The sequence below is a fragment of the Myotis lucifugus genome, unplaced genomic scaffold, assembly GCF_000147115.1.
Source record: "Myotis lucifugus unplaced genomic scaffold, Myoluc2.0 scaffold_743, whole genome shotgun sequence".
Classification (NCBI taxonomy): domain Eukaryota; kingdom Metazoa; phylum Chordata; class Mammalia; order Chiroptera; family Vespertilionidae; genus Myotis; species Myotis lucifugus.
This window is the reverse complement of record NW_005871791.1, coordinates 1-64,300: the sequence shown is the minus strand read 5'-3', so window position 1 is coordinate 64,300 and position 64,300 is coordinate 1. Positions and strand designations below refer to the sequence as shown.

The following is a 64,300-nucleotide window of genomic DNA, read 5'->3' as shown; positions in this document are numbered from 1 at the left end:
ATTTAAAAAAAAAAGAAAAAGATCCACTCCGCTCATGGTGGCCCTGCCTTCACCAGGAATATCTTGCTCTTTTCCACAGTGTGAGAACTGGGCCTGGAGCAGGGGGCAGGCTGGGGTCCCTGGGTCAAGATGCAGTCTGAACAGGCCACTCCCAAATCTCTGCAGACCCTGGCTTAGCAGTTTCCATGTGTCCACCCATTTTATCATTGTGGCCAGCTGTCCATCCCACTTCATCTGTCTATCTGTCCTTCTGTAAAGCTGTGACTGTCTACCCGACTGATTCTCACTCTCCATTCATCTATGATCTTTCCTCCATTGTTGTGGCTGTGACTGCCCATTTCTGAGTCCACCCACCATCCTGATCGTAACCATCAATTCAGCCAACTTTCTAGCCACCCATCTGACAATAATTGTCCATGTTCCTAAACCACTGCCATCCACCCATTTGTAATCACTGCCCATCTCTCTGCCTGTCCATCTCTCTGTCCGCCTCCAGATCAACTACTACTTCATCAACAACCAGGACCACGCCAACCAAGAAATTTTCCTTTGTGAACAACTTGATCGAGAACCGAATTGTTCAAGATGGAAGACGTTCGAGAAACAAGTCCTGCTAAAACAACTAGAGGAGGAAGAGAGAACCAGGAACCATCTAGCAGACAAAGAATTCCTCTCTATTCAGGTCTGATCTCCAGAAAACAGGCCAGACACTGATGGACCAGCGCCACCAGCAAGATCCTGGCAGCGCTGCCAGCCTCCTAGAAATCGGCCTCGGGCACCACAACTGCTTCCCTTCCCTAGATGCTCCGCAAGGAATAAATAATATAAAAGCAGCTGCCAGGTGGCTCCTGACAACCAGTGTGAAGGACGGATCCAGATTCCGGGGCAGCAAGGGCGTCCCACCACCCACCTGGAAGGCTGATCACGTCCCGCCCCCCGCACAAATTTGTGCACCAGGCCTTTAGTAATTAATAATGTCATTGCTGGGTGAGCCATGTCCTGCACAGTAAGTGTTCCTGAATGTACATGATGAGAAACATAATTTTTGTAACTAAGACACCATTTTCAAAAGCTCCTGAAAATGTAGTTATAGGAAATAAATCTAAACACAAATTCTGAAAACAAACAGACAAAAACAAAAAACAACCAGGACCACCACATCAAAGGCCTTGCTGTCATGCACTACATGACACACCTATGAGTGACCTTCTCTGCCAGGAAGGTGGTGGGCAGTGGGCAGGAGAGGGCTGAGTGCCCCTCTCACTGCTCCCCCTCCCTGGCCTCTAAGATGAAGGGTGCCCTCCTCTTCACCATTTCCTTGATCAGCTCTGGCTGGGCCTTTGTCAAGTGCATTTTGTCCAACAAGGAGGAGATCTTTGGGATCAGGATCCTGATACAGGTGCATCTGAGGCCCCGGGTGGGCACGCCTGCACACATAGAAATACCCACCCACCCCACAGGTCCTGGCTGACCTGGCCCACATTGTCATCAAGTCCTGTGAGGAGGGTGTCAGTGACTATGGGCTTCTCTTTCTGGTAGATCTTATTTGCTGCAATACCATCCTTTTTCCTGTGGTCTGATGAGGACTCTACCCCTGCCCTCCCCCAGGCCCAGACCCGCCCTCATGGACATGGGTGGAAGCAACACTGACTGTCCCTTGTGTCTCTCTCTCCTTTCCAGGTCCATCCAACATCTGGCACCAAGGAAGGGTGAGGCCCTGCTCCCTGGGACCTGCTGTGTCCCCAGCCTCCATCCCGTTCCAGGTCCTTCGTGCTGACCCCCATAGGTCCCTCCCCTCCCCTCTGACTGCCCTCTCCCCCTCCTCCGTCCCCTTCACTGTCTCACTGGACATCCCCCTCTAGACTTTCTGCCCCATGTCCTCCCCGACCCCAGCCCTCCACCCCTCTCCCCGTGTTCTTGCCTCCAGCCTCCGTCCCCTGACCCCCACTCTCTGTGCCCACCCCTCAGTGGCAGTGAACCTGGCCAAGCTGAAGCTATTTTGGCATTACTATGTCATGGTAGGAGCCTCGTTCCCACTCATGAAGGAGGTTTTGAGGGGGAGGACAAATAGCCCCTTGGTTCTCCCTCCCTAACCCCCTCTTTCCGCTGTACCTCTGAACCCCGCCACTCAGCCCTCTGCCTTCTATCTGTGGGCCCCACCCCAGGCATCCCTCCTGATCTCACTGGGCCCCCGTGCCCAACAGTGTCCCTTGCAGATCATCTGTTGCATCTACTTCACGAGGATCATCGCTATCCTGCTGTGGGTGGCCATGCCCTTCCAGTGGCAGTGGCTGTACCAGGTGAGCACAGAGGCCTGAGGAGGGGTGGAAAGGTGGGCCAGACAGTGGAGGTGGAGGAGACAGGGGTCTGTACCTGACACTTCTGCTTGGGCCCCCGCCCCAAGCCCATCCCCCAGCTCTTGCTTGAGGACTCCACTCTCACCTTCTCCTTACTCACCACAGGTTACAAGTGCTGCAGGCAAGCAACAACCTCAGCAAGTGTGAGCCCCCAGACTGAAATGGTGGGGCTATGGTGGGTGGAGCCGAGGCCTAGGATTGGTGGAGTGGGGTGGCGGGGCCTGACAACCCTTGGGACTGCCTGGCAGTTTCAGGGTGGAGTGGGGTGGGACTTGGACAGCTCTGGGGACGGGGACTGGCACCCATGAGCTCCGATCACCTTGTGGTTGCTTTTTGAATGACCGATTCTGGGTTCCTGGAAGGCCTGTCCAAAGTCAACAAAACAGCCAATGTCCCAGAGCTGTTGTGATCACCCCCATCTCAGACCATGCTTTTTCACCCTCCTTCTCTGCTCACATACATTCCTCGCTCCAGCTTCTCTCCCAGAGTGTGGGGGGTTGTAGAAAGGGGGTCTGTGCGCATCAGGCCCCTAACTCCCTGGGAGCCATGTTCCCAGAGCCCATTCAGAAGAAGGCGGACAGTTCCCTCTTCCCCCAAGTAGGGGGAAGCCCTGTCCCCATCAGGGACCCGGGACCATGCCCAACTTGCAGCTGTAAAATAATGACATATCTGTTTTGCTCCCCTGGTTTCTTGCCTTTCTGGGGGTTGAGGTCTAACACAGGGGTTGTGTTTACAATTTAGAAACCTGTATTCACTGGAGGAGGTGGTTGTAGTATTTATTGCTTTACACATGCAATTAATATGAATTGAGCAACTACTGTGAGTGGGCCCTATGCCAAGCGCGGAGGACAGAGAAGTGACCAAGACCCACCAAGTCCCAACACTCAAGGGGCTCTTAGTCATGGGAGTAGGAAGTTGGAGAGGGGGACAGGGAGAGGGACATGTTATCACACAGTTTCATCACAGGGCCCTGACCCAGCCTGGGAACTCAGGGAAAGTGAATAGAGAAGTGGTGGGAAGGATGTGGGCCCAGGTGAGGAACAGCATGTGCAAAGGCTGGAGGTAAGAAAAATGGTGTTTGAAAGACTCGCAAGTGGCTCAAGCCAAGAGTATAAGTAGTAGTAGCTGCCCGGCTGGTGTGGCTCAGTGATTGAGTGACAACCCATGAACCAGGAGGTCATGGTTCAATTTCTAATCAGGGCACATGCCTGGGTTGCAGGCTCAATCCCCAGGAGGGGGCATGCAGAAGGATTCTCTCTCATCATTTAAAAAAATATATATATATTTTATTGATTTTTTACAGAGAGGAAGGGAGAGGGATAGAGAGTCAGAAACATCGATGAGAGAGAAACATCGATTAGCTGCTTCCTGCACACCCGCCACTGGGGATGTGCCCGCAACCAAGGTACATGCCCTTGACCGGAATCGAAACTGGGACGCCTCAGTCCGCAGGCAGACGCTCTACCCACTGAGCCAAACCGGTTAGGGCTCTCTCTCATCATTGATGTTTCTATCTCTCTCCCCTTCTCCCTTCCTCTCTCTGAAATCAATAGAAACATATTTTTTTAAAAAGTAGTTCCTCTCTGAAGTTAATAAAAACATTATTATAAGTAATAGTAGCTCTCCATGGACCTTAACTCATTAAAAAGCTTCTGAGGCACAGAGGCTATGTGACTTGCCCACGGTCACGCAGATAAGGGCTTGTTGTGAGACTCAATAAACAAAACGTCAGGGACCACACCTCAATCGTCCCCTATTTTGCGATGTGGCCCCAGATAAGTGGTTTAATCTCTGTTCTCTCACATGTAAGATGGGGGTCATTGAGTATCACCTATGAGTGTCTGGCTCAGTGCAGTGCCCAGCAACACAGCCTGATCTTTCCTGGACTGTCTGAAACTAGGGAGTGACCTCAGGTTAGAGACGCACCTGTGCACACACCTGTGGACAGACTCCAGAAATGCATTATGTCCTTCTCACCCTCAGACCTCACCCTTTAACTAGAGCACCCAGGACCCCTTTTGAAGTTTTGAGAAACATTCCTCAGTGGGCCACAGGCATGGGACAGGGGTAGGAACCTGCTGGGGTCCAAGCTTCCTGCAGGCGGAATCAAGTTTAACTGGGGCCCAGCTGAGTAAATAGCCCAGGCAGACAAAGAAGGAAGTGGGAAGGCATTGCAGAGTGAGGAAGTTGGGTGAGCAAGATGGACAAGCCCAGAATAGCCTGCAAGTCCTGCTGCAAGGTTGGCAGGAGCCAGTGTGTGTATGTGTGTGTGTGTGTGTGTGTGTGTGTGTGTGTGGCAGGGGTGGGGGGGCAAGAGCAGCTGGCAGAAACCTAAAGACAGGCAGACACACTGGGACTTTGTGCTGGGACCCATAGGCATCAGGGAAGAGTTTCAAGCAGGGAGGGACATGCCATAAAGGGTTGATGTTTATCCACATGCACTCTGGGGTAGGCAGAGTCATGGATCCCCAAAGATGTCCACATCCTAATCCCAGAACCTGTGAATATGTTACATTTCATGACAGAAGACACTTTGCAGAGATGATGAAGTTAAGGGTCTTAGATTGGGGGCCTATTCTGGATGCTTCAGGTGGGCCCAATGTCATCACAAGGGTCTTGATAAGGAGGCAGCAGGATGAGGGTCAGAGAATGAGATGTGATGATGGAAACAACCTGGAATATGTGCTTTGTAGATGGAAGAAGGAGCCATGAGCCAAGGAACGCAGGCAGCTTCCAGAACTCGGAAAGAGCAGGGAACGGATTCTCCCCTACAGTCTGCCAACCTCTCGATTTCAGACTTCTGCCTCCAGAACTATGAGATAATAAATAGATATTACTTGTTACAGCAGCAGTCAGAAATTCACAGAGTTTCGGGGCACAAGCTCTGGAGTCCAGCTGCCTGGGTTCAAATCCCAGCTCTTACCAGCTAGCCCTTTAAGACAGCGGTTCTCAACCTGTGGGTCGCGACCCCTTTGGCGGTCGAACGACCCTTTCACAGGAGTCCCCTAAGACCATCCTGCATATCAGATATTTACATAACGATTCAAAACAGTAGCAACATTACAGTTATGAAGTAGCAACGAAAATAATTTTATGGTTGGGTCACAACATGAGGAACTGTATTTAAAGGGCCAGAAGGTTGAGAACCACTGAGCTAGCGGATCTCGGGCAAGTGCCAAAGCCCTCAGTTTCTTCGATCATAAGGTGGGGCTAGAAATAGCACCTATGGCATGTGAAATAAACCAGATGCATGAAATAGGCAAGATGCTGCCAGCTGAACCTCATGGAGACTTTGCTGTTGGCTGCACGTCTTCATGCATTATACATCATAACTTTGCAGAGGGAATACAAGGGTGTGTTCTAGGGGGAAAGTGCCAGTGAATGTGATGTAGATGAACTGCAAGAGGTGAGTCTACAGCAGGGAAGCCAGGGAGCACGGAGTGAAAAGAAGGGATGGGCTCAGAGAGACATCCGAGGGGTCCGTGAGGGTTGGACAGAGGGCGAGGGAGAAGGAAGAAGGGAGGACTCTGGCTGGGAGGCCTGTTGGGCTGTCAAAGACATCAGGCAAGAGGGAGGAGAAGAAAGTATTATCAAAATTAAAATTGTGTTTCAAGAAAATCCAGCGGTCGGTACGTGCAGGGTGCCACTGAGCATTCTGCCTGCCTGTTGACCTGGAGGGAGGTACATGATTGTGAATGTCCAGGGTACAGATCAGGAACAGGCTCGGAGTAGTTAAAGCTAGAATCAAAATCTGCCCACCATGTCCTCCCTGGATGCCGGTCCCTGGTTCCCAGTCCTCTGCTGAATGTGCATGAAAGCATGGGGGGAAGGAGCCATAGGGCAGACGGGTTAATTCAATCAGGTCAAGGTTACCTATGAGTTAATGAGTAATGAATGTGGTGTGTGTGGTTAGACCAGGCTGCAGGTTGGGCAGGGGGAGGCCTGGGTGTGGATTGAGGAGGGGAACTCTCAGAAACCAGCGTAGCAAGGACCCTTCTTGGAAATAGGGGGCCAGGAGTGAGGGGGGCTTCTTGCTATTTCCAGGCCTGGTAGTGCCTGTGGGGAAAGGGTGGGCTGCAGCAAGATCACTGCACTCAGGTGGGGTGGATGGGGTTCCTAGGGCCTCCCCTCTTTCTTCCTCTTCTCTCCTTGCATCCCAGCTAGTGTTGTCAGGCAAAATATAGGGCACCCACCTAAATTTACGTTTCAGGTAAATAACAGGAACTTTGTTAGAAAAGTTCATCCCCAGATGGCCACTTAGGTTGTCCAGGCAGCTGGGCTACACCACCCTTGGTGCCCAAATGCTGGGCCGGGTGGAAGTCCCCTCACAAGCCACCTTCTCCTCCCTCCCTTCTGGCTTATCTTGCCCTTCATCTGCCTCCCAAAGGTCACCCAAAAATCAAGAAGTCCTCCCAATGGGTGCCTTGCTGCACACTCCCCTTCCCTGCCCCTCTGGTTCAGGGGCCTCTCAGTTCCTCTAATTGTCTCAATAGCAGGGACTGTCATCAGTCTCCTCTCATCCTTCAGACAGATTCGCTGAGGTGCTGAGAAAGGAGGAACCAGGCCTTGCAGGGAGACAGAGGCCAGGCCAGGAACTCCTCAAAGCTGTCCAACCACAAAGCCTGAAAGCTCAAGGCTCTAATAAAATCGGGAAGTGGGGTGGGAGTTTGGGGGCACCAGGGGAGGGAATAAGGGCAGCATTGGGGGCTGGGGAACCCTAGCAGGCACCCCACCCCAGTTTCAGAAGTTTAATCGCAATTCTGGAAAATAAGCAGGTTTGTTTGTACTCCCTCCTCTTCTAAAGAAGGGGTGTCGCAATCGCAGCAGACAGAGTCCAGGTTTGTTCTGTTTCTCTGTGCCTCCCCTACTCTGGCACAGCCGGGGAAAGATCAAGAGCATGGTTTACAGGAACTCAGAACCAGTTCCCCTTCAGTGGGTCTTTGGAAACCAGCCCTTCAGGAATCAGGATGCCCACCCCACTGTGCCCAGACTTCACATACAGCCCCCACCCCAGATGCCCAACCTGGCTGGCAATCAGAGAAATGCATGTTAAAATGGCACTGAGCAAACATTCAAAGCTTTGCCACCATGATCTCATTGGGGGTTGGGGGGCGCAGTGGGGACACTGACAGTTTTCTGCAGGGCCAGCAAGTATGTAAATCAATACAATTACAGAGGGGAATTCAGCGCTATCTAGTAAGATTACCAATGCCTGTAGACTTTGATCTGTGTTATCTCCTTTCCTAACAAAACAAGCCTGTAAAGTGGGGCAATGTGATAACCCCATTTTACATGGAGAAGCTGAGACGCAGGGTGGTTCTCAGGGGCTTGAGACCACCAATAAGTGACACAACTGGGAAGTGACGCAGGCTCATAACTCCTGGCAAGAGTATGGTTTATAATCCATGAAAGTCTGTCCATCAGTTGGAGGACCGTAACTTTCACACAATGTAATATGACGCAGTCTTTTTAAGAACAAGGAAGCTCTCCGTGCACTGGTAATCAACAGTCTCTCGCTGCTTATAAAGAAGCAAGGTGTGACTCAGGGAGACCAGGAAGAATTGTATGTAGAGCATGCCAATATTTGTTCCCACAAGTGTGTGAACATTGGGGACTGCAAACGATATCTTTGGGGGAAAAATCATGATCCTTCATTACATGGTCATGTCTGGGACCTGGATGGCTCGTAACAGGCCCAGGAGGAAAATGATCTTTTCCCTATATATACTTGCACCTTTTTTTTTAAAAAAAAGTGTATTTTTAATTTTTTAAAATATATTTTTATTGATTTCAGAGAGAAAGGGAGAGGAAGAGAGAGATAGAAACATCAATGATGAGAGAGAATCATTGATCACCTGCCTTCTGCATGCCCCACATTGGGGATCAAGGACACAACCTGGGCATGTGCTCTGACCGGGAATTGAATAATGACCTCCCAGTTTATAGATCGATGCTCAACCACTGAGCAACACCAGTCAGGCTATACTTACACCTTTTAGATATTAAATCCTATGACTATATTACTTATTTACACAAAAAATTAAATATAATTTTAAATAATAATATCCTAAGAGGATGCTGATATAATACAAATGCAAAAGCTAGCAATGGTCCACAAAAATTACTTTTTAAATCATTATAGCTATTCAGGCATCCTAAGAAGTGTAGGTGAAGGGCTCTCCATGCTCCTATTGCCCTATAAAACATGCTCACCTGGGCAGTGAACTCCTATGCATACTTCAAAGCCTAGGTAAAATGTCCACTCCCCAGAGAAACTTTCTGTGACCTCCAAGAAGCAGAGTTCTTCTTTTCCACTTGAGATCACACTACAGATGGCTAGGAGTGTCTGTGCTGGAGTCTGTTCCCCACTCTACCTCAGCATGGAAGACTCTGAAAGTAGACTCCGAGGAAAGGTTTGGTTAATAAGTGCATGGACGAAACTGGACTGGGCCAGGCCCAGATTTCTGAGGTGGGGGGGTCCCTTGCCCTCAGAGTTCCTCCACTACAATGTGGACGTAACAGGGAAAGGTCCCTGTTCACTCCCTGGCCTTGCCCCTGAGGAAGGCGGCACTTGTACTCCTGTTGTAGGAGGACATGTCCTCAGGTTATTTACCCAAGGACTTGCTGGCCCAGGGAATTAGGAAACGTTATTGAGAAATCTGGGGCAGCCCCGGGGAGGGGAGAGGCCATGGGGAGTAGAGGGCTGGGCTGAGTGGGGGAAAGGCCGGAGCCAGATAAATGGAGGCCTCCAGCAGCCTCTGGTCAGTCCCCCCTGTCCTCTCCCTCTGACCCTCAGTCCCTCTGTCCCTCTGTCCCTCCACTGTCCCTGTACCATGGGACCTGCCTCAGGTCCCAGCCTCCTGCTGCTGCTGCTGCTGAGCAGTCTGCCCCTGGCCCTGGGGGACCCCATGTGAGTAGTCATGACCCTGCCCCAAGCAAGGCAACTTCTGAGGTGGAGTGGTCATTTGTGGGTTCAGGTTCTTGTAGAATTCAGGGTGCATTATGCCTGTGGAGGAGGAGTTAGTGGGGTTGAATGCTACTAGATGGGGCTGCCTGTGACTTTGAGAGTCTATGGGTTGGATGTTTGTGAAATTCAGGCATTTTGTAGAGGGGTGTGTGGATGTTTATGAAGCTGGGGGTCTGTAGGTTCAGAGTGCAGGTGGTGTTTGGGGATTCTGTGGATGTGGTGGTTTGACTTTACATGATTTGGGAGTTTGCAGTTTCCGGATTTATGGGTTCAATGTGTGTAGAGCTGTGGCATAGGATTATGTTGGCTGGGGGTGGATTTAGTTTTGTTTATAGGCCTGGGTGATAAAGGTTTAGGTAGAGGCTTGGGGAATTCAAGGATTTGGATTTCAAAGATTTGGTATATGTGAGTTTGGGTATGTATAGTTGGGGTGCCTGAGGGTCTGGGTGTTTAGAGACTTAGGGTGTTTAAAGATTTAGGGATCAGGGTTTCAGGAGTATGTAAGTGGGTTCCCCAACTGTGGGTTTGGAAGTCTAAATAATTGGGGGACTTGCTGGTTCTGGTTTTGAGGTTCAGGGGTCGATGGGATCTGCAGTACCAGGGACTGGGGAGACCCCCATGCGGGCTGGAATGTCGGGTCCCTGGGATGACCCTTCGGACTCCTCCTGCAGGTACTCTATAATCACCCCCAACATCCTGCGGCTGGAGAATGAGGAGACGGTGGTGCTGGAGGCCCACGGTGGGGCAGGTAACATTCCTGTCAAGGTTACAGTACACGACTTCCCAGCCAAGAAGCAGGTGCTGTCCAGTGAGGACACCATTCTGAACAGCGCCAATGGCTACCTGAGCACCGTCACCATCAAGGTGGGTGCACACTGGAGTCGCCCCGTGGGTGCCCCGCCCCCTATGGGTCTTCTCCCCATTCCAGAGCCTCACCTATGAGCCCTGCCCCTTCCTCAGCCCTTTCTGAGAGGAAAGAAGAAAGAGAGAGAGAGAGAGAGAGAGAGAGAGAGAGAGAGAGAGAGAAAGAGAAACATCGATGTGGATAGAAACATGATCAGTTGCCTCCAGTACACATCCTGGCTGGGGAATCAAACCTGAAACCCGGGTATGTGCCCTGATCAGGAGCTAAACCTGGTGACCTTTTGGTGCACAGGTCCAAGCTCCAACCAACTGAGCAACACCAGCCAGGGCAGCCCTTCCTCTCTTTAATTCTCCTCTGCATTAGGGCCCCTCCTTCTACTGGCCCTGCCCCCTTCTAAGCCCCTCCTTCACCCTGAGCCCCTTCCCTTCCAAGCCAACAATCTCTGTACCCCTCTTTTCGGAACCCTTTCCCCTCCAAGCCCTCTCTTCCATCAAGCCCCTCCCCTCTCTGAGTCTCCTCCCCTTTCTGGGTACCCTTCCACTACTGAGCCCTCCATCCTCTGAGCCCCCTCTCTGATCCCCTTTCCATTCCTCTCTCTCACTCCTAGCCTGTCTCTTGCCCTTGCCCCTCTCTGAGTACCCTCTTCCCCCCAAATCCGGGCAAACCAGAGAGACCAGGCAGGAGTGAGGCTCAGGCTCTGTTGTGAGGAGGGGCAGATGTGGACCCAGCCAGAAGCCCAGAGGTTGGACGGTGGGCAAGGGGCCCTGGAGCAGACCCCTCCTCACACCCTCCCCCATCCATGCCTAGATCCCGGCCAGAAAGGAGTTAAAATCACAGAAGAACAAGTTTGTGAGTGTCCAGGCGGCCTTTGGGAATGCCCCGCCAGTGGAGAAGGTGGTGCTAGTCAGCTTTCAGAGCGGGTATCTCTTCATCCAGACGGACAAGACCATCTACACCCCAGGCTCCACAGGTAAGGGGCTGCTGGGTGGCTCAGAGGGCTGGGGCTGGGTCACTGGGAGGGCCAGGGCCTCACTGAGTTGTCCCTTTCTCTCCCGCCACCTCCCAGTCCTCTATCGGATCTTCACTGTGGACAATGAGCTGCTTCCTGTGGGCCGAACGGTTATCGTCAGCATTGAGGTACCAGGCAGCCGGGCCCCCAGACACCCTTGGGGTAGAGACTCAAGGAGAGACTAAGAGAGAGTCTGAGACAGAGAAAGAGGCACTAGGAAAGACTCTAAGGCAGCGGTTCTCAACCTGTGGGTCGCGACCCCTTTGGGGGTCAAATGACCCTTTCACAGGGGTCGCCTAAGACCATCGGAAAACACATATAAGGCAAGCATGTCAAACTCAAAAGGCTAACATGGCCCAAATAAACAAGGTGTAAGTGTATGTGGGTCGCAAAAAAACAAAAGCTTCAATTTTCATAGAAACATAGGTTTATTTCGATAGAGACATGCTGAATACAAAGGGCTGAAATAAATGAGTAATCATTAACATAAAATAAGGGAACATTTTAATAAAAATTAATATTTTTTGAACATTAACTTACCAGACGCCGAATAACTGCACAAATTAATAAGCGTAATGCAAACAAACCTATTTTTCTTGTTCTCCGAAAGCAAAATATTTCCTGTTGCACACACCAAACAAGTCGGCTGCTAAAATATTTGCTGCTAGTATTAGTGGAGAGAAATAGTACACCTGCGCATAAGGCGTGTAAGGGAAATGAATGCAACACAATTATAGTAATTAGTCATTAGCGAATGTTGTAGTTCGTTATTAATAATTATGTATAACAGGATATTGTAAAAATTAAGTTAAAAATTTTTATTAAAACGTTTCTTATATACCGTTATATTGGCTGGGCCACAAAAATATTCTTAGTGGGCTGCATGTAGCCTGCAGGCCCCGAGTTTGACATGCTTGCTTGCCCTAAAGCAAAAAATAGATAGAGGCACAAACACAGAGGCCTAGAGATGGGCGGGGACGCAGGGAGCCAGCATGGGGCAATGCGTGCACCTGTCAATTCCACCTCCAGATAAACCCCTGGTCCCAGTGACTCTGGCCAGGTCACTCACCTTCCTGAGCCTAAGTTTTCTCATCTGAAGATTGGAGTAGTTACATAATTCTGGGTAGGAGTCTGTTCCGCCTACTGAGCCAGGAGGCGCCTGTGAGCCCCTGAGTCAGGTCCAGGCCCTCCTCTGCTCCCAGGCCTCCAGGACTCCTCCCTCCCTCCAGATAAAAGCTCAAGGCCTGGCTCAGTGGTTGAGTGTCTACCTATGAACCAAGAGGTCAAGGTTCCATTCCAGTCAGGGCACACGGTCAGGTTGCAGGCTAGATTTCTTTTGTGGGGTATGCAGAAGGCAACCAATCAGTGATTCTCTCTCATCATTGATGTTTCTCTCTCTCTCTCACTCTCCATTCTTCTCTGATATCAATAATATATATATATTAAAAACAAAACAAAACTCAAGCCCTGTGCTCCTTTCAGCAGCACATGTACTAAAATTGGAACGATACAGAGAAGATTAGCATGGCCCCTGGGCAAGGATGACACGGAAATTCATGAAGTGTTCCATATTTAAAAAAAACAAACACCAAAACAAAAAAAACAAACTCAAGTCCTCCCCGTGACCTACAAGGCCCTGAATGACCTCCCTTGTCCCTTTCCTGCCGTTAGCTCCTCCCACTCTCCCTCTCACTCACTCTATTCCAGCCATACAGGCTCTTCCCTTTTCCTCTGACACACGAGGCAGACTCTCCTGCCCCAGGACCTTTGCACTGGTTGTTTTTTCGGCCCAGAAAATGATCTTCCTCCAAATACGGATACTACTTGCCCTTTAACTCCTTCAAGACTTTGCTCAGATGTCACCAATGCCCCAATTTCACAGTGAGGCCTTTCTGAGCTCCTGTAAATTTTCAACCCCCTCCCATCCACACATGCACTCCACTCTCTCTCTGTGTCATCCTTTTGGCATCCTGTAAACTGGATTTACTCATTTATTACTTGCCCCCTCCACCAAACACTGTGGAATCTCAATTCCCTACAGGAAAGAGGGTTTTTTAAATTTTTATTTTTTTATTGATTTCAGAGAGGAAGGGAGAAGGAGAGAGATAGAAACATCAATGATGAGAGAGAATCATTGATCAGCTGCCTACTGCACGCCCCCTACTGGGGATTGAGCCCGCAACCCGGGCATGTGCCCTTGACCAGAATCAAACCCAAGACTCTTCAGACTGCAGACCGACGCTATATCCACTGAGCCAAACTGGCCAGGGCTATAGGAAAGAGTTTTTATCTGTTTGTTCAGGGCCTTATTCCTGAATTCAAAAAGTACTTCACATATAGGGGGGCTTAATACAAAGTGATGGGAGAAAGGAGTCAGGGAGGGAGAAAGGAAGAAGCGAAATGTCACCTGGGCCAACAGCGGCCTGGTTTCCAAGAGAAGCCAGAGAACCAGATTTCTATGTGTTGTCTCCCGATGTTTAATTGTTGACAAGAAATGAAATAATAAATGAAATAATATATGTGTACACCAGATTGCTATTCTTGTAGGATAAAAGGTTGAACAGAGCAATTACGTGTGGCTTAGCACAAATCAAATGCTCAGCCCAAAAGTAGGCAATACATTCTAGTGATTCTTAATATTAGGGGAACACTCATAATAATGAGCTCCTGCTCACATGAACAATGTCCCAAGCCAGAGGGGCTGTATTTATCTCCTGTTTTTAGATGTGCACATTGAGCACAGAGAAGTTAAGAAACTTGGCCAAGTCACACAGCTTGTAGGTAGCACAGTGGGATTTGAACCCAGGCTGTCCAACTCAGGTCGACGTTCTTAGCTGCTGCTGCTGTAGACATGACAGAGAGTGTCCAGACACAGAGTGGGAGAGGAGGGCCAAGGGGCTAAGCCTGCTCTGAAGAACCACACCCTTCCCTGTCTATCTACAGATGCCCGAAGGCATTCCCATCAAGAGGAACTTCATCTCTTCTCAAAACCACTTTGGCATCTTGCGCTTTTCTTGGAATATCCCGAAGTTGGTCGAGTATGTCAGGCTCTCCAGGAGTGGGTTTGGGACTCCCCAATCCCAGGAGAAGGAGTTGGGGGCTGCCAGGTCTGACCAGATCACTCACCTGCCTTCCCCACAGCATGGGGCAGTGGAAGATAAAAGCCCACTATGAAGATTCACCACAGCAGGTCTTCTCGGCTGAGTTTGAGGTGAAGGAATATGGTAAGAGAAGGAGGGAGCCAGGGTGTGGGCCCCATAATGCTGGGCTCAGTGCTGGCCCCTCACAGTGCTGTCTCTCTCCCCTGAACCCCTGCCCCCAGTGCTGCCTAGTTTTGAGGAACCCCTGCCCCCAGTGCTGCCTAGTTTTGAGGTCCAAGTGGAGCCTGCAGAGAAATTCTACTACATCGATGACCCTAAGGGCCTGGAGGTCACCATCACAGCCAGGTGAGGGGCCAGGAAAGGGGTCAGGTGAGGACCAGGTGAGGGACCACGTTAGGAATCAGGTGGGTCCAGATGAGGGGCTGGGTGAGGGCCTGGTGAGGGTCAGGTGAGGGGCTGGGGATTCTGGGTCCTCTCCGTGGCCAGTGGAAGTTTGGGGGGAGGCTCAGCTTTTCAGGAAGGAGAATCTGAGACTCTCCTGTCTACACAGGTTCTTGTATGGGAAGAATGTGGATGGAACAGCCTTTGTTATCTTTGGGGTCCAGGATGGTGACCAGAGGATTTCACTGTCCCAGTCACTCACCTATGTTGTGGTACCTACCAGGGGCCCCCAGAGCTTCCTCCACTCGGAACCCTTCCCTCTCACTCTCTGAATCCCTCCCTCCTGAGTCCCACCTACTCTGAGCCCTCATTTCCTATCCCAGATGGAGGATGGCACTGGAGAGGCTGTGCTGAGCCGAGAGGTCCTGCTGAGTGCGGCTCCGCAGGCCCCTCGAGAAGCTGCCCTAGTGGGAAAGTCACTGTATGTGTCTGTCACCGTCATCCTACACTCAGGTGAGGCCTGGGCAGAAGGTGGAGGCTCAGTTCCTCCATGCAGTCCAGTCTGAGAGGGGAGGCCCAACTGAGGGAGGAGGCCCAGAATGAAGATGGGGTCAGTCTTACGATAGAGGCCCCGTCTGAGAGGGAGGTCCGATATGAAGGCATCAGGGACCAATGCAGGGGGAAGCCTGGCCTGAAGGGTGGCCCAGGAGCCCACCCTCACAGCTGGCCTCCTCAGGCAGCGACATGGTGGAGGCAGAGCGCAGCGGGATCCCCATCGTGACCTCCCCCTACCAGATCCACTTCACCAAGACGCCCAGGTTCTTCAAACCCGCCATGCCCTTTGACCTCATGGTGAGACCCAGAGCATGGTTGCACCCCACTCCTGAGCACTGGCCATGTCTCTGTGTCTGCTGAAACCCCTCCACCTTTCCCTGCACCCACAGGTGTACGTGACGAACCCCGATGGCTCCCCGGCCGGCCGCATCCCCGTGGCCACTCAGGGCTCCAATCAAGTGCATTCTGTGACCCGCGATGATGGCCTGGCTAAGCTCACCATCAACACACACAAGAGCCTGAAGCCCCTGTTGATCACTGTGAGTCTGCACCAGCAGGACCCCACCCCAGGGAAACAGAGGACTTTATTTGTACAGCAGCTTCTAATGATTGTACAAAGGGCTCTTACCATGTGCATAGCGGGGGTCCTTTCATTTGCATAAATGGGTCTTGCCATTCACATAGAGGTGTTTCATTTGCATAGAGGAGTCTTGTCTGCACATGGGAGTCCTGCCATCTGGATAGAGGGTCCTCCTGCCATTTACACAGGGCCTCCTGTCATCTGCATAGATGTCTTATAAGGACCCCTGTGATGACATTAGCGGGCCTGGGTAACCTAAAATAGTCTGCCCATGTCCAGATCCTTAACTCCATCCCATCTGCAAAGTCCCTCTTGTCACACAAGGTGCCATATTGCCTGTTGCCAGGGGTTAGGACATGGACATCTCAAGTTGGCATCATGCATCCCTGTCTCCCTGCTCAGGTACGCACAATGAAGGAGGGCCTTCCGGAGGGGCGACAGGCTACCAATCAAATGCAGGCCCTACCCTACAGTACAATGGGCAACTCCAACAACTACCTGCACCTGTCAGTGCCCGCCACAGAGCTCAAGCCAGGGGACACGCTCAAGGTCAACTTTGTCCTGCAATTGGACCCCGGCCAGGATGCCAATGTCCGATATTTCACCTACCTGGTGCGTGGCTTCCTACAACCTCCAGCTCTCCCCCTCTTCATTTCTCCCGCCCCTGGAGCCCTACCCCATTCCAGATCCCCCTATCCTCGCTCTTGCTTTCCTGATCCTTCAGCCAACCTGTCTCCCAAGGTCATGAACAAGGGGAAGCTGTTGAAGGTGGGACGCCAGGTGCGAGAGCCCGGCCAGTTCCTGGTGGTGCTGCCTCTGACCATCACGGCAGAGTTTATTCCTTCCTTCCGCCTGGTGGCCTATTATACACTGGAGAAAGGAAGCCAGAGGGAGGTGGTGGCTGATTCTGTGTGGCTGGATGTCAAGGATTCGTGTGTGGGCACGGTAAGCATTGCTGAGTCTCTGTGCCCATCTTGTGACTCTCAGCCTGGCAATAGCTTCTCTGTCTGTGCCTCTGTCTGTCCTTCTGAACCCATTTCTCTCCTCTGCTTGTTGAGTTCCTGCCTCTCTCGTCTCCTTTTCCATCTTGTTTTCTTCCCTGTATTAGTCTCAGTATTTCTCTTGCCTTCAATTTCTCTTTCCTTGACTTTCTACCCGATACTGGTTTTGTGTGTCTCCCTTCTTCTCTCTGTCTCCACCTTTCTCTCCTTCCAGACCAGGCCAGATCCCCTTCTGTCCTCTAAGGACGAAGGCTGGGGTCCTGCTGAGCTGACTTCTCCCTCCTGCCCCTCCCACCTCCTCACAGCTGGTGGTGAAAAGTGCCATGAAGGAGGAAAAGCATCAGCATCGACCTGGACAGCAGATATTGCTCAAGATTGAGGGTAACCAAGGGGCTCGAGTGGGGCTTGTGGCCGTGGACAAGGGCGTGTTTGTGCTGAATAAGAACAGGTTGACTCAGAGGAAGGTATGTCCCCATGTCACTGGGTTTGGGTAAAACATGGCAGAGGCAAAGAGATGGCGTTGGGTTGAGGTGGGAATGGCGCTGGGGACAACCAGTGATGTGAGGTTGAGTGTGGGTCAAGTGCAGAGGTCAAAATGGACACAGACATGGGGATGGGTTGCAGTTCAATTTCCAGATGGGAATGTGGATGGACAGGGTCGATGTTGTGGATGGTCATGGTAATGGGAACAACTCTGAGTCCCATAGCAGCACATTCTGATCATCCACTGTGGAGTGTCTGGGGCTCAGGATGAAGATGGAAGTAAGGTTGGGTTGATGTGTTGGTGGTGGCCTGGCCTCAGCCTGCCCTCGACCCCCTCCCTACCCTGCAGATCTGGGACACTGTTGAGAAGGCAGACATTGGCTGCACACCGGGCAGTGGAAAGAACTATGCAGGTGTCTTTACGGATGCCGGGCTGGCCTTCCAGACCAGCAAAACCCTGCAGACCGAGCAGCGGTCAGGTGAGGAGTCGGCCATTGGACACCCAGGGAGGGGCAGCACGTCGACCTCCAAGATAGGATCCGGGACCCTGGTGTCAGTCCTGCCTCTACTACCCACTAGCAAATCGTTCTCCTCTCTCAGCCTCAGTGTCTACATCTGTTAAATGGGAGCAATAACACTCCCACCTCGCAGCTACTGTGAGGAGTAAACCATGGACAGCCAGTCAGTGCTTAATCCATCTTGTTCCGTCCGCCTGCTCCTCAGATTTGGCATGCCCGAAACCAGCCACCCGGCGCCGCCGCTCAGTGCAGCTCATGGAGAAGAGGAAGGGCAAAGGTGGGAGCCCTCATCTGCCTCCCCCACCCTTGCACCCTGTCCACTGAGATCCCAGCAAAGTGGGAGGAGGGGATGGCCTGGACCTGGGCAGGTCCTCCCTGCGAGGCCCTGTGGGGACTTGACTGGGAGCGGGGGGTGTTCCCACAGCGGGTAAGTACCCCAGCAAGGAGCTGCGCAAGTGCTGTGAGGACGGTATGCGGGAGAACCCCATGAAGTACCCGTGCCAGCGCAGGGCGCAGTTCATCCTCCAGGACAAGGCCTGCAGGGACGCCTTCCTGGACTGCTGCAACTACATCACCCAGCAGCGGCTGGAGCACAGCCGGAACAGCGCCATGGTCCTGGCCAGGAGTGAGTCCTGTGGCCTGGGGGGCCTGCCTGAGGGCTGGTGGTGGTGGGAGGGGGAGGCGCCCATCACTGGGGACTGGAAATTGTGTGGATCAAATTTGCTTCCAAGAGCAAAGGCAAGTGTGAGCGGCTTGTGAAATTGAGGGAAATTACGTTATCAATTACAGGATGAAAAGCAACAAAAAAGAATACCTTTGCTTAAAACCTAAAGAAGATTGGGAAACTTGTCCAGTGGCTTGCCGACAAATGCAAAAATAATGATCTTTTTTTCTTTAAACAGCCTTTAACTTACAAACTTGTGGGGTTTGACACCTTTCCCCGCTTGAGCTGTTTGATGCCCCCAGAGTTCTGAATAGTTTAGTGAGGATTTTTTTGGCAGGAAAGATATTCTCCTAAACACCCCTGCACAATGCTCAGCATCAGGGCATTAACGTGGATTCCTTTCCACCATGTAATTCACAGACTCCACTCAAACTTTGCCACTTTTTAGGAAAAGGACCCAGTTCAGAATCACACATTGCATTGGTGTGTCTGGTTGTGTCCCTTTAGCCTCCTCCCATCTGTCCAACCCCCAGTGGTAACATGTGATTTTTGTGAGCCTGTGTACTTTGAGGGGGTGGGGCTTAGGCAGCTGTTGCCAAGTGGAGAAATATTTCTAATTTTTTTTAGCTGGAAACCTCGCATCCCCTTCACCCCTCCACCCACAAAAGACACAAAGATTCCCAACACATGTCAGCAAAGACTATCTTCAATCTCGTTGCAAATGATGACAACTAGGCAGGCCGCTTTTTACTCGTGAAAGTGACTTTCCTCTGCAAAGAGGAAGTTAGACCAAACTTTGATCTGCCGGGCTGTAGTTTACACCACAGGGAGATTTATTTCTCAGTGTTGTGTATTTTTTAGTGAAGTGGGGGTGAGACAGAGGATGGCTTAAACGTTAGTACCGCCAAAGGCACTTTGGTGGATTATCCCAGTGCATGAATGGATTTAGGCATCTGTGCAATTCCACCTACTTTGTTGTTAGACACACCCAGAGCCAACTTAAAGCCTGTCCACCATTTTTTGAGGAGAGCCCAGCCAGGGGCGAGCCCTAGCCCAGCCCAGCTGTGTTCACTTGCTGATGGTGCCCAGCTGGCTATAGAGGCCTCCAGGGTCTCCATCAGTCCAGACTCTCTGCTCACCTGGTTACTCTCATGACCAAGGTCACTTCTGACGCAGCAGGCATCGTGCCAGGGGTCAGGATACCTTTAGAAGCTTATGACAATGCTTTTGATTCTTTGGAAATCAGGGGAAATGAATATAACCTAGCCTGGATTATCCTTGCCTTTATACCAACGCCCTTGTATAAAATATGATTTTTAACATTTTATGGAGGCAGGAGCCCTCAAAGGGGGCCTTTAACTTACAGACAATTCATCATTTGTCCGTGGGTGTGTTTGGCTGCCAGGAACCCCTCCAGGGCTGTAGAGATGAGTATCTACGGGGCCAGCAGGGGAAGTGGGTCTGCTCTAAACCCAGATTGCCCACCCACCTGCCCAGGTAACCTGGATGACGACATCATGGCGGAAGAAGACATCGTTTCCAGAAGCCAGTTCCCTGAGAGCTGGCTGTGGACCATCGAGGAGTTAAAGGACCCAGAGAAAAATGGGTAAGGCTGGGGCACCCCTCATTCCAACCCACCACCAGGCACTTCCTACCAACACTCAGGACCTGAACATTTAATTTGCATGCACACCTACCTCCTCTGTTTTCTGGAATCTAGTGGAACTCCACAACCCAACCTAGAAAAACCTCCACGTGCCCAAACCCACACCCACACCTCCAACCTGCCCTTGGGGCCCCTCATTACCTGCTCTCCCCTCCACCACATCTTCTCCTAAGGCCCCCATTTCTCCTCCTAGAGTCTCCTCCAAGACCATAAAGGTGATTTTGAGAGACTCCATCACCACCTGGGAGATCATGGCTGTGAGCTTGTCCGACAGGAAAGGTGAGGTGGTAGCTTCGCAGGCCCCAGGGCCCCGGGCATTTTCTGCTTCTCATCCATCCCAAAGCTCCTCTGCTTCTTGGTGGCTGACACTCTGCCCCCTGGTTACTGGGTGGGCAGGGTGCATCAGAGTCCAGATCGTGGGTGCCAGTGCTTTTTATTTTTTAAATTGATTTTATTTTTAGAGCAGTTTTAATTTCACAGCAAAATTGAGCAGAAAGGCCCTGCAGAGTTTTGCTTGTTTTTGAAGCGTCGTCCTGTACACCAAAAGGTGGCGGGTCAACTCCTGGCCAGGGCACAAGCCCAGGTTTTTGGCAATTGGATTCCAGTGAAGAACACATGCCCAGGTTTCAGGCTTGATTCCCAGTAGGGGGCGTACAGGAGGTAGCCGATCAATGATGATCTCTCATCATTGATGCTTCTAGCTCTCTGTCCCTCACCCTTCCTCTCTGAAATCAATAAAAATATATATATTTTAAAAATTTGAGCAAAAAATACAGAGATTTCCTATATGCCCTCTCCTACTCCTCACCCCACGCATAGCTGCCCCCACTGTCAACATCCCCCACCAGATGGGTGCATTTGTTATAATCAATTGTGAAGACCCCAGTTCATAGCTGACAGTAGGAATTCACTCTTGGTGTTGTACATTGTATGGATTTGGTCTAGTGTTTCATGACACGAGTCCACCATTGCAGTATCGTACAGTATAATTTGCAACCACAAAAACTTTTAAGGAGGTGCTGTCGGCATGATAGTGGGTAAATTGATTAAGAAAGAGGAGGAAGCAGAATGAAATGGGGATTGAAACATCGGTGGTCAGATTGTGAAGCGTGAGAAAAAGGTTATCTGTCCCCGGTCACCCACAGCTGGAGTGAGACCCGAGGAGCCGGGGATGGTTTACAGCAGGGCCGGGAGGGGTGAGGGAAGGAAGGCCCCACTTCTAGTGCAAAATATAAGTGGGTGCCAAAAAGTAATATCCCACTGCAGCCGTTTTTAAAGTAAAAGTGAGTACAAAATAATCTATGGTGAACAAAATATCCCAATTTTAAAAAGACCAGAGCCAGGGCAGGTTCTATGTATAATTTAAAGGTTAAATTTGTCAAAAAATATTAAAACATTAAAAGGCAGGTGTATTAAAACTCATAAAATTAAGTGTAAATATTTTATTTATACCACAGCCAGAATTTATTATATTGTGTTCTCATTTTGTTCAGTTAACCTATCTAATAATAGAGAAACATGGTAATTAGCCATACCTCCGCTACCCTTCCGATTGGCTAATCAGCGATATATGCCAATTAACCACCAGCCAAGATGGCGGCTAATTTGCATATGTCGGCTCCAAGCCACGGACTGAGGCTTTAGGCCTGGGTAAGGGAAGAGCCAGCCAACGATCGTTGAGCCAGCATGGTTGATGGTGGCGATGGCGTGGGAACCGGGGTGGAGCCAGCCAGCGATCGCCGGTGGCAGGGAACTGGGGGTGCCCCGGCCCAGGCCTAAAGCCTTGGCCAGAGCCTTTAGGCTTGGGCCGGGAAGGAGCCAGCCAGCGATTGTTGATGGCGGCGGAGGTGGGGAACCAGGGGGAGCCAGCCAGCGATCAGCTGTGGTGGGAGCTGGGGGTCCCCTGTCCAGGCCTAAAGCCTCAGCCTAAGGCTTTATGCCTGGGTCAGGGAGGAGCCAGCCAGTGATCGGAGGTGGCAGGGAACTGGGGGTGCCCCGTCCAGGCCTAAAACCTCTGCCTGAGGCTTTAGGCCTGGGCCGGGAAGGAGCCAGCCAGCGATTGTTGATGGCGGTGGAGGCGGGGAACCAGGGCAGAGCCAGCCAACGATCAGCTGCAGTGGGAGCTGGGGGTCCCCCGTCCAGGCCTAAAGCCTCGGCCAGAGGCTTTAGGCTTGGGCCGGGGAGGAGCCAGCCAGCGATCGTTGATGGCTGCTGTGGCGGGGAGCTGGGGGTGCCCCGGCCCAGGCCTAACACCTTGGCCAGAGGCTTTAGGCTTGGGCCAGGGAGGAGCCAGCCAGTCAGTGATCCTTGATGGTGGTGGTGACCGGAACCGGGGCGCAGCCAGCCAGCGATCCTTGATGGCCACGGCTGCTGGGAGCTGGGGGTGCCCTGGCCCAGGGCTAATGACTCGCCAGAGGCGTTAGGCCTGGGCAGGGGCCAAACCAGCAATTGGTGTGAACTACAGAGGAAACACCTTTTCTGACTGCTGATTGGCTAAGCTTCCTGTATGTGCCACTGGTAATATTCTTAGTAACTTGGGTAATAAGAGTCCAAAAAGTGATCTAGGGTTTTTTTTTACCACACTCCTGGAGAAAAAAAGGAAGGTTTGCTGCTGGAGGGTTAAGAAATGTCATATCCTGTCCTAGCCGGTTTGGATCAGTGGATAATGCCTCGTTCTGCCCAAGGCAGATTCTGGGTTCAATTCTGACCAAGGGCATGTACCTAGGTTGCAGGTTCCTCCCTGGCTCCGGCCCAAGTCAGGGCTCATGCAGGAGGCAATCAATCAAAGTGTTCCTCTCACTTTGATGTATCTCTCTGTCTTTCCCTTTCTCTTCCACATTCTCTAAAAATCAAGGAAACATATCCACAGGTGAGGATAAAGAAAGAGAGAAATGTCATATCCTATGAAAGACACTTCTTGAAAATGCCTAAAGAGAGTTGTCATTTTTTCATGGTAAAGGGACTGGAGTCCGTGTTGATGAAAACACCTTGGTGGCTGCGGTGACTGGCAGTGGCTGCAGCAGTGCGGTGATGGGGCTGGTGCCTTCCCCTGATCAGCCCAGTCGACTCCCACGAAGGGAGGCCAGACTGTCGCTTAGGCCCTCTCCCCAAGGGGAGCAGGGAGCAGGTAGTAGGACATCCCCTAGGGCTTCCAGTATGTGATAGAGGGCAAGCTGGGCTGAGGGACCCCCCCCCCCCCAGTGCACAAATTTTTGTGCACTGGGCCCCCTAGTAATATATAATAAATTAAACTTCATTATCATTTTAATTTTCTGACTTCAAGATTTAAACATTTTGCTTCTTTGCTTATCTCGTTTTTAATTGAAGGAATTGAAATTTTCTGCCAATTTCTCTTATTTAAGAAAAATATGTTTTTTTTATTGATTTTCAGAGAGAGAGAGAGAGAGAGAGAGAGAGAGAGAGAGAGAGAGAGACATCCCTGAGAGAAAAACATGGATGGGCCAGCTCCTGTACGCCCCCTACTGGGGATGGAGCTCAAAACCTGGGCATTTACACAGGGGCACATAGTTTCCTTGTGCCTGGGACTCCAGTATGACTCAGCTGGAGCCACTGTGTGGCCTTAATCAAGCTACTCAACCTCTCTGTGCTCCTCCATAAAATGGACAGGATAGAAATAGCACGTACTCTAAGCATTGTTGGGAGGATTGTTATGAGTTAATACATGTAAAGCCCTTATAACAGTGCCTTTAATAGAAGGAAGGAAGGAAGGAAGGAAGGAAGGAAGGAAGGAAGGAAGGAAGGAAGGAAGGAAGGAAGGAAGGAAGGAAGGAAAAGATGTAATGTGGGCTGGTGTGTTATTTTATATTTCTGGTAGCCCCATGAAAAAGGAGTATGATGAAACCGTTTTCAGGAATACATTTTATCTCACCCAAATATATCCAAAATATTATCATTCCCACATTTTATGAAAGTTTGCAAAACCACTATCATACTAATAATAATGTTAAAACAATAAATTCATTACTATTTAAGTAAAGCTGATTTAAAAAATATATATGTCTTTATTGATTTCAGAGAGAGGAAGGGGGAGGAAGAAAGAGTTAGAAATATCTATGAGAGAGAATCATCAATTGGCTGCCTCCTGCAAGCCCCCTACTGGAGATTGAGCCCACAACCTGGGCATGTGCCCTGACCAGGAATGAAACCATGATCTCCTGGTTCATGGGTTGACACTCAACCACTGAGCAAAATTGGCCGGGCAAGATACCAAAATTTTTAATGACTTATTTTACTTCTATTAGTAAGCCTTTGACTCTGGTATGCCTTTTATACTTAGAGTGCATCACAATTATGATGTGAGCTTTTCATTGGAAACATTTTTAAAATATACTTTTATTGATTTCAGAGAGGAAGGGAGAATGAGATAGAAACATCAATGATGACAGAGAATCATTGATCAGCTGCCTCCTGCATGCCCCCCACTGGGGATTGGGCTCCAACCTGGGCATGTGCCCTTCAACGGAATTGAACCTGGGACTTTGCAGTCCATGGGCCAACGCTCTATCCACTGAACCAAATCGACTAGGGCTCATGGGAAACATTTTGATCTCTATTTTAGGATTCATAAAATTTACAGTTGAAAAAGCAGATTGACATATTCAAGTTGTACCAAACATACTTTTAAAAGTCTTCCAATCACTAAATCAAGCATCATTTTTTATTGTTATGTTTTTAAGATTTTTAAATCAATTTTTAGAGAGAGAGGAAAGAAAAGGGAGAAAGAGAGAGCGATCTGGATGTGAGAGTGAAACATCGATTAACAGCCTCCCGCAATCCCCCACGGGCATGGAAGCCTTCAAATGGGCTTGTGTGCTGACCAGAATTGAACCGGCAACCTTTTGGTGCACAGGACGATGCCCAACCAACTGAGCCACACTGGCCGGGGCCACCCACCATTTTTTCAAAAATGTATCTTCATTGTTGAAAGTCTTACAGATGTCCCCTTTGTTTGTTTGTCTTTGCCCCATTGACCCCCTCCACCCTGTACCCGCCCCTTCCAGGCCTTTACCACTCTATTGTCTGTGTCCATGGGCATCTTAAAAAATTCTTTATTTTTGAAAGTATGACATTTGTCCCCTTTCCCCCGTTGTTCTCTCCCAGCCTGCCCCCATGGCATTTTTAAAATTGGGATATAATTTACATACCATAAAAGTCACCCTTGGTCAGTATATGATTTCAGTATATTCACAAGCACTAGTTTGGAAGTTGAAATCTGAGTTAGCTAAAATGAAATAAAAGTAGAAATACAGTTCCCTTTCAAGCTAGCCACCTTTCCAGTCCCCAGTGACCACACGGGGCTGGGGGCTAGCATTTTGGGAAGCACAGATGGACCCTTCAGTGAATCTGACTCGCCTTCCTCCTCCACCTCTATCTCTGAGTAAAATTCAAAAGAAATCACGAAATCCTGGCAACTCCCAGCTACCACTATCATTTGTAATTCATCACCATCAACATTCTCTAGTCTATGGGCTTCTACTAAAACCAGCTGAGCTCAGGACAGCTCCCGTGTCAGGGGTAAGCCTTGACAGGAAGGAACTTGGACCTGAACTTGGACCCTATCCACCTTGCCCATCCCCTACCCCTGACAATCATGGTCTGTTCCCCCTGAGCAGGGATCTGTGTGGCTGACCCCTATGAGGTGACGGTGGTGCAAGATTTCTTCATCGACCTGCGGCTGCCCTACTCTGTGGTTCGTAACGAACAGGTGGAGATACGAGCTGTCCTCTACAACTACTGGGAAGAAGATATGCTCGCGGTGGGTCCTTGGAGCAGGAGAGGCACGAGGGGAGACCTGGAGAGGGGCCCATGGCGCATGCCCCTGACCTGATACTCTCTCCCTGGCAGGTGAGAGTAGAAATGCTCTACAATCCAGCCTTCTGCAGCTTGGCCACTGCCAAGAAGCGTCACCTGCAGACTGTATACATTCCTCCCAAGTCCTCCGTGGCCGTGCCTTATGTCATTGTGCCCCTGAAGACTGGCCTGCAGGAGGTAGAGGTCAAGGCCAGTGTCAATGGACACTTCATCACTGACGGTGTAAGGAAGACCCTGAAGGTCGTGGTGAGTCCTTGGGGCACCTGCTGCCTCTTGTCCTTCAGGAGGGACTCTTGCTCTCCTTGTGCTGTCAACTCAGTTTGGAGCTCCAGGCTCTGAGACACTAATGCTGTCCGTGTTCAGCTTAGGAAAGTCAGGAGTCCCAGCAGTGTGAAAGCAGGGCCATGTGAGGCAGGGGAGACATTCTTCTGCGCATAAAATTCTAAGGGGGTGCCCAGACCTCAGCATTAAAGATAAAAAAATTTTTTCCTTGAAATATAGTTTAACATCAAGTATGATATTTTGTAACACATTTCAGTATAAGAGTTTTGTTTTGACTTTAAAATTTTGGGGGAAACATGTTTCACAAACCAAATTTTATAAAGCAATAATATATGATATGGGATATAGGAAAGTTCTACTTTAGAATAATATAGAATATAAGAAAGTTCTACTTTTAAAATGTATGGTTTTTTTTATTGATTTCAGAGAGAGGAAGGGAGAGGAAGAAAGAGAGAAACATCAATGATGAGAATCATTGATTGGCTGCCTCCTGCATGCCCCCTACTGGGGATCCAGCCTGCAACACAGCCATGCATCCTAACCTGGAATAGAACGCTGACCTCCTGCTTCATGTGTCAGCACTCAAACACTAAGTCACACAGACCAGGCAGCAAAGTTCTGTTTTTCCAGTGATTTCAAATTTTTAAAAATTCTATGAGTTTATTGAGCCAAACTGACTAACATGTGTTGGGGAACAAGATCTCAAATGTTCCATTATCTGTGATTTTTAGCCTTAAAATATACATTAACAGTTTTATTACTACTGTTTCCCACAGTTTGGAACACTCTCAAATATAATGAGAGATAGAATCATCAGTAAAAGGCTTTTGTCATTTTTTTCTATTGTGAATATTTTTATCACTATGTTTTTATTGTTTATAAGTATACATATGTCTCCTTTTTCCCGATTGACCGCCCCCATCACACCGGCCCCCCAGGACAAGCCCCCACCGTCCCAGTGTCCGTGTCCATTGGTTATGCTAATATGCATGCATACAAGTCCTTTGGTTGATCTCTTACCCACTCCCTCCCCTGCCTTCTCTCTGAGGTTGGACTGTCTGTTCAGTGTTACTTAGTCTCTGGATCTATTTTTGTTCATCAGTTTATGTTGTTCATTATATCCCACATATGAGTGAGATCTTGTGACATTTATCTTTCTCCAACTGGCTTATTTCACTTAGCTTAATGCTCTCCAGAACTATCCATGCTATTGCAAATAGTAAAAGTTCCTGCTTTTTTATAGCAGCTTACTATTCCATTGTGTAGATGTACCACCGTTTTCTAATCCACTCATCTGCTGATGGGCACTTAGGCTGTTTCCAAATCTTAGCTATGGTAAATTATGCTGCTATGAATATAGAGGTGCATATGTCCTTTCTGATTGGTGTTTCTCTTGGAATATATTTGCAGAAGTGGGATTACTGGGTCGAATGGGAGTTCCATTTTTAATTTTTTGAGGAATCTCCTGTTGTCATTTTTTTAATATTTTAAAGCAAAACAAGTTCATAAGCAAGATCACTAGTATTTTATTTATTTATTTATCTAATTTTAAAATAAAATACACTGATAGCATTTATGAGGCTCATACTCCAGTTCTGTCCTACAAGCTGTGTGACTCTGGGCAAGTTACTTCATCTCTCTATTCTCCAATTTCTCCATCTTTATAAGTTTGTGTTTTGTTTTAAGATTTTTTATTTTTTGATTTTGAGAGAGAGAGCAAAGGAGAGGGAAAGAGAGAGAAACATCAATGTGAGAGTGATATATACATCGGCTGCTTCCTATATGCCCTCTACCAGAGATCAAGCCTGGAACCTGGGTATGTGCCCTGACCTGGAATCAAACCGGAAACCTTTCTGTGTACGGGACAAGCCCAACCAACTGAGCCACACTGGCCAGACCCATTTCCCCATCTTTAAAATGGGAATGATAATAGCGGTACCCTAAATGAGTTGACCTGAATAAAGAAAGCTTCTAGGCCAAATCCGGTTTGGCTCAGTAGATAGAGCGTCGACCTGCAGACTGAAGGGTCCCAGGTTCGATTCCGGTTTAGGGCATGTGCCTTGGTTGTGGGCACATCCCCAGTGGGAGGTGTGCAGGAGGCAGCTGGTCGATGTTTCTCTCTCATCGATGTTTCTCTCTCATCGATGTTTCTCTCTCATCGATGTTTCTAAATCTCTATCCCTCTCCCTTCCTCTCTGTAAAAAGTCAATAAAATATATTTAAAAAAAGAAAACTTCTAGGCACATAGGAAGATTTCTAAAGGCTTTTTTGTATTATTATATTAGTTGATGTTGTTATTAAATCATACCACAGTATGAGGTAGATGTTTGTATTGCCTTCTCCCTATAAGGAAGGAAGCTGAGACACAGAGAGGTTAAGTAACTGGCTCCCAGTCACACAGCTAAGACTGGCAGATGCCATCTAGGCTATGGTAATCCCCAGAACAGTGCCCTGCTGACCAGCTGCGGCTCTGTCTGTCCTTTTATTCACCCAACTCCCCCTTCCCTCAACACTGTCCAGCCTGAAGGAATCAGAATGAACAAGACTGTGGCCGTTAAGACACTGGATCCACAACACCTGGGCCAGAGTGAGTCAGGGCAGGAGTGGGGGTGAGGCCTGGGTGGTGTGCAGGGCCTGGTGAAAGGAGGCTGGTGCCACGGGTGTCTCCCATTCCACCAACAGATGGTGTGCAGCGAGTGGAGGTCGAGGCTGCAGACCTCAGTGACCAAGTCCCTGACACAGAGTCGGAAACCAGGATCCTCCTGCAGGGTGAGATGGCCTTGGTCCAACCCCATGGGGCCCAGGAAGGTGTGGGAGCCATGACCCCTGAAGAGGGCACCCAGTTCCATCACTTCCGGGAATATTGAACCATGATGTCTCCCTCCTTCTCATGTGCTAGAACAGCCTCTGCTTGGTGTGTTCACAGAAGGCTCCAGGCAGTACTTAGCTTCTGCTGCTAACGATGCTTCAATGAGAAGTGATAGAGTTCAAGAACAGAAATTCTGGAACGAATTGCCCAGAATGGAGGACTGGGGGGAGAAGGCACAGGAAGGAGATAGCAAAGCCCCTTGCAACCTCTGAGCTCTTAGGTTTGAGATAGACTCTTGGTTTCCTGATCTCTGATGAAGGCAAATAGCGGTACCAGTCTTGAAGGGCTGTTGGGAAAATAAATTGAGATGTTATATAGTGTTCTCTTAGAAGGAAGCTTGGCAAACGGCATTAAGCATGATAGACGTATTCATGACCATTGTTCCTGGAATTATTTACCACTGGTGGCACATGAGGACCCAGGGACAACCCTCCTGGCCCCCTTCAGCCACATGCCTACATCTGTCCCTAACTCTTTGGCCCTGTCTGGTTGGAGCCTGGGAAGGCTGGGGGCAGCCCCCACCCTCATCACCCCACAGAGGGTCTTGTTGCTTGAACATCATCCTTCCTCCTGGCTGCAGGGACCCCAGTGGCCCAGATGGCAGAGGAGGCCATTGATGGGGAGCGGCTAAAGCACCTCATTGTGACCCCTTCGGGCTGTGGAGAGCAGAACATGATTGGTGTGACGCCCACGGTCATTGCGGTGCACTACCTGGACCACACTGAGCAGTGGGACAAGTTTGGCATTGACAAGCGACAGGAGGCCCTGGAACTCATCAAGAAGGGTATGTCCCCTTCCCCTCTTGGAGGCGCCCCTTCTGAGGCCCCTCTCTGAGCTCATTCCTCCTCTGAGACCCCACTCCCTCTTGAGGCCCTGCCCCTTCTCTGAAACCTCCTGCTCTTCCCTCTTTGAGACCCTAGTCCCTCTGAGTTCCGTCTCCCAATGAACCCCCCCTGAGAGCCCTTCTCTCTCTGAACCCCTCTCCTCTGAGAAGCCCTTACCCCTCCTCACTCTTTCCTGCACCTTTTCAGAGTCCCTCCAACCTATAAGCTCCCCTCCCCTCTAGACATTCCTCCTGGTCCTGAGCACCCTCTATCCTCTCTGAACCTCTCCTTCCCCCACTTCACAGAATCTTTGTTTCTCTCTAAGTCTCTCTCCTTCCTGGCATACCCACACCAGCCACTGCCTCCACTCAGCCCTCGCTCCCCCAGTGACACGTCTCTCTTCCTTGCAGGGTACACGCAGCAACTGGCCTTCAGGCAACCCAACAAGGCCTTTGCGGCCTTCCTGAATATGAAGTCCAGCACCTGGTGAGCCTGCCCATCCTTGGCCCTGCACCCCGTGAGCAGGACCTGGGCCCTGGCCTTGGGTACTCTAGGCTGGCCTCCCCCACACAGCCCTGTGCCTCTGGACCCCTCCACCTTCAGAGTCAAGGTGCCCACTAGTCGAGTGACCTACCGTCACTAAGCACTGCCTACAAGCAACATTGGGTCCTGAGACCTGGCCTGGAAAACTGGGCTCACCTGAGCAGGCCCTGCCCCTCTCTGCTCCTTGCTTGGCTGGGATGGCAGTCTCTGGATCCCAGAGCCAATTGGCTCATGCTCTGTGCCCACCCCCAGGCTGACAGCCTACGTGGTCAAGGTCTTCTCTCTGGCCGCCAACCTCATCGCCATCGACTCCGAAGTCATCTGTGGGGCTGTCAAGTGGCTGATCCTGGAGAAGCAGAGGCCTGATGGAGTCTTCCAGGAGGATGGGCCTGTGATACACCAAGAAATGATTGTAAGAGGCAGGATTCAGGGCAGCCTGGGGGAGAGGAGTGCCTGAGTGCCCCCGCATGGACAGGAGACAGGCTCCGTCTGCCATTTGCCTAATTCCCAGCGTGGGATGGACAGAGAAATAAAGGAGCAACAAATGTCACTCTCCTTTGCAAAAACCAGAGACCTCAGGGTCCAGTGCAAAATGAAAGTTCCCTAGCCCTTCATTGCTTTGAAAAAAAAAACAAACACCTTAGAACTCCTTAGAATTGGTGTTCTCAAACTCTAGTCTACAAGCCAAAAGCACCAGCATCAGCTGCAAGTTTGTTAGAAATGGACATTCCTGAGCTGGATCCCACATGCCCTAATCAGAAACTTTAGGGATGGGGCCCAGGAATTGGGGTTTTAATAAACCCCTGACTTCAGGTAATGCTGACATGTGCTCAAGTGAGTGCACCACCGCATCAGCCTGACCTTCGGGCTTCCAGCCTCCAGGCCTTCCCTCTCCATATTCCATCTGAACTGCCTGGAGCCTTGCTCCCAGGCACAGAGCCTTTGTACATGCTGTTTCCAAAGCCTGGCATGTTACGACTGCCCTTTTTGACAGTTGAGTCCTACTCACTCCTCAGATTGTGGCTCCACCTGTCATTCCTTGGGGACACCTTTCCAAATGCCCTGACCAAGACACACCCTCTCTATTCATTCTTACTGTGTAGCACTTGTCAGTTTGTAATGATACATCTGTTGACGAGCTGGTTGGTTCATGCCTGTCCCCCCTATGAGATGGGGAGCTCCATGAGGGCTGGAACCATCTTACCCACAACACCAGCAACATTTACAGAATGAGTGAGTGAATGAATGGATACTAGAGTATGGCCCTCCTGTGAGACACTGGGGACAGACCCACCCCTGCCCCACTGATCCTACAGGGGGGTGGTTGGCATGAGGGGCACATGGGTGACCCATCCTTATTTCTTCCTCCACACCCTAGGGTGGCTACAGGCATGCTGAGGAGAAAGATGTGTCCCTCACAGCCTTCGTTCTCATCGCGCTGCAGGAGGCTAAAGATATTTGCGAGGGACAGGTCAACGTAAGTGTGCCCTGCCCTGCTCTCTTCCGCACCCCCTCCCCCTCACAGACACCCAGGCACAGCCATCGTGGAGGTTCTGTAATTGCGACATCTGCTTTGTCCTGGGGTTTTGAGAGTGGGTTGTTTGATCTTTAGCTTTCCAAGTGGGGAACTCCAGGATCCCAACTTCACCAGCTGCTTCTCCTCCTCAGGACCCCAGAAAAGAGAAGGAGGAGAGGAAGTGTTATTTTTAAGGCCAAGGGGAACCCAGGTCTTTCTGGTTCAAATTTGCAGATTTGAAAGAAATTATGGTACAAAAGAGATGGCTCTAGTGCAGTGGGGTCAGACAGACCTAAATTTAGATCATAATCCTCAGGCACTTGCCCTTCCTGGACCTCAGTGTGTACATCTGTAATAAATGTAAAATAAGTATAATAATTTTTGTATTTTCTAGGATTCTCTATGTTGTTCTAGATGTAACACACATATGAGCTACATTATGCAAAAACACAGTGTGGGGCAAAATAGGTTTACAGTTGAGTATGGGTAACACAGAGTTTATTGTTGTCTTATTATTTATTAATTATTGTATTATTTTATGTACAAACAACTATAAACATACTTTTGCCCTATCCTGTAGATGGAGGAATTATTTTAAGAATCTAAGAATTTATCAAGTGAAAGGAATCTTAGGGACTCGACCAGGATGCTTTGTTCCTCTTTCCTGTGTCCTTCATGCCCTTTTTGCCCAATAATTCAGCTTTCCTGCCACCCAGCCCACCTGGCAAAACAGAATTGCCTTCCTGGGGGAAATTCCTAGCCCAAGGCTAGATCTTCCAGATTCTTAGAAAGGGATTCTGATTGGCTCAGCCTGGGTCAGGTGATCACTTCTGGATCAATGAGCTGAGACCAGGAAGTAGGTCTTCCTGGGCAAATATGACTGTTCCACTTTGGCCATGTAAATGACAGAAAGGAGAAGGTCCTACAAAAGTCAAGGGTGGATATAGGAGAGACAGAGGGCAGGCAAAAGAATTAATTTCTACTACAACATAGTGACATTTTGTACTACAACACAGCACCCTTATAACAGAGTATGGCATAGGCTGTGGAACTAGACTGCTGGGGTTCAAATAAAGAGCTTGATGGAATTACCTTCATAAAACCAATGGTTAGTATTCCAGGAATATTGCAAGTTGATTGTTGAATGCAATCACTATTAAATATTAAAGTATATAAACTTACACTTAAATAAATTAGACTAAGCACTACACATTAAATAAAAGGTAGTAGCCTTGGCCAGGTAGCTCAGTTGGTTGGAGCATCATCTCCTCATGCCAAGGTGCAGTTCTATCTCCAGTTGGGGCACATACCGGGAAACAACCAATAAATGTATAGATAGGTGGAACAACAAACTAATCCCTCTTTCTCTCACCCCCCCCCAAAAAAAAAATCAATTAAGAAAAAACAAGAAAACAACAACAAAGGTAGTAAACCCTCAAAACTCATCACTTCTTAATTATTTCACTACCTTTTATCATTATCCATGATCTTGAGATTATTTATGTCTGTTGTACATATACGATGGACAAACTAAATAATCTCTTCTGAATTCTACAGTCAGTGACTCCATGCTGGTAGGTTGAAATCAGCCATGATTGTATTTACACTATAAAAATCAGCAAACACTACAAAGCATATCTGTTTCTGCACCTCATCTCATGGGACTCAGTATTCTCCTCTGTGCAGTAGGGATGGTGATGAACATAAAACCTACCTCATATGATTTTGAGATTAAATGAGTGGATATGTGACTAGCACATACTAAGTGTTAGCTACAATAATGATGATGATTAGATAATGGGTGGACCCAGTGTTGTGCTAACCCTATTTGGGGCATCTCTTTCCCATTCTATGTTAAGGTATGTCACACTGTAGCTTGAAATTGGCCATGGTGGAAGTATTTACACCACAGTCATTGGCAATCAATAAACCAGCTCTCCTAACCCCCAACTCCTGCACTCACTAGACAACTGGTTATTAAGTATTTACTAGCACACCACTAGTATACAGACTGCACCAGGAACATGATAGATACTCAGTAACAGAGCAGTGCACAGTGGCTAAACTGTCTGGGGAACCCTTAAAAATAGACACATCCAAGACAAATATGTACCGAGGCTAGAAACCTTATTCCCAGGAAGTGGTGATTATGTGATCCTTGTCAGCTCTCTGGGGCAGCAGTGCCCACCTGACCAGAATACCCAATCTTTTTCTCATAGAGCCTTGGGGGCAGCATCAATAAGGCCGGACACTTCCTTCAAGCACACTACATGAACTTGAAGAGACCATATGCTGTGGCCATTGCTGGCTATGCCCTGGCCCAGTTGGGCAAGCTGGAGGGCCCTCTCCTCAACACATTTCTGAATGCAGCCACAGGTGAGAGGCAGCCTGGCGGGGTAAGGAAAGATACATGGCTGCGGGTTGAGGGTGGCCATCTTAGGCTGGGCTGCATGGCTCCAAGCTGAGATGGGATGAGTGGGTCTGGGTGTAAGAAGTCCTCATTGTTAGTGATACAAAAGGTCCATTGTATGATTCAACAAATATTTGTTGAGTACTTGCTATGACACAGGAGCAAGGACATGAGCTCTGACATCAGACAGATTCAAGTTCAAAATCAAATCACCCTCTGGCACATTCTCACGGTGTGATCTTGTACAATCCACTTAACCTTTATGGACCTTGTGTATAAAGCGATACCAACATCACAAGATTGGTGCGAAGATTAAATGAGTGATGAGGGTAGGAGAAGGTCTAGCACATAGTAAGAGATCTATCACTGATGTTATTGCCTTTAGTATTATTAATAACATTACCATTATTTCAAGGGTTATTAGGATTAGATAAGAGAATGACATCGGAATTTTAGCACAATAAGTAGCACATCGGGAGCACTTAATCACTGGTTCAAGTGATGACAACTTATCCGGTTTATGCTCACCTCTGTAACATATCTGAATGTATACTGAGGTAGTTTAACACAGGGAAGTTGGTTTCTTGCTGTGTAAGAAACAGCACAGTATGGCTGTCCCAAGTTGATGCACAGCTCTCCTCTATACAGTGATGCAGGGATCCAGGCTCTATCTTTTCATGGCTATGCCACCTCAGGTCCTCAGAATCCCTTCTATTAAAGCAGAAGGGGAAACAGTCAGGAAGACTGTGCAAGGGAAGTAGACCAGCCATGCAAGGGGCCCTGTTAATTGCCCAACACATTGCATTAGCCAGAGCTCAGTTATGTGGCCATACCTACCTGCAAAGACCTCTGGGAGATGTAGTCCAGCTCTGTGCCAGGAAGCGGAGGGAATGGTTCTTGGTGACTGTCTCTGTCATGAGTACTTTCTTAGGCACTTGGGACATCACAGTGAATATGGCATAGCCACTGCCACCATGGCCTCCCGTTCCAGTTGAGGAAAGAAATAGAGTTAATAGATTCCTGTAGAGCATCATTGTGCTGGGACAGGAGAAGCACAGGATGCTTTAAGCGACAGAAGGAAGGGTCTCACTCTGTCTTGGGTGCCACTGAAGCCGAATTGTGCGGGGTGGATAAGAATTAACCAGGGGTAGGTGGAGAAAAGGTGCTCCAAGATGGGAGAACAGAATACGCAAAGGCTCAGAGGTGAGAATGAACATGGCAAACTTAGGGAATCTGCTCCCATAGATCAGAGGGGCTGCAGTTCAGAAATTAAATGGAAGAGTAAAGGTTGATGAGGGAAGAGAGTAAGGCAGGAACCAGCAGACTGAAAGCCACAAATGTGGGCCAGGACACCTGAACACCGTGGTCTAGTACAAGTCTTTCTTCTGAGCTTTCTCTGAACTACCTCCAGGCTGGACAGAGCAGTGAGCATGGGGGCTGGTGTTCTCTCTTGTAGATAAGAACCGCTGGGAGGAGCCTGGCCAAAGGCTCTACAATGTGGAGGCCACATCCTATGCCCTGTTGGCTCTGCTGCTGCTCAAAGACTTTGACTCTGTACCTCCTGTTGTGCGCTGGCTCAACGAGCAGAGATACTACGGAGGTGGCTATGGCTCCACCCAGGCAAGTGGTCCCACATCCCCCAGGCAAATGCATCCTTACTTCCTCTGGCCTGCCTGGTTTCCCAGAAAAGATGCTGAGACCAAGAGAAGCAGTTGATTGAAATGAAGTTGAGAAATCAGGTTTTTGTTGTGTTTTGTTTTTGTTGCAAATCTGTTTATATATTCTGGTCTAAATTCTGGATGCCTAAGCTGTGTTTTAAGCCTCCTTTCCCTCTTGGTGTTCAGATCACATTCTTAAGACCCAGGTTCAGTGGTGAGCCTCTCTCTGATGGGTTCTAGACTATGTTTCCAGTTCCACCAGGCCTTCCATCTTATCCTGTTCCACTGGTGGGTTCTAGACCAATTCTTGTTTCAAGGAATCATCAACTTCATCTCTCCCTCTGGCGGGTTCTAGACCATGCACTCAGTTCCACGAGGCTCCCAGTGTTACGTTGTCTTAATGTGGATTCTAGACCATGTTCTCAGTTTTCTAGAGTCTTATCAAAGTCTGCTCTCTTCCAGCTGGGTTCTAGACCATGGTTTCAGCAACCTCAAGTCTAGCAAGCTCAGGCTTCAGTGGTATTGTCAGATATTTAATAAATCCTCATCCAAGTATATGTTTATTGATTTGAGAGAGAGAGAGGAAGGGAGAGACGGAGAAGAAAACACACACACGTTGATGTGAGAGAGAAACATCCATGTGTTGCTTCCCATATGTGCCTTGACCAGGGATGTAACCTGCAAACTTTTGGTGCATGGGACGATGATCCAACCAACTAGGACACCTGGCCAGGGCTCAGTGTCACTTTTTGGATTCTACACTATATGCTCAGTGGCCCCAAGCTCCAACTTTATTATTTACTCACAAATGGGCTCTAGATACATTCTCAGTGTCTCCAAATCCCTGTGTTAGACTCTCTTCTCTGGATGGGTCTAGACCACATTCTCAGTTTTCCTAGACCTTCAGTCATTTTTTTCTCTCTTTTTTTTTTTTTGGTAGCTGCTGTTGGCATGGTTTTATTGTATATATTTTTATTTATTTTTAATATATTCTTTATTGTTGATAGTATTACACATATCTCTCCCCACCCCCTGTTTCCCTCCTCCTCCCAGCCCCTACCCCCAAGTCTTCACTACCTTATTGCCAGTGTCCATGGGCTCGGCATATTAGACCTTCAGTCTTATGCCTGCACTTTCTCATGTATCTAGACATTCTCAGTGTCTCCACACTCTGGTGTAAGCCTCTGTCCCTTGGAGAATTCTAGGAGATGTCCTCAGTTTCTAATGACCCCCAGTCTTACCCTTGTGCCCTCTGGTCCCATCTAGGTCACAGTCTTAGTGTCACCAAGCACTAGACTGACCCCTCTCACTGAGAGAGTTCTAGAACATGTCCTCAGTACATAACACCCCCCATTCTTATTCTCACCCCCTCTGGTGCATATTAGGCTACAGTCTCAGTGGCCCAGCTCTAAGCTGAAACTTTTCATCCCCCAGCAGGTTCTGACGCTTTCTCAGTCTCTCACATCACCCTTTTCTTCTCTCATGGGTTCTAGGCCACTTTCATGGTGTTCCAAGCCTTGGCCCAATACCAGAGGGATGTCCCTGACCATGAGGATCTGAATCTGGATGTGTCCATTGACCTGCCCAGCCGCAGCTCTGCGGTCACGCACCGCATCCTCTGGGAATCCGCTAGCCTCCTGCGATCAGAAACGGTACAGCTGCTTGGCCAAACCCTCCTCGCTCTCATCCTCCAGCCAGTCAGAGTCTGCAGGAGGCAGGAGGGAGGGCAGGTGACCATTGCAGCCAGGGGAAGGCTTGGTTCCCAACAGCTTCTCTTCTCTCCCCACTCCCTGCAGACCAAGGAAAATGAGGACTTCACATTAACAGCTAAAGGGAAAGGACAAGGCACCTTGTCGGTAAGGACCATAGCCCACACCTGCTTTGCTCACCACCTTCTCTCAGCCCCTCTGACCCAGAGGGACCATCTCCTTCCCAAGTCAAGTTTGCTGACACCTAGTCTCCCCTCCCATCTCTTCAGGTGGTGACAATGTACCAGGCCAAGATCAAAGGTGGAGCCCCTTGCAAGAAGTTCAGCCTCAGGGTTAACATACAACCAGCCCTTCAAGGTAGAAGGAATAAAGACCCTATCTGTCTCCCTTCCCCCACTGCCACTCTAGTGTCTGCCCTGCTCCTGATTCAGGACCCAGCCCTCCATCCTTCTGTCTTCTATGTTTCTAGTGAAGAAGCCTCAGGACGCCAATAGAACCATGTTACTCAACATCTGTACCAGGTAAGAGATGGGTCACTGGGGTTCATCTTGCTCATCCCGCTGTCTCTAGCAATACTTCCTGTAAATAATATCTGAGGTACCTACCACTCTCTGGGAATGTGTTGTGTGCTTAGTACTGTGCTGAGCACCGTACAGAAGTTAGACAGCATTGCATGGTGATGTGAGACTAGCCGTGACCGCATAAGCTGAGACTGAAAAGTGATGTTGATAATCAACAAAGAGGATTACAAGTGTTACAGGATTTTTCCATTATTTTATTTTTAAAATTTTTATTGATTTCAGAGAGGAAGGGGGAGGGGGAGAGAGATAGGAACATCAATAATTAGAATCATTGATTGGTTGCCTCCTGTACACCCCCTACTAGGGATGGAGCACTCAACCAGGGTGTGTGCCCTGACCAGGAATCAAACTGTGACCTGGTTGAGCCACACTGACCGGGCTTACATTATTTATTTTTATCACAACATTGAAAACTCTCATATTTCCAGTTATAAAAGTGTAGAGTAATGAAAATTATAGTTAAGACGAGTATTTTTTTAGTGCATTGTAATTTGAAATGTCAGAATATTGTGCCCTAGCCAGTTTGGCGCAGTGGATAGAGCTTTGGCCTAAGGCAGTGATGGTGAACCTTTTGAGCTCAGCGTGTCAGCATTTTGAAAAACCCTAACTTAACTCTGGGGCTGTGTTACATATAGAATTTTTTTTTGATATTTGAAACCATAGTAAAACAAAGATTTATATGTTTGATATTTATTTTATATATTTAAATGGCATTTAACAAAGAAAAATCAACAACAAAAAATGAGTTTGTGTGTCACCTCTGACACGCGTGTCACAGGTTTGCCATCACTGGCCTAAGGACTAAAGGGTCCCAACTTCCATTCAGACCAAGGGCACATGCCCAGGTTGCAGGCTGAATCCCCCCAGTAGGGGGTGTGCAGGAGGCAACCAATCAATTATTCTCTCTCATCATTGATATTTCTATCATTCTATATCTCTCCTTTCCTCTCTGAAATCAATTAAAAAGTAACACATCAGAACATTGAGATTGAAGTTGGTTTTGATTTTTTGTAAAGCACTTATCCAAAGCCTTGTGGTTTGAACAGTGCCTCCTATCTTCTCTGTAGCACTTGCGATATGGAGCCAGCATCTGTTCTATGATGCTGTGAAGTGTCATGTTCCATTCTAAGTTTAGGTCAACTTCCCACAGGTAATACTCTGAGCTTTCGATGTCACGAGATATTTAAGAGTTCCTTCGCCCTAACCGGTTTGGCTCAGTGGATAGAGCGTCGGCCTTCGGACTGAAGGGTCCCAGGTTCGATTCCGGCCAAGGGCATATGCCTTGGTTGCGGGCACATCCCCAGTAGGGGGTGTGCAGGAGGCAGCTGATCGATGTTTCTCTCTCATCGATGTTTCTAGCTCTCTGTCCCTCTCTCTTCCTCTCTGTAAAAAAATCAATAAAATATATTTTTAAAAAAAAAGAGTTCCTTCACCATGAATTGTTTTGCCAGTGTCACCTCCTCTGGGACATCATTTTTGGCCACAACCGCTTTTGTCATTTATGTTAATGGCCTTGCCTTCACCAAGTGCCTCTGGCCCCATGATGGTCTCTCCAAGGGCAGCAGGTCCATAGTCATACCATCTGATGTTTCTTCTCTGGCTCCATTTAGGTGCTGCTGAAATTTCACTCCCAGTGTTACCACTCTCATTTCTGTGCTGTGTTTTCCTCTTTCCTGGCGATTCCCTTTCAATGATCCATTTTGGTAAAATCTCACATGGTTATTTTTTTACTGAGAGAGAAGGAAGTAACACAACCACACATGTGGCTTGAATGATAGGTGCTCGGTGACCCAACACTGACAGACTTTGAAATAAGTGACATGATTGGTCATTGATTGTAATGCTCACTTGTTTACATAGTGATGGGTGGACTGAAGAGCTGGCAGCTAGATTTGTCCATTAGGCGTTTGCTCACTAATATATTGTGGTACTGGAATTAGACCGTGTTGCTGAGGGACTGGTGTTATTGAACTAGACCGTGATAATGGAATCATGCAAAGTGAGACCTGCCTGTACTCTTGTCTTCATTTTCTAGAAGAACTGAGGCTCAAAGAGGTGAAGTGACTCATCCAATGTCACATCGAGCTGGGATGTGAACCCATGTAGTTGGGCTTCAGAGGCTGAGCAGTTAGTTGCCTTAACCATTACACACCTTTCCTTTATTCCCCTTGGGGAGTGTTTCCTAAGATCTGACATCCTCTATGCTGCTGTGTGGGAACCAGAAGCCTCACTCACTGACCAGACCCCCTTGTCCAGGCACTGACCCCTAGGGCTAACCCTCTCTCCCTGTCCCATCCAGGTACCTGGGAGACCAGGATGCCACTATGTCCATCCTGGATATATCCATGATGACTGGCTTTGCTCCAGACCCTGCTGACCTCAAGCAGGTGTGAAAATCCTGGGGTCAGGGGCTAGGATTGGTGGGAAGGAGCCTGGGACCTGGCAGAGGCTGAGGGAAGGACGGGATTTTCACAAGCTCGTCCCTTCTCCAGCTGGCCAGTGGCACTGACAGGTACATCTCAAAGTTCGAGTTGGACAACAAGGCCTTCTCCAACAAGAATACGCTCATCATCTACCTGAACAAGGTGAGGCTTCCTTTGGGACCTTGATACATATGTGGCTGGCCTTTTCCTTCTCTGTTGGTCTTTGTCTTAGAGTCCTCTGCTTGATCCATTCATTCTAGAAAAAAAAGAGGAGAGATAGTGCCTGCGATGGGTTTTTCATTTTTTTTTCATTTTTGTACTTTTAATTTTTTCTGGAATCCCAACCCTACAGAGCAATTGTAGAGAAGTATAAAAAGCTCTATATACCCTTTACCCAGATTCATTAAATGTTAGCAATTTCCTCCAAATATATATGTCTATCACATATACATACATATCTGTCTGTCTTCCTTCCTTTTTTTTCTTTCTCATTTATTTTCCCAGATTTATTGAGATATAATTGGCATATTACACTGTGTAAATTTAAGGTATACAATGCAATGATTGGATATATGTATATTGGAAAATGATGACCACAGTAAGGTTAGTTAGCACATGTACCACCTCATAGTTTTAACGTGTGTATGTGTGTGTGTGTGTGTGTGTGTGTGTGGTGAGAATTTTAAGATTTACTATATTACCAGCTTTCAAATATGCAGTGCAGTATTGATAACCATAGGATGTTTTTAGGGGCACAGATAGCAATCCGTTGGCCAGAATTCAATTTCATGGTCACACCAAACGGAAAGGGAGGCTGAGAAGTGTAATCTAGCCATGAGCCTTGGAGAAAAAGAAAATAGATTTGTTGACTTGCTCATTAATCTTTGCCACTTCTCCCCTCCCCTCCCCACCACCATGCTCTCCACACAGATCACTCCTCCTTGGTCCCCCGTTTCTCCTTATGCTGGACTCCCTCCCATGGCACCCCACTGACTCACCTCTTCCTTTTCCCAGATCTCACACGATCAAGAGGACTGTATAGCCTTCAAAGTTCACCAGTACTTTAATGTGGGGCTCATCCAGCCGGGGGCAGTCAAGGTGTACTCTTATTACAACCTGGGTGAGCAGCCAACCTCGGGCCTGGGGTCTGAGGGTCCCAAGGTTCTATAAGATGGGGGTCCCAGGGCTTGGTGATTGGGGACCTGGGAGTCCCAGTGTTCAGGACCTAGCAACCCCAGGTCTGAGGGACTGGAGTTGGGAATTGAGCCCAAAGGCATGGTCATGGGTGGAGGCTCTAGTTCTCTGATGCCTCCTACTCCCTCTGCCCACAGATGAGTCTTGTACCCGGTTCTACCACCCGGAGAAGGAAGATGGAATGCTGAGCAAACTCTGCCACAATGAAATATGCCGCTGTGCTGAGGGTGGGTGCACAGGACCCAGGAAGTGGCAGGCCACGCCCACTTGATACCCTGCTCCCACCAGTCCTACCTTCCTTGGTGGTGCTGCAAGGGGCCCCAAAAGCCCACACCCAGGGGACACCAAGAGGGATGGGTCTAGGGCTGACCACACCCATGGGTGGCAGGCCCTGGATGAGAAGTGGAGCTTAGGTCATGTCCCTGCCACCCACCCCGCAGAGAGCTGCTTCATGCACCACTCAGATGACCAGGTCACCCCAGATGACCGGCTGGACAAGGCCTGTGAGCCAGGAGTGGACTATGGTGAGGAGCAGGTGGGGAGACACACGTGCAAGTGTGATTGTGTGTGAGTGATGGTGTGTATGGCTGTGGTTGTGTGGGTGAGACTATGTGATGGCAGGTGTGGTCTTGGTTGTGTGTGTGACTGGCTGTGAGTGGCCACATGTTCATGTGTTTCAGACTATGGTTGTGGGTTACTGGTGTGTGTGTTATTAGAGGTCATGATTGCTGGGGTACCATGGTTATGACTGGGCTGGGTATGTGCAAGAGTGTGAACAAAGGTGTTTGTGAGTAGATGTGGTTGTGTGTGTCTGTGAGAGTGTGGTTGTAAATAGCCATGACTGTGTGAGATGGTGACAGTGGATAGGCGTAGCTGTCCCTGTATATACCATGAGTTGTGAGTGGCTATAATTGTGTGCAAGACTGTAGGTGACTATGTGTGAGATGGTGTTGTGAGTGACTGTGACCATATGTGGCTGTGTGTAAGAGATGGTGGTTGCAGGTGACAGTGTACAGGAGTAACTTTCCTTGTGTATGGGATGAGTTGTGGGCGGCTGTAACTGTGCACATGGCTGTGGGTGACTATGTGAGATGTTGGTTGTATGACCCTGTGTGGCTCCATGTGGCTACTTGGGAAGTGATGTGACCAAGTGCCCTTACAGGTAGGCTGCCTTGCTGTCCAGCCTTCCCATGACCCATGCTGGCCCCTCGTTGTCCCTCCTTTTGCCCCCCTCTACCCCCTGCAGTGTACAAGACCCATCTCCTCAGGAAGGAGCTATCGGAAGATTTTGACGAGTACATAATGGTCATCAAGCAGATCATCAAATCAGGTCAGCCCTGGTATGCCTTCTGTCTTTCCGCCTTCCCCTCCCTCCTCCTGCCTCCTCCATCCCAGCTCAGGGTCGTTCTCTCCCCTCCAGGCACCGATGAGGTGCAGCCTGAACAGGAGCGCAGGTTCATCAGCCACATCAAGTGCAGAGCAGCCCTGAAGTTGCAGGAGGGGAAACACTACCTCATATGGGGCCTCTCCTCAGACCTGTGGGGAGAGAAATCCAAGTGAGTGCCCAGCCTGCACATGTGTGTGCTTTTCCCACCCACCCTTCCAGGGCCCCTCCTGACCTGCCGTGTGTCCCTCCTCCCCAGCATCAAGTACATCATCGGGAAGGACACCTGGGTAGAGCTGTGGTCTGAAGCAGACGAATGCCAAGACGATGAGAACAAGAACCTGTGCAGGGACTTGACCAGCTTCAGTGAGAGGATGGTCGTCTTTGGCTGTCCCAACTGAGCCCCCCGCCGGGGCGCCCCCCCCCAATAAAGCTTCAGTTGTATTCCATGTGATCTCCCAAAGTCTGGACGTCTTTGTGAGATGGAAAGCAACAGCTCTGTTCCCGAGCTGCCTCACCTGCATCTCAGCTCAGTCCGTACTTGAAATCCCCAAGAATCTCATTTGCATTCTCGCCTGTGCACTTATGCCCTCACCATTCTCACCTGCAGCTCACCGCCCACTCACCTGAGTTCTCACCTACCTGCTTACTTGCTTCTTACTGCATCCTCACCTGAATTTCTCCCGCATTCTCATGTAAATCTTTACCTCCTCTCTTACATGCATCCTCAACTACATCCACCTGCATTTTCTTGCATCCTCACCTGGCCCCCCACCTACATGTGTGTCCGTAAACATACCCGTATCTTTACTTATATTTTCACCTGCATCCGCACCTGTTCTCATACTCCTCATTCACAGCTCACTATCTCCAATGGCATTCTCACCTGCATTCCCTTTTGTCCTCTAGGCTCACCTCCCAGTTACCTCTTTCTAGATGGGCCTGAGCAGGCTCCTCCATGCTTCTGAAGGACCCAGTGGGGAGGCTGTGCCCAGGAGGGGGTGGTAAGGAGCAGGCAGCATGATATTTCCGGTGGGGGAACCTGAGTGAGTGAGGGGAATGCATGAGTCAGCAGTTGAGGAGACAGTGCTGGGGCTGTTGTGGTCACAGCATCACCAGAACTGAGTGGGGTGGTGGGGTGGTGGGGTGGGGATGACAGCCACCGGGTTGAGTGGAACTACTGGTTGCAAAGTGAAACTGGGACTCCAAAGGCCTCATATAGTATCTAGATCCTTAAAGACCATTGAGGGTGGAACCCAAGCACAGGGTTCTGGATCCGGTCGTCATGGAAAAAACCCCTACGGCCTGGAAGTCACCCCAGCACAGCCACTTGGCCCTAGAGCCCCTGGTCCTAGAAACCCCCACCTCCCACTTCCAGGATGGTGGGGGAACACATTCACAGCCAGCCCCTGCTTCCTCCAGCCCCCACTTGCCAGAGATTTCCATCGAGGGGAGATTCAAGGACCCTCATCACTCACTAGGTGTCCCAGCTGACATCTGCCTGCTGCTCCCGCCCCCGATGTGCATCTTCTCATTTCTTTTCTTGCCTGTTTCCCCTTTCTCCTGCCCTGGGTCCATTGTCCTCATTTCTTTAACACCTGGGGTTTGGTGTTGCTTGAGCACCTACGGTTCTAGGCTGTGAACATTCTGAAGACAGCAGAGAGTTGATTTCAGACGGCGAGGAAAGGAGAGCAGGGCAACGTGAGAAGGCCTGACTGTGATGGGGCCACCAGTAAAGGTCCTTTACATGAGGGTGGTTCATGTCCTGTGTGAACTTAGCCAGGCCACGGAGACCAGCCGTTTGGTGAAACACCAGCTAAATGTAAGTAGGAAGGTATTTTAAAAACGGGATTCACATCTCTTGTCAGTTGACTTTAAAAGCAGTTTACCTTAGCCCAGCCAGTGTGGCTCAGTGCTTGGGCATTGACCTTCAAACCAGGAAGTCACAGCTTGATTCTAGTCAGGGCACATGCAGCTCAATTCCCAGTAGGGGGCATGCGGGAGGCAGCTGATCAATGATTCTCTCTCATCACTGAAGTTTAGATTTTTCCCTCTTCCTTCCTCTCTGCAATATATATCCTATCTAATAATAGACAAACATGGTAATTGACCGTACCTTTGCTATGCCTCCCATCGGCTAATCAGCATGATATGCAAATTAACTGCCGGCTAATTTGCATACTGCAGGCAGGATGGGCCAGTGAGAGCTGCCATTCAGCCCCCATGTGCTGCCTAAGCCCCGCCCCCAGCGGGTACCCCTGTCTGCAGTCCTGGGCAGCGGGGCTTGGCGGTGCGATCAACCTGAGGAAGCCTATTCTGACAGGAATCCTGCAATGGGCTTCTAGTATATATATATAATAGGTAAATATACTAATGAACCGGGATGCTGTAACAGATCGACTGGACAGGATATTGCACATGCAGCATTGGGGGAGGGGTGACAGGGGCCTCCATGAGGGTGGGTGGAGCCTCGTGATTTCAAATCGTGCTCTGGTCTCCTAATATATATATAGTTGAAAAAGCAGTTTATGTTTGATAATGTGGGCGGGTCTCATCCAATTTACTGAAGGGATGAAGAGGAAACAAATAAATTGGGTTTCCTGAAGAAAAAGTGATTCAAGACAGCAGTGTAGAAATTCTAGCCTTCAGACTAAAAGCTGCATCAACTCAACTGAATCTCTAGCCCACTGGAGATTTCAAACTTGCTGAGCCACACAATTGCATGAGCCAACTCCTTAAAATAAACCTCTGTTTCTCTGTCTTCCCATATACAAATAGACAGATGATACAAATTAAATATAGATATAAATTAGATACAGAAACCCATGCCTATTGCAGATGGTCATGGATGTCTCCTGTGAAGGGGCGGTTCTTGAGTCAAGGCATAGATGACAAGGAGGACGTGGAAAAGACTGTTTCAGGCAGAGGGAACAGTACATGCAAAGGCCCTGAGATACCTGTTGCAGGGTGAGCGAGGGTACAAGGGCTTCAAGATAGTGACACCCACTTAGTGTCTAAGCTCAGGGGATGGCAAGCTTTTTCTCTAAAGGGCGAGATAGTAATTATATCGGGGTTTGAGGGGTGAGAGATAAAATGGAAGCTATTATTAAGGCACTTCCACCCTGCCACGCCATTTGCTTAGGATGGGCCACTGGAGTGATGGGCGTGACTTGCGGCCCACTGCTGGAGACATTCTCTGGATGAAGAGTGATCAATCTGAGGCTTGGCAATCTAAGCAGGGGCAGTTGTGGGGGTGATCCCCAAGGCCAGTTTCTGTCTCTGCTCCAGTTCTCAGCCAGCCTGTCCCTTCCAGGCCCAGCTCTCTCATCTGGATAGCTGGCCAGAGGCACGGCGACATGTTGAGTGACCCACCCCCAGCAGAATGAGATTCATCCACCTTCCAGTCACCAACAGAGGACATTCCATGTTGGGGTGGTCAGTGTGCCCATCACAGAGCGTGGGCTGTGGTCAGGTTTGGGCTGCTGGTCAAGGAGGCAGAGTGGGGTTTAGGGGCAGAGGAGAACCCCCAGCTGTGTCTCTACAGCTCACTGAAGTCCCATTCCTGAGAACTGCTCCTGTAGCTGTACAGAAGCAGGAGGTCCACTGGATTTGACCTGCTTAATTTTGCTAATAAGCTACATAGGAGGCCATTGAAAGATTTTATATATTTTTTAACTTTGTAAATGTATTTTTATTGATTTCAGAGAGGCTGACAGAGAGATAGATTTATCAATGATGAGAGAGAATCATTGACTGGCTGCCACCAGCACGCCCCCACTGGGGATCAAGCCTGCAACCGGGCATGTGACCTTGACCAAGAATCAAACCATGACCTGGTTCATAGGTCGACACTCAGCCACTGAACCATGCCGGAAGGGCCACTGGAAGATTTAAACAGAGGGGAGAAGAGAGCTACCTTAAATGTTAAAAAATCTAATGCAGGCCATTTCAATTCTAGTTATGTACCCCAAAGAATTTAACCCTGGTACTGTGACAAATATACATGCATGCAGGCTCACAGCAGCATGATGCACAGTAGCCAAGAGTTGGAAGCAACTTAATGCACATCAACAGATGAAAGGATACACTAATGTGGTTCTTCCACATAATGGAATACTATTCAGCCATAACAGAGGATCAAAGCACTGACACTCACTATGATGTGGATGAGCCTTGAAAACATTATACTCAGTGAACAAAGACCACACATTGCATATTTCCAATTTATGAAATATTCAGAACAGGTAATTTTATAGAGCAAGAATGAAAACTAGTGGTTGACTGGGGCTGGGAGGATTGGGAAATGGGAAGTAACTCCTTAATAGCTATGGGGTTTCCTTTGGGGGCATTGAAAATGTCTTGGAACTAGATACAGTTGCACAACATTGTCAATGTATTAAATTCCACTGAGCAACTTGCTTTGAAATGGTTAGTTTTAGGATATATGAACTTCACCTCAATAAAAGAAAATATAAATAACTAAGGAAGGTCACACTAACTAGAGGATAGAGAATGAATTGTAAGGTGACAAGAGGTAAAGCAGGACATGCAGCTGGAAAGCCACTGCAACCATCCACCCAAGAAATGATGGATGCCTTAATGTGTCAGTCCATTCGGGCTACTAGAACAACATGCCTTAGACCAGTGGTTGGCAAACCGCGGCTCGCGAGCCACATGTGGCTCTTTGGCCCCTTGAGTGTGGCTCTTCCACAAAATACCACATGTGGGCGCTCACATACAGTGCAATTGAAACTTCGAGACCCATGCGCAGAAGTCGGTTTTTGGCCTGGGCGAGTCTATTTTGTAGAAGTGGCGTTAGAAGAAGTGGATGTATGTTCGCTGAAGTCGACCCCTCAGATTGAGGACATTTTTAGCAAAGGCCAGCTTAGGAGTACCCTAATTAAGTTAATAACAATGGACCTACCTATATAGTTTAAGTTTAAAAAATTTGGCTCTCGAAAGAAATTTCAGTCATTGTATTGTTGATATTTGGCTCTGTTGACTAATGCATTTGCCGACCACTGCCCTAGACTGTGTGGTTTAAACCACAGACCTTTATCTCGCACAGTCTGGGAGCTGGAAGCCAAGATGAGGGTGCCAGCTTGGTGGGGTTCTGGAGAGAGCTCTCTTCCTGGCTTGCAGATGACCACCTGCTCACTGTGTGTTCACATGGGAGCGAGAATCTCTCTCGCCTGTCATCTTCTAAGGGCACTAATCCCATCACTAGGACTTCACCCTCATGACCTAATAATCTCCCACAAGTTCCACTCCCAGATACCATCACATGGGGGGTTAGGGCTCCACATATGAATTTTGAGGGACACAAACATTCAGTCTGTAGCACTTAGCTCAGGTGGTCGTGCTATCAAGGAGGCGACAAGACCTCGGTGTTTGTCTTCTTGAAGGAAAGATTTCCACTATTTGGCTGTTGTGAATAACCCTGCTCTGAACATGGGCGTGCAAGTATCACTTGGAGTCCCTGCTTTTCATTCTCTGGATATAGAACCAGAAGTGGAATTTCTGGATCATATAATAATGCTATTTTGTATTTTTTGAGGAATCACCATGCTGTGTTTCATTGTGGCTGCACCATTTTACATTCTTAACAGCTCCTCAATCCTTCTTTCTTGCATATTTTGCAGTGGCTCTGCATGTTTCATATGTGAGACCACGAGATCAAGCTTGTTCATACACCTTTGAAATTAATGTCTTTGCTTTTTTGTTGCCTTAAGCTATCAAGCTCAAGAGGGATGCTTCAAAAATATCTCTCTTTTGTGTTGTCATTTTCTAATGTAAGGTACTTTACATTCTTTTTAAAAAAAACTCACCTTGAGATATGTGTTTTTATTTAATTGACTAGGAGAGGTGAGAGAAACATCCATCCGTTGCCTCCTGAATGTGCCGCATTGGGGGGATCAAACCTGAAATCTTTTGGTGTATAGCATGACTGAGTCATCTGGCCAGGGTAATATTTTACATTCTTTTTATTTCCCCCCATTCCAGGTCTTCAAATTCTGCACAGCATTTTACACCAATAGTACATCTCAATTCTTACCATCGCATGTTGGAGTAGTTTTGTCTTTTTTCCCCCTTCATTGATTGTGAGACTATGTTTTTAAGCCCATACACATTTAGAATTGTTATATTTTTATGACAGAGACTTAGTTATTTCTAGTAATGCTTTCTACATTAAAGTCTATGTTGTCTGATAATAAAAGGGTTAAATCAACGTTCTTTCTGGCTATTTACACCCTTCAATTGGCAACTGGTTGCACTGTTTATATTTAAATGTAAACATGTTACTGGATTCTAATTTTTTTTATCCAGCCTGACAATATTTGTCTTTTAATTTCAGTATTTAGACCAATGCAATCCAATAGGATTGTAATGTGAGCCACCTCTGCAATTTAGAATTTTCTAGAAGCCTCAAGGTTTTGAAAAATGGTGAAATTAAATTTAAATATTTATTTTATTTAACAACATATCAAAAATGTTATCTCTTCAAAGTCCGGATCATCCACATTTCAGGTACTCCAGAACCACTCGTGGCCACTGTATGGAACAGTGTAGATTTAGACGATGAGTTAATTCCAATTATTGGTATGTATGGATTTATTTTGTGTTTTCTGATTATTTCTCCTTTTCCATCTTGCTTTTCCCTCCTTCCTTGCCATTTTTGGGATTATTCCTTTTCCTCATTCCAGTCTCTTCTTCTTCTTAGTAGGGAAATGACCCTGCCTTATTCCTATCCTTTTGGACACTTCCAGAGATACTTTAATTTATAAATTTAATCTATCAAAATCTCACGCTATTCAGTCTTTTTCAATTCCAAAGCCTCTGGAATGGTCTTCCTGTATCCACTCTCACCCCCTACAGGCGGTTCTCTGCACACTGTCAAAGCGAGATTTTAATTAGATATTTTGTTGTTGTTAATCCACACCCCAGTATATTTTTACCATTGATTTTTAGAGAGAGTAGAAGGGAGGGATATAGGGGGGGAGAGAAAGAGAGAGAAACATCGATATGAGAGAGACACATCGATTGGTTGCCTTGGCATGTGCCCCGACCAGGGCTGGGGATCGAACTTGCAATCCAGGTAGGTACCCTTGACTGGGAATCAAACCCATGATCCTTTGGATTGAGGGACAACACTCTAACCACGGAACACACCGGCCTGGGCGGTTACATCTCTTTTGAAAACATATCACACTTATTTAAGATCATACATAATCTTAGGCAACATCTGTTTGACCAAAGAAAATTTTAGAATAAAATGTATTTTCATACTCTTCCCAAAATGAAAATTACTAAGCAAAAGGAAGAAAACATTTCAAGTATCATGAAATTTGAAAGGATTGAGAAATCACTTTATTTTTAGTGGTTAAAACATCCTATATTTATTTGTTTATTGAGGCATGACTGACAACAGCATAGGGAATATAGTCAATAATATTGTAATAGCTATGTACTACAATTATGGTACCAAGTGGTTACTAGAATTATTGGGGCGATCACTTCATAAATTGTATAAATATCTAATGTCTATACTGTTCACTTAAAACTAATCCTATAAAATAAAAGGGTACTATGCAAATCAACTGTACAAGTGGAACAAGTTGTTGCTCTGACACTTAAGGCAAAAGCTGCCCCCTGGTGGTCAGTGCGCTCCCACAGGGGAGTGCCACTCAGCCAGAAACCAGGCAGACGGCTGCCTCCGAAACAGAACTAAGGAGGCCTAAGCCCTCAGTCAGACATCCCCAGAGGGTTCCTGGACTGGTAAAGGGCGAAGGCCAGGCTGAGGGCTTTCCTCCCCCTCACCCCAGTGCACGAATATGGTGCACCAGGCCTCTAGTATAAAATAATATTGAATGTCAACTGTAATTTTAAATTAAAAAACTAAACACATTTTATGTATATTATCTCAATGAATTTGAAGATAAGCAAACACCTGTAAAACTGTCACCATAATCAACTCTATCAGATTAACCATCACCTCTACAAATTTTCTTCCTTCCTTCTATTCTGTGTGTGATAAGAACATATAATCTAAGATTACCCTTTTTTTAAAAAAAAAGATTGGCATTCTTTTAAAAATTTAAGCATCTAATACATTCTTGTTAACTATATGCCTTATGCAGCATGGGAGATCTCTAGGACTCATTTCTTTTTCCAAACTGAAACTCTGTTGCCATTAAACAATAACTTTCCATTCCTCTGCCCAGACCCTGTCTCCTACCATCTACTTTCTGTCTCTACGGTTCTGACTCCTCTAGGGATGTCATATAAGCAGAATCACATAGTATTTGTTCTTTCATGTCTGGTTCATTTCATGGAGCATAATGTCCTCAAGGTTCATCCATGTTGTAGCCTGTGTCAGAATTCCTTCCTTTTTATTGCTGAGTGATATTCCATTGTCTGGATGGACCACATTTTGTTTGTTCACTCATTTGTTGATGGGCATTTAGGTTGTTACTATGTCTTTGCTTTTGTAAATAATGCTTCAGTGAACATGGAAGTACAGATATCTCATCAAGATCCTGGTTTCAATTATTTGAGTTTATACCCAGAAGAAGGATTGATTGATGGTAAGGTTGGAGGAATATACCTACTGTTTTCCATTGTAGCCGCATCATTTTGCATTCCCACCAAGAGAGCACAAGAGTTTTAACCTCTCCACATCCTCAACAATACCTGTTATCCTTTGTGTTTAAAATATATATATTTCAGAGGAAGGGAGAGGGAGAAAGAGATAGAAACATCAATGATGAGAGAGAATCATTAAATGGCTGCCTCCTGCATGCCCCAAATGGGGATCAAGCCTGCAACCCAGGCATGCGCCCTGACCAGGAATCAAACGGTGATTTCTTGGTTCTTAGATCGATGCTCATCCATTGAGCCAAGCCTGCAGGCCTGGCTGTTGTTGTTTTTTATAATAGCCATCCTAGCAGGTGTGAAGTGATATCTCACTGTGGTTTGGATTTGCATTTGCCTAAAGGTTAGTGATGTTGAGCACCTTTTCCTATGCCTACTGGCACTTGTATATATTTTTGGGTGCATGATAATATTTTTCTCTTTTTATTACTTTATTATTTATTTATTTATTTATTTATTCATCATTTACTTTATTGGGGTAACATTGGTTAATAAAAGTACATAAGTTTCAGGTGTACACTTCTATAATACATCATCCGTATATTGTATTGTGTGTTCACCACCCCACGTCAAGTCTCCTTCCATCACTATTTGTCTTCTCTTTACCCTGTTCTACTTTCTCCCACCCCTCTTGCTAATATTTTCATTATAACTTTTGCATATGAGTTTGTGAAGGAAATTGAGGCTTTCTCATAAGTGCCTTTATGTGCATTTATGTTGGGTATATATCTAGGGGTGCATTAGCCTATGCTCAATCTTCAAGAAGAAAAACAAAATAGAGTTACTCTGGCACTGTCTGGTGTTGCTCAGTGGTGAGAGTGTTGATCTACACACCGAAGAGTGGCAGGTTTGATTCCTGGTCAAGGGCACAGACCTGGGTTACAGGGCTGATCACCAGTCCTGGTTGGGGAGTATATAGGAGTCAACCAATCAATGTTCTCTCTCTCTCTCTATCACTCTCTCTTTCTCTCCCCTTCCATCTCCCTCCCTCCCTTCCACTCTCTCTAAAAAAATCAATAGAAAAAATATCCTCAGGTAAGGATTAACAAAAAAATAAAAATTAAAAATATATATTACTCTTCCAGATATGAAGACATGTTATATAGAGTAATTTAGAAAGTGTGGTTAGTGCAAGAAGGGACTACAACCAGGTAGAATGTAAATGTATAAGTGAAAGGTAAGAGAATATTTATCTATGTTATGGTAAGCAAAGATTTTTAACATAAAAAACTAAATATAAAGAAAAATATTATTAAATAGTATGATTAAATAAAGTATTATTGCTAGATTACATTTAAATTAAGATCTGTTTTACAAAAGGCACCATTTCAGTGAACAAAAAGGTAATGCACAGGGTGAGAAAAGATATTTTGCAAAAATATAATTGGCAAAGGGCTCATTTCCAGAGTAAATAAAGAATTCCTATGAATCGAAAAGAAAAAGATACGAAACAATGCTTCACATAAAACAATAAGCAAACAATAAACATGAAAGAGTGCTCAACCATACTACCCATCAAGAAAATGCAATTAAAATCCCATGGGGATCTCAGTATTGAACAGCTAAAATTTAAGACTGCTATAATATAGAGCAACAGAAATTCTCACATTTGACTTGTGAAGATGAGATCATAACAACTGCTTTGGAAACTGGTATTATCTAATAAAGAGAGGGACAGAGGGAGGAGGGAGGGAGGGAAGGAAGGAGGGAGAGAGGGAATAGCAAGAAAGAGGGGGAGGGCGAGAGAGAGAGCTCAAATTACCAAAATCAGAAATGAAAATGAGGACATTACTAGTAATTTTAAAAAATAAAAAAGGATTATAAGAGAATATTATTAAAAGTTCAATGCCGACAAATTAGATAACCTAGGTAAAAGGGATAGATTCTTAGAAATACAAAATCTACCAAAACGGATTCAAGATGAAATAAAAAATCTGAATCCTAATATATAAAAACCCAGGGTTGTGATGATCACGACCAAAAGCTGACCAACCCGGAAGTCCTTCAGGCAGCGCTGGGTGGCCATGACAACCCAGCACTGACTGCCCCGCTGCAGCCTCGGACCCAGCACTGACTGCCCGATGGGCTGAGACCCAGAGGGAGACGCAAGATCTGATCCCAGCCTAGTCTCAGCTGTTGATCAGTACTTGCCACTCTCTTTCCCTCCTTTCTTTCCGGGATTTTCCAGCAGCTGGGCCTCCATGGGGGCTCAACCCGCCTCTCTGATCAGGCCGGGAGATAGGCCCAGAGATGCTGACAGGAATAGGAACTGACCAATCAGAACCAAATCTGGGTGCTGTGGGGGCCAATGGCTGCCTAGCAGGTGGAGCTTTTGAGCCCGACTGGCATAGGAACCAACCAATCAAAACCAAATGTGGTTCCTGGGAGGAACCAATGGCTGCCTAGGAGGTAGAGCTATTGACACGGACTAACATAGACATAGACCAATCAGAACCAAATGTGGGTGCTGTGAGGAACCAATGGCTGCCCAGGAGGCAGAGCTTTTGACATTGATTGGCATAGGAACCGACCAATCAGGACCTAATGTGGGTATCAGACCAAATGTGGGCAATGAGAAACCAATAGCTGCCTGGGAGACAGTGCTTTAGACTTTGAATGGCATTGGAACTGACCAATCAGAACCTAATGTGGTACTGTGAAGAACCAATGGCTAGCAAGGAGGCGGAGCTTTGATGTAAATTGGCATAGAAAGTGACCAATTAGAACCAAATTTGGGTACTCTGAAGAACCAACAGTTGCCTAAGAGGTGGAGCTTTTGACCCTGACTGGCATTTGATTCGACCAATCAGAATCAAATCTCAATGCTGTGGAGAGCCAATTGCTGCCTAGTAGGTTGAGTTTTGATGCTGACTGGCATAGAAACAGACCAATCAGAACTAAAATCTGGGTGCTGTGGGGAGCCAATGGGTGCCTAGGAGGTGGAGCTCTTGAGGTAGACTGGCATAGGAATCAACCAATCAGAACCAAACCTGGGTGCTGTGGGGGCCAATGGCTACTTAGGAGGCAGACCTTTTGACACTGGCATAGGAACCAACCAATCAGAACCAAATATGGGTGCTGGGAAGAACCAATAACTGCCTAGTAGGTGGAGCTTTTGACACGGACTAACATAGACATAGACCAATCAGAACCAAATGTGGGTGCTGTGAGGAACCAATGGCTGCCTAGGAGGCAGAGCTTTTGACATTGATTGGCATAGGAACCGACCAATCAGGACCTAATGTGGGTACTTTGAAGAACCAATGGCTGCCTAGAAGGCAGAGCTTTTGATGTTGATTGGCACTTGAACTGACCAATCAAATCCAAATCTGTGAGTTGGCTGAGCCAATGGATGTCTAGGAGGCGGAGAATAATTTTGTTGCTTACTGGCATATACACTGACCAATCAGAACCAAATCTGGGTGCTGTGGGGAGCCAATGGCTGCCTAGAAGGTGGGGCTTTTGATGTTGATTGGCATATGAACTAACCAATCAGAAACAATTGTGGGTGCTGTGAAGAACCCATGACCGAGGTGGAGCTTTTGACACTGGCTGGCATAGGAACCAACCAATCAAGCCAAATGTGGGTGCTTTGAAGAACCAATTGCTACCTAGGAGGCAGAGATTTTGACATTGATTGGCATAAGAACTGACGAATCAGAACCAAATGTGGGTGCCATGAAGAACCAATGTCTGCCTAGGAGGTAAAGTTTCTGATGCTGACCGGCATAGACACCGACCAATCAGAACCATATCTGGTTGCTTTGGGGAGCCAATGTCTGTCTAGGAGGTGGAGCGTTTGACAGTGACTGGCTTAGAAAATGACCAAGAACCAATGGCTGCCTAGGAGGCAGAACTTTTGATGTTGGCTGGCATAGGAAAGGACCTATCAGAACCAAATGTAGGTGCTGTGAAGAACCAATAGGAGCCTAGGAGATGGAGCTTTTGACATTGATTGGCATAGAATGCAACCAATCAGGACCAAATCTGTGTGCTGTGGGGAGGCAATGGCTGCCTAGGAGGGAGAGCTTTAAACACTGACAGGCATAGAAACAGACCAATTTGAGCCAAATTGGCCAGTAGAGGAGGGCAGATGAGGGTGAGATCAGCCCTGCAGGGGAGGGCAGTTGGGGGCAAGACCAGGTCAGCAGGGGAGGGTAGTTTGGGGCAAGATCAGGCTGGCAGGTGAGGGCTGTTGGTGGTAAGATCAGGTGAGAAGGGCAGGGTTGTTGGGGGCAACCAGGCCAGCAGGGGAGGGCAACTGGGGGCAAGATCAGGCCAGCAGGGAGGGCAGTTAGGAGCCAGCAGTCCCAGATTGCAAGAGGGATGTCTGACTGCCGATTTAAGCATGATCCCACTGGCAGTCAAACATCCCCAAAGGGGTCCCCATTTAGAAAGGGTGCAGGCTGGGCTGAGAGAACTCCCCCTCCATGCACGACTTTTATGCACTGGGCCTCTAGTAGATCTATAATAAGGAAGAAGAGTAAAGCACTAATCAAAAACCTCCCAAGAAAGAAAAGCCCAGGAAGGATGGCGTCAATGGTGAATTCTACCAAATTAATATCAATCTCTCTCAAACTCTTCCCCCAAAAAATAAAGAGGAAGAAACACTTCTAACAAATCCTGAGGAGAGTGTTACCTTGTTACCAAAGTAAGACAATAGCATCACAAGAAAAAAAACTACAGATAAATATAATTATAAATATAGATGCAGAAATCTGCCAGCAAAATACCAGGAAACCCAAGCCCAACAGCATGTTAAAAGGGCCATACACCATGACTGCGTGAGATTTATTCAGAATGCAAGGATGGTTCAATATACAAAAGTCACACATTGACTTCTGGTCAAAATGGCAGTGATAAATGTAGGACTTGAATCCTCCTACAACCACATAAAAAATACAACAAAACTACAGAACAACCAGCATTCATAAACACCTGAAATCCAGCTGAATGGAAGTCCTGTAGCTGGGAATTTAAAGAAGCCACATCCAGACTGGTAGGCAGGGCAGAGATGAGGAATGGGCTAGTCGCACAACCATGTGTGGCAGTTTAAAATCGGGAAGGACATTTTGGCTGGAGAGGTTCCCCCTGAGGAGCACGGGGTCTCAGTCCCACACCAGACCTCCCAGCCCAGAATTCCAGTGCCAGGAAGAGAAATCCTCATAACTTATAACTGAAAAAAACCAGTGTGGATTGTGGTTGAAAGAGATAGAGGTCGCTGGAGTCCCAGGTTGTTCCTCTTAAAGGGAACATGCACGAACTTACTTGGACTCATGCTCTCTGAGTTCCAGCGCTGAGGCAGCAGCTTTAAAGGAACCAGGGACATACAAGGAGGAACTGAATTGTCTGGCATCAGGGTGAGAGCTGGGGGAGCAGATTATAGCCAGACAGAAGTGCTGGGAGAAGTCATTGTTCCTGTTCAGACACACACCACATGCACACACGAACACCACACACACACACACACACACACACACACACACACACCACACACACCACAAACACACACACACTCCACAGACCCCACACACATGCACACACAGCTAACAAGCAGGACCCATATCTGAGTCTCCATCAACCTGGCTTACACTCTTTGCCCCACCCTGGTAATTCCCTAACACCTTACTTCACCCAATTCTTGGCTAATCCAACCTCTTTCAAGGGGCTTTACCATACAACTGGTCTCTCTTGCCTCATGCTTCAGACTTTCCTAAAATCTCTCAAACAAGCAGCATATGGCCTCTGTGTATCCCCTACCACTTGTAAGTGGCCCCAGGTACAGCATTAGCAGAGACCCACCTTGGTTCATAGATTGGTTTCTCCTTGGTACCTCCAAGCCCAACACAGGTAGTAGCCATCTCCAGATAGCTCTGTATCTCATGCTAGGTGGCCCAGGAATGGCACAGGCAGTGCCAGACTTTTCATCTTTCCCGAGGCTCCAGAGCCAGTGCACCCAGGGGACAGCTTCAGACCATGCCAGATTCCTCCACAAGCAACACAGTCAAGGGGAAAATTCAGTGATCACCAAAGCCCCACCTGCATAGAGGACCTTTGCTGTAGTCACAGTTCATTCTCATAGCCTAATGGCCTGAGGCTCAATCCCTAAGAGTGATACCAACAGCAATCACGCCTCAACTACCACACAACAGTGTACACAACCTACACAGGGGCACACCTGGAGCACTCAGATCAGGTGACTGAGGAGACTGCAGCCTTGGGACATACAGGACACCTACTACACAAGGCCACTCTACCAAGTCTGGGAGATGTAGCAGCTCTACCTAATATATAGAAACAAACATAGGGAAGCAGCAAAAATGTGGAGATGTGGACACAAAAATCAGGTTCCAAATGAAAGAACAGGAGAAACATTCAGATAAAGAACTAAATGAAATGGAGGCAAGCAAACTTCCAGACACAGAGTTCAAAACAATGCTTATAAGGATGCTCAAGGAAGTTAGTAAGAACTTCAACAGCATGAAAAAGAAATCAACAGTAGAGAGATGACGCTGAGAATCATATCAGTGATTTGGAATATAAGGAAGCCAAAAACACCCAATCAGAACAGCAAAAAGAAAAAATAATTCAAAACATATGAAGATAGTGTAAGGAGCCTCTGGGACAGTGTCAAGCATACCAACATTCTCATCATGAGGGTGCTGGAAGGAGAAGAGAGAGAGAAAGAAATTGGAAACCTCTTTGAAAAAGAAAATGACAGAAAACTTCCCTGATTTGGTGAAGGAAATAGACATACAAGTCAAGGAAGCACAGAGAGTCCCTAACAAGATGAGTCCCAAAGAGGTCTGCACCAATACACATCATAATTAAAATGCCAAAGGTTAAAGACACGCAAGAATCTTTAAAACAGCAAGAGAAAAGCACTTAGTTTCCTATAAGGGAGCACCCATATGACTGTCAGCTGATTTCTCAACAGAAACTTTGCAGGACAGAAGAGAGTGGCAAAAAATATTCAAAGTGATGAATAGCAAGGACCTACAGTCAAGATTACTCTACCCAGCAAAGCTATCATTTAGAATTGAAGCTCAGATAAAGAGCTTCACAGACAAGAAAACACTAAAGGAGTTTATCACCACGAAAGCAGTCCTACATGAAATGCTGAAAGGTATTCTTTAAGAAAAAGGAGGAGGAGGAGGTGGCGTTGGAGGAAGGAGAAGAAGAAAGATAAAAAATATGAACAATAAAATGGCAATAAATATATATCTATCAACAATTATATCTAAAAATCAAAATAAATGAACAAGAAATCAAATGAACAAAATAAACTGTTGAATAAAATAGAATCAAAGACATTGAAACAGGGAACAGACTGATGAATCTCAGAGGGAAGTGGGATGGGGGGACTGGGAAGAGATTAACCAAAGTTCTTAAATGCATATATCCATTACCTACGGACAGAGACAATAGGGTGGGAACTGGGTGGAGGGGGGCACTGGAAAGAAAAAGATGGACAACTAAAATACTCTCAACAATAAAGATTAAGCCCTGACTGGTTTGGCTCAGTGGATAGAATGTCGTCTTGCAGACTGAAAGGTCCCAGGTTCAATTCCAGTCAAGGGCATGTACCTTGGTTGTGGGCACATCCCCAGTGGGGAGTGTGTAGGAGGCAGCTGATCTATGTTTCTCTCTTATCAATGTTTCTAACTCTCTATCCCTCTCCCTTTCTCTCTGTAAAAAAAAAATCAATAAAACATATTTAAAAAATAAAGATTAAAAAACATTTTTTATGTTTTATTATGATAAAATATAAAGAACATAAAAATCCCCATTTGAACCATTTTTGGTTCATTTGTGCCAAATGTACAGTTCCATGGCATAAAGTACATTCACATTGTTGTGCAACCATGACCACTGTATGATCTTTTAGTTTTAAAATACACCCTTTTAGCCAGAGCGCGCGCAGAGACTCCGCGCAGATCTGGAAGGTGGAGCCCTGCGAGTTCGCACAGCTTCCCAGGCTCTTGTTTACACACTTCCTCTTAAATCTGTGAGTTTGATTGTTGAACCCAGTGCATGGGATTACCCAGTTGGGGTCACTACCAGAGCCTGTAGGGGAAAATTGTTTTGGGGGAGCCTGGGAAACAGAGCTGGGCGTGGCGAGCTGGTTCAGGTACAATAGAGAACTACTGGTCAGAGAGGACTTATAGCCTCGGAGGTCAATCCAGACACACTGCCACCCAGAAGCAGAGCCACGAACTGACTCTTCTGTAACTACAGATAAAGGCAGTATGGGGAACCAATACGGCCTGCCTTAAAATCAGGACTATGGCTTACAACATGGAGGAACAGTGTATCAGAGGGAAATTCAACATTCTCCTGAATTCCAGGCGTGCCAAAAAGAAGAGTAGAAGATCTGAAGCACCTTCATTACTGCACATTTTTATTTTTCTTTTTTTAAATTATTTTTCCATCTTTTAACTAAGAAACCATTTTTTCTTTTTTTCCATCACCTGATTTTACCCTTTCAATTACTACATTTTTATTTTTAACAAGTATTATTACTGCTACCATTTTACCATTTTTAAAGTGTCATTTTATTTTGTTCTTATTTTATTTTGGGACTAATGTTCTCCATTCTATTTTCATCGTTGCTTTAGCAACATTTTTCTCTACCTCAATTTTGCCTCTGTGCTAAAACCCTCTTCCCCACTTTTTCCCTTTTGTTGTCCTGTTTCTCTTACCCTACTCCAGCTTTAGATTTTCCCTATTCTTTTTACCCCCTGTCAAAATTTCACCCTACTTATATATCCTATGTCCAATCCCCTGCTCTAAATCCTTATACACCTTTCCCTTATCTTTCTTCACTATCCCAATTTTTTTCTTCTTCTTTTCTCTCTCTATTGTTTTATTGTTGTTTGCTTGATTGTTGAGTATATTGGGGTTTGTTTTTAGGATTGTTTGTGAGGTTATTCTGCTTATTCTTTTTATTTTTCTGCCCCCCCCCCTCCGGTTATTTCTGTGCTTCTGTTTTCCCTTGCGTCGCTTGATGTTATTGGTTGTTTGTAGTTTGTATTCATCTCCAGGAATCTGTTGCTGTAATTTGTTGGGATTAGTGGCTGTTCTATAGTAGTTTTCTCCTCATATAAATAGTCTCTTCCCCTCTTCTACTTCATTCTGTTTTCTCTCGTACTTTCTATTTCTTCTTCCTTTTTCCCCTCCCTTTTTCCAATTTCATTTTTGCACTCCTTTTTTTCTTTCTTTCTTTTTTCTCTTCTATCTTTTTCTCTTCTTTCTTCCTTATCTCCAACTCTCTTAGCTCAGGTGGGCACCTTTATTTGGGGTTATTAATATCATAAATACATTCGTGTTCAACCCTGGTACGTTGTGCCTTGTTGTGTTGTATTTTGTGCCTTTAAATCAACGCAGCAGATTCAAGAAACAGCGGCCTCATGATCACCACACGCTCTGTCTTGGGAACAGTTACTGTGTGTGAAGCCTCCCTCCACCAGCCAGAAGAGCCACCACAGCTGTGAACAGCACCCACCAGAGGCCCTGCTACCAACGGAGGAGCAGCTGCTACCACAACCACCCAAGGAGCAACCACAGCCCGAGGAGCCACTGCCACCCAGGGAGCAGCCACTGCCACCCAGGGAGCAGCCACTGAACAATGCAACAACTAGATATGTCAGTGAGATCAAACATGGGTAGACAAAGAAACCCCCAAAGGAAAGAAAAGGAGGACTCGCCAGAAAAGCAGCTAAGTGAGACAGAGGCATGCAACATGACAGAAAAAGAATTCAGAATAAGGGTCCTAGAGTGCATACACCGGATGGAGGAAAAAATCAATACCATATGCAAGAAGCTAGAAGAAACAGATGAAAAAATCAACAACTTAAGTAAGACCCAAGAAGAAATGAAGAGTGATATAGCTGCAATAAAAAACACCATTGAAAGTGTCAACAGTAGACTAGGAGAAGCAGAAGACCGAATTAGTGAATTAGAAGACAAGGAAGCAAAACACACCCAAACTGTACTGCAATTGGAGAAAAAAAATTAAAAGACAGGAGGAGAGCCTAAGGGAGCTTTGGGACAACATGAAACGAAACAACATACGAATAATTGGGGTGCCAGAACAACAGAAAGATGAACATGGATTAGAAAACCTATTCGAAGAAATAATATCAGAAAACTTCCCTGAGGTGGGGAAGAAAAAAGTCACACAAGCCCAGAGAGTCCCAAACAAGGTGAACCCGAAAAGACCCACACCAAGACACATCATAATTACCATGGCAAATGTTCAGGACAAGAAGAGAATCTTACAGGCTGCAAGAGAGAGACGGAAAGTAACATACAAGGGATCTCCCATTAGATTATCAAATGATTTCTCAACAGAAACACATCAGGCCAGAAAAGAATGGACGGAAATCTACAAAGTGATGCAAAGCAAAGGACTGAATCCAAGAATACTCTACCCAGCAAGGCTATCATTCAAAATTGAAGGGGAAATAAGAAGCTTCACAGACAAAAAAAGGCTAAGGGAGTTTATCACCACCAAGCTAGCCATGCAAGAAATGCTAAAGGGACTGGTGTAAAAAGAAGAAATAAAAAGCTCAGAAAGAAAACAGCCACACACAAAAAAAGAAATGGCTACAAACAAGTACCTTTCAATAATAACTTTAAACATAAACGGACTAAATGCTCCAACCAAAAGACATCGAGTGGCTGAATGGATAAAAAAAAATCACCCATACATCTGCTGTCTACAAGAGACCCACCTCATGAGAAGGGACTCACACAAACTGAAAGTGAAGGGATGGAAAAATATCTTTCAGGCAAATGGAAAGGAAAAGAAAGCTGGGGTAGCAATACTTATATCGGACAAAATACATCTCAAAGTGAAGGCCATAGCCAGAGATAAGGAAGGCCACTTCATAATACTAAAGGGAGCAATACAACAAGAAGATATAACCCTGGTAAACATATATGCACCCAATGCAGGAGCACCCAAATTCATAAAAAAAAACTCCTGGAAGATATCAAAGGAGAGATCGACAACAATACAATCATAGTAGGGGACTTTAATACACCACTGACATCACTGGATAAATGCTCTAGACAAACAATCAGCAAAGAAACAGCAATCCTAAATGACTCACTAGATCAGATGGACTTAATTGACATCTTCAGAACACTTCACCCCAAAGCCATGGAATATACATTCCTCTCAGGTGCTCATGGGACATATTCAAAAATAGACCACATATTGGGTCACAAGCAAAGTCTCCACAAATTCAAGAAGATTGAAATCATAAAAAGCATCTTCTCAGACCACGATGGCATAATGTTAGAAATAAACTACAATAAAAACAACCCAAAATACTCAAACACTTGGAAGCTGAATAGCATGTTATTAAATATTGATTGGGTTACCGATGACATCAAAGAAGAAATTAAAAACATCCTGGACACTAATGACAATGAAAACACAACAATCCAAAACCTCTGGGACACAATGAAAGCAGTCCTGAAAGGGAAGTTTATAGCTCTACAGGCCTATCTCAAAAAACAAGAAAAAATGGTAGTTAATCATCTAACTCTACAACTCAAAGAATTAGAAAGAGAGCAACAAGAAAACCCCAGAGTGAGCAGAAGGAAGGAGATAATAAAGATTAGAGCAGAAATAAATGACATAGAGACCAAAAAAACAATACAGAAAATCAATGAAACCAAGAGCTGGTTCTTTGAAAGGATAAACAAGATTGACAAACCTCATGCCAGGCTCACCAAGAAGCAAAGAGAGAGGACCCAAATAAACCAAATCAGAAACGATAGAGGCGAAATAACAACAGACCCCACAGAAATACAAATGGTTGTTAAACAATACTACGGACAACTCTACTCCAACAAACTAGACAACCTGGAGGAAATGGACAAATTCCTAGAAAAATACAACATTCCAAAACTCAATCAGGAAGAATCTAAATATCTCAGTAGGCCAATAACTATGGAAGAAATTGAAGCAGTCATCAAAAAAGTTCCAGCAAACAAAAGCCCAGGACCAGACGGCTTCTCAGGGGAGTTTTACCAAACTTTCAAGGAAGAACTAAAACCTAACCTCCTCAGACTACTACAAAAAGTTCAAGAGGAAGGAACACTTCCAAGCACATTCTATGAAGCCAGCATCACCCTAATACCAAAACCAGGTAAAGACAACACAATGAAAGAGAATTACAGGCCAATATCCCTCATGAACATAGATGCCAAAATCCTCAACAAAATCTTAGCAAATCGGATCCAGCAATACATCAGAAGGAT

At 47.1% G+C, this 64,300-nt stretch overlaps 1 protein-coding gene and 1 non-coding gene across 2 annotated transcripts; both read left to right on the top strand.

Moving 5' to 3' along the window:
• Window positions 1-9,153: 9,153 nt before the first annotated feature.
• On the top strand, window positions 9,154-43,773 carry LOC102442843 (complement C3-like). The gene is made up of 41 exons (XM_006105982.3): window positions 9,154-9,267; window positions 9,996-10,188; window positions 10,997-11,159; window positions 11,256-11,326; window positions 14,142-14,236; window positions 14,340-14,422; window positions 14,554-14,644; window positions 14,850-14,952; window positions 15,064-15,193; window positions 15,417-15,532; window positions 15,625-15,774; window positions 16,218-16,427; window positions 16,557-16,760; window positions 17,122-17,280; window positions 17,649-17,778; window positions 18,023-18,094; window positions 18,242-18,442; window positions 19,979-20,087; window positions 20,341-20,426; window positions 25,781-25,923; window positions 26,013-26,225; window positions 28,782-28,848; window positions 28,944-29,030; window positions 29,711-29,914; window positions 30,365-30,440; window positions 30,750-30,909; window positions 31,876-31,974; window positions 34,233-34,389; window positions 35,880-36,043; window positions 37,575-37,733; window positions 37,878-37,937; window positions 38,060-38,147; window positions 38,260-38,311; window positions 40,671-40,758; window positions 40,864-40,956; window positions 41,809-41,914; window positions 42,126-42,215; window positions 42,429-42,512; window positions 43,235-43,318; window positions 43,409-43,544; window positions 43,632-43,773. Exons 1-41 carry the CDS (start codon window positions 9,191-9,193, stop codon window positions 43,771-43,773), a joined length of 4,995 nt encoding a protein of 1,664 aa, XP_006106044.1. The 5' UTR covers window positions 9,154-9,190.
• Window positions 12,668-12,774, top strand: LOC111823922. The gene has a single exon (XR_002827032.1). It is a non-coding gene; the product is annotated as a U6 spliceosomal RNA (small nuclear RNA).
• Window positions 43,774-64,300: the final 20,527 nt, after the last annotated feature.

Coding starts and splice junctions, on each gene's coding strand:
- LOC102442843 (XM_006105982.3), top strand. CDS start 9,191: ATGGGACCTGCCTCAGGTCCCAGCCTCCTGCTGCTGCTGCTGCTGAGC. Junction 25,924..26,012: donor GGGAAGAAGATATGCTCGCG/GTGGGTCCTTGG, acceptor TCTCCCTGGCAG/GTGAGAGTAGAAATGCTCTA. Junction 34,390..35,879: donor ATTTCTGAATGCAGCCACAG/GTGAGAGGCAGC, acceptor TCTCTCTTGTAG/ATAAGAACCGCTGGGAGGAG.